The sequence below is a fragment of the Pleurodeles waltl genome, chromosome 3_1 (assembly GCF_031143425.1).
Source record: "Pleurodeles waltl isolate 20211129_DDA chromosome 3_1, aPleWal1.hap1.20221129, whole genome shotgun sequence".
Taxonomy (NCBI): domain Eukaryota; kingdom Metazoa; phylum Chordata; class Amphibia; order Caudata; family Salamandridae; genus Pleurodeles; species Pleurodeles waltl.
In genome coordinates, this window is record NC_090440.1 from 1,700,335,390 (window position 1) to 1,700,407,478 (window position 72,089).

At 45.2% G+C, this 72,089-nt stretch overlaps 1 protein-coding gene across 1 annotated transcript; it reads right to left on the minus strand.

Annotated features, from left to right (window-relative positions):
• Positions 1 to 6,244: 6,244 nt before the first annotated feature.
• On the minus strand, positions 6,245 to 49,002 carry LOC138283615 (uncharacterized). Its single transcript, XM_069221552.1, has 4 exons — positions 48,723 to 49,002; positions 47,178 to 47,245; positions 7,567 to 7,843; positions 6,245 to 7,258 (listed from the first exon to the last, which is right to left on the minus strand). The coding sequence occupies exons 1-4, from the start codon at positions 49,000 to 49,002 to the stop codon at positions 6,852 to 6,854; spliced, it is 1,032 nt and encodes a 343-aa protein (XP_069077653.1). The 3' UTR covers positions 6,245 to 6,851.
• Positions 49,003 to 72,089: the final 23,087 nt, after the last annotated feature.

Genomic DNA, 72,089 nt, shown 5'->3' on the forward strand with positions numbered 1-72,089 from the left:
ACAATATTTATCCGTTTTCTGTAATATAATCTTCAAATGTAATTTTACCTCACAGGAGTTTCTGCTCTGAAGCGCGCTCTCTCTCGACACAGCTGATTCCTGTCAGACCTCAGTTGAAGTGCAAGGCTTCCAGCTGGAGAGCTCGTAACCTAGCAACCAACCGATTGCACGACTAGAACTGTAACTAAGCTTCAGGACTCACAGCGGCCATCTTGGAAGCTTCTCTTCTTGATTCTTCCTTTGAAATAAGCGCAAGATTACTCTGCAAACCTTCTTCCAGTTTGGGCTTTGCTGTCTCCACTGAGGATATCTCTTTGCTTTTCTCATGCACTTCTTTGATTTGACTTGGCAAGTTTGTGTGATCATGACAGCACCCTTGGAGTTAGTGGTAAAGTCGAAATCTGCTAGGAGGGAGTATGCCATTTGGTTTATTGCTCTGTATCTGTTACCCTTTACATGGGTTTCCTGCAGTAGGACAAAGTCAGGCAAGTGTCTACGGATGTACTGAAGGACTATGGTGCATTTGATCTTGTTACCAATGCCATTGACATTCCACATCATGACCTTCACCTCTGAGTTGTGTTGGGACATTCTATTGCAATTACTGCAATTGTATCACTTAATCTCGGCCACAGACAGCCAGCTGGCTCCTGCCCCCATCTGAATCCACTGCTCCATGACCAGTGGGACATGACATCCTGAGCATTTACAATGTAAACATTTGATCAACATTTGAACAACTTCAAACAACAATTTCCTTTAAACTCCCTTCCTTCTTGCTACCCTGTGCGGTAGGCATAAGATAGCCCACCCCCTAAACTTGCAGAGTGCCTGTCACCCCAGCTGAACTATTTAACTAGTTAAGGATTGGCTGGCGTCGCCAGACAAGTTCACTTGTTTTCCAAAGTACTTAATACCCCTTTATGCATAGAGAAGGTTACACAACCAGATTGGTCATTTCCTGTCCCAACACACAATTGGTTCCAACTGTTCTTCCCGTTTCTACACATCTATCAACAGTGCATTTGCCCATGAGTGCAAATTCATGTAAAACAGTGTTGAGCGGTATATCGTCTCGCTCAAGGCACATCACCATCACCAATCGTGCTGGCCTCGATCCAGAGCCAGCACTAAATTTGATGAACATAGTCAATTTGCTGTCTAGGCCGGATCTGTTACCAACTTTGGCATCAGTTTCTCTGGCATACTCTCTAGAGTTCACACAGCGCAGCTCCTCTTTGGGTCTCTTGATGACTGTTTCCCAGGGGTACGCCAGCCCTGAGCCCAGTCCCAGGACTCCGAATGTGTATTTAAGTACCAGGACTTATCCCTCCGCCAGTAGGCAAGTAGGCAAGAAGAGCATCATGTACTTAATGTCTTTGGAGCATATCATCTTCATGACCTCATCGAAGCTGCAATGTTTTCGTTGCACCTGGAGCGTAAAATCCAGGAAAAAATAGATTGTGGCATTTTCATATGTGATGTCTGTGTGCGAGAGGGCCGCCTGTAGGATGGCATCGCGATAGTAGTACACCCTCGCAATGACTGTCCTCAGTGGGGCCCCCGGCTTCAGCAGCTGTACAGATGTCCTATGCACCCGTTCTATGGAAAATAACTTTGACAGACTCTTGGGTTGCCCAGAAAAAGATCCACACTAGGCCCCTACAACTCCTCCGGGACTCTAACCACTCAGAGATTATTCCTTCTCGCCAACTCCCCTAGTCCTTAAGTCTTGGGGCCATAAGCTCCTGCTGACAAGTGAGGCACTGGACATGCTCTTCCAACCTGTTGGACGTAGACTGCAGCAGGTTGATATGCAATTCCGCTGATGTGACTTTCTCTGAAATCTTCTGCAGATCAGCCCGCAGCAGGCTAACATTAATGGTTACAGGTTCTAGTTTGGGCTCCAGGGAGGTTTTCAGGTCCTAAATCACCACAATGATGGCTCCCAGTGATGGCTTCAATGCCCCAGGCTCTTCCATCACCCCACCCACCATCACCACCTGCTGTTGGTTGTGGCATATTTTTCCATTTTATTGGATTGGATCAGGCCTGTCTCTTTTGGTTTCATCATCTCACTTAGTTCTCGTTGATCTGCGATATTCAGTGATTGGGGGGAATCCCCCAATTCCCCATCAAGTGTCCCAGGCATGGCACCACCCTGAGAGTTGGGGGACCAGGGCAGATATGGCATACCAGCCGCCCCCTGGCCCACTCAAGTCCCTGCTCGGCCTGCAATCAAGTCAGCGCTGGCAGAGCATCCATGCGCCACAGTCGCAGCTCAAATTCCCCTGGGAGCGCCTTCTAGTATGCCCAGCACGTCAGGGTATAGTCACTGTAGTCCCAGAGAAAACAAGTGGGGGGGCAGACAGCAACACCCATGCTCCCCACTGTCTCACCAAGTGTCCAGACCGGGGCCCTCTGACAACTCTAGCCCCAGGGGCGAGTCCCGGTCACCTTCACCTCACCCGGGTCACCCGCTCCATCCCGTGCCAGACGCATCTTTCCAAGAATGCCGGGGTGTGCTCACGCCTGGGCCTTACGAGCAGGTAGGCCTCACAATCTTCACCCCACCGCATACCACCCGCTGCCTGCCCAACCTCACCGTCCAGCCTATGTCGGCCCTCGCACTGGCAACCCACTCACTCCTCATCGCCACCTTCGGCAGGGCCACTGCCTCCAGCTTCAGTCCTGCTCTGGTCTCACTGGGTCGAGAGAAGTCCTGTTCCCTTTCTGGCCACTCCAGTCCTATGGCGGTATGGCCCCCGGCCTCTCTCGCCCTCCATCGCTGTCTCAGGAGTGTTGCCCGCCTCTCAGTGCGACCCTCCACGGGCACAGCAGATGCCCCGGGCCTTTAGGGTCACACCTATTGCTGGATGTGCACGGATTAATGTCAGATGGTGGGGTTTGTGTTGCGAGTTTACTTAGAGAGCAGCCATCTTGACGACCACCATGCCATGCCCCGTAGATATTCAAAATTGTCAGCAACATTTACAGTGAAGTACCTATTTTAGATGCACAACTTCTTCACTCTCTTGTTTTATTGCAACGTTAATTCCTTAATTTACTTTTATCACGGTGAGAGTGTTTTTCTGACCATCCAGACTGTTTAATTCATCAACCCACTCAATTGCAATGATTATAATATGTAATTGTTCAAAAATTGAAAGAAAGGGAAACAAAGAAAAAAGAAAGAAGAAGAAAAGAAATTTCATGCAAGCATTAAAATTAATAAGTGATACTCGAATAAACAAAATCATGTTCATATTGACAAATCAAATATCAATTGTCTTGATTTCAATTGTACGTTCAAACATAACAAAGATTACATACACTTCTCAGTTTCTAAGACTGCAGTTCAAAGCACCTACAAAGTTCACATCATAAGTGTACATGGAGCTCAACATCAGTTTTGAGCCCGTAGGGAGTTTTGTCTCAGCTGTAATTATCCGTCTTGATTCTAGCCTTCTCAATGATAACTCTTGTTCCGCGCCTCTTGGGTTAACTGGTACATGCTGGATTCCATAGTACTGAAACATATTGACATCTCCTCCATGTTCCTTGCAGGCATGCTTTGCTGTCACATAGGTGTAATCTTTATTTGAAATTGCTCTTAGGTGCTGTAAAATATGCAATTTCACCTTGTTTGCTGTACAACCTATATATTTCCTAACATATCTACAGTTCAACATGTACACTACATAAGTTGTTTCGCAAGGTATCCATTCTCTTATCTGTCTTTCGGTCCCATCTATGAGTTTGACCAATGTGGTTTTGCAGTCAATTTTACATTCCTTACATTTCTGACACTTATAGAATCATGGTTTCTTTACCCAGTTTTTAGTCCCAGTTTTAGAGGCAGAAAAATGGCTGTGAATTGACATATTAAAATGTCACCAAGAGAGGCTGTTTTTTATACGTGATTCTAGGGTGATGGGAGACTGATTCCTTCAGCTCTCCATCTCTTTGAGATGATGTTCCAGTTTGTACTGAGCAATGGCTTAATTTCATAACGCAACCTATTGAAATCCATTATATACCTCACAGTACTCTTATCTCCTGTTGTTTGGAACCAATAGCTCCTCCCTGTCTCTTCCTTTTGCTCGTTTTAATGCATCTTCCAATACCATGATTAGATACCCCTGTCTTTTAAATCTATGAAACACCTTCTGCGCTTGGACCACAAAGTCATGTACCTCTGAGCAGTTTCTCCTTGCTCTTAAAGATTCACCGTATGGCACACTCCATTTTAGTGCTTTTGGATGGGTAAGGTTATCAAATAAAATGCTGTTGCTACTTGTGGGTTTTCTGTGTATCTTTGTGCAAAGTTTTCTATTGTCCACAGCCACCTCAATATCCAAATAGCAGATTTTAGTCAAGCCTATTTCATAGATGAACTGAAATTTCATTGAATCGACATTCAAAGATTGTAAAAATGTATTCAATCCTCAATCTCACTTATAAATAAATCGTCAATGAAGCATACCCATAAGGCAACATGCTTAAGCCTTTCACTGGTTTCATCTGTCCAAATTGATTCTGCTTGCCAGCATCCAATGGTTAAATTTGCATACGTGGGCGCAAAAGAGGTGCCCATAGCTTTCCCTGTTTGTGACTATGGGCCAGATGTATGAAATATTTTTGCACTCGCAAACGGTGCGAATCGGTAAATTCGGCCTTTTGCGAGTGCAAAAACGTGGTCTGCGATGCATGAAAGGCAATCACAGACCAAAATTAGAAATCGCAAATTTTGCAATTTTTTGCATTGCAACCTTGTTTTGCGATTCGCATTTTGCGATTCGGTATTTCCAGTAGGAAATTGCGAGGTGCAAAATGCGAATCGCAAAATCCCAATCGCAAATAGATGCATCAAAAAATCGCAATTAGCGATTATTCGCAGAATGGCATTTTGCACATGCAAAATACCACTAAGTGAAAGCAGGTGGTAACCAGGTGCAAACTATATAAAGAGGCCCAGAATGTCTCACACTCTGTTCCACAATGGCTGCACTCTACGTCATGGCGAGGAGGATGAGGATCCTGGCAGGTTTGAGGAGAGGGAGGAGGAGACAGGAGCGCATTTTCAGAGTGCGCATTAAACTTTTTGACCTGACAGAGGAGGAAATATATGAGAGGTATAGGTTGAACTCAGCCATGATTCTTGATCTGATAGCTGAGCTACAACCCATACTGCAGCGCAGAACACTAAGGACCCACAGCATACCCACCCATGTGCAGGTATTATGCTCCTTACACCTACTCGCCTCAGGGAGCTATCAAGGGATCATAGAAGCGGCTGGGGGGTGTCACAGAGCATCCTCTCCAGATTTTTCAATGCATTTATCAATGCCATTCTAAGCAAACTCCAACAGTACATCCGATTCCCCCACACCCCACAGGAAATACAGCAGACAAAAATTGAGTTTTATCAGATAGCACAGTTCCCCCACGTCCTAGGTGCCATAGATGGCACACATGTGGCAATATGTCCACCATCAGTCACAGAGTATGTGTACCGCAACCGTAAACACCAACATTCCATGAATATACAGGTGATATGCAATGCCCCCTATATCATAACTGATCTCGTGGCCAGGTACCCAGGGAGCACACATGATTCATACATCTTTCGTCACAGCGGGATTCACACAAGACTGCTATCTGGGGAGTTTGGTGAAGGATATCTACTAGGTAATGTCACTCTTTACACTGGCGCATAGATAACAAACCCATGTCAGATGGCTGAGGTACTCATCACACCTTCTGTCCCTTCCAGGAGACAGTGCCTACGCAGTGCGCACCTACATGATGACGCCCTACTTCAATCCCACAACACCAGCAGAACGGAGATACAATGCAGCACACAGGGCAACCCGCAACGTGGTGGAGTGCACATTTGGCCTCCTGAAGAGTCGCTTCTGTTGCCTCCACAAGAGTGGGGGGGCACTACAGTACAGTCCAGAAACCACATGTAGAATAGTGGCTACTTGTGCAATCTTGCACAATATAGCTACAACCAGGGGCATACCTATAGAAATCAGTGACACTGAATCAGATAAGGATGACGATCCCATACCACCTCTACAACCAGCAGACAGGACCAGTGCAGCAGAGGGAAGGCAAAGGCGTGCTGACATCACACACAACCATTTCAGATGTGAGTATGAATGACAAAACTCCACTGACAACTGTATCTGTAGAGATAGAAATTTATTACCTTACGTCAGGTAATGAATGGTGAAAATTGAAGTAAACAAGTAAATTCAAATACTAAAAATAACAAAAGTACTGAGTCCCACACTATTACATCATAGTGGGAACACCAGTGTCACTGCAGCAAGAGTCACTTCCTCCTCCCACGCACACCACTGGGGTGCCCAGTTGACTCAATGGCACCCTGAATGTCACCCTCAGTGGCAGTGCTGGGCCTGGCACTGCGCCGTCTGATGTCTGATGCAGGTACTGCCACACTACTAAGGCTCGAACTGTCCTCAGTGTCCCCTAAAGGCTACCTCACTGGGAGTGGCAGATCTCTGTCCCATGACTAGTTCAATCACATTAGTGATTTGTACAAGGCCCTGGACCACATCCCTGCTGGTGTGTGCAGCTTCCACCTGGGCCGCCACAGCGCGACGGGCGATGAGTGCTGTGGAGTTTGCCATCCTGTTTGAGGACCTGCAGTAGTTTGCAAACATTGTCCTGAAGCGGTGCTCATGTCTGCGTCGGCTTACCCTTCTGTGGCGCAGCTCCTCACACAGGTCATGCACTGTACTAGTAAGCTCCCTAGTGTCCTGAGAGGCCTGCACCTGTCCCTCACGCAGCTGGGTGATGTTGCAGTTCAGGGTGTCAAGTCACCGATGCAGGCCCATCATATGTCTATTGTGGACTCTCAGGTTCCGGTCCAAACTCAATATTCTCCTGTTTTGCAGGTGCTGTTGCTGCAACATAGCAGCCTCAAGTCCCCCGAACAAGGATGGACCTTCACCTGCCTCATGCGGTTGCTGCTGGGACACTGTGGCACTTCTGCATTGTGCTGCATGACCCCTGTCCTCCGGTATCTGGCTGCGCCTATCTGGTGCAGGTGGTGTGCTTGGCCCCTCCTGCTGCACATCCGAGTCGCCACTGAGGTCTGGCAGTGGCCTGGGCCTGCGGCGCACAGTGGAGACGTTGAGGGACCCACTGGTGTTGGTGTCAGAGGGCTGCTGGGTGTCCGTCTCCCCTACACAAGGAATTTGAGTGGCTGCTGGACCAGGCCCACCTGCAACAACAATATGCAGCATGTCAGATCTGTATGTTACATTCTCTGTCCAAAAATGGCAATAAAGGTACAGGTACTGCTCTACATGGTGTAGTGTGTGTTGTGTTACCTGGGGCGTCACTGTGCTTCCTTACATTGTCATGCTACTGTCTATACTAGTTTGTGGACCGCAACTCCCATAATGCATTGTTGTGCTGCTTCTAAGATGTGGAATGGACTACTTCACACACTACTTCACATTACATGCTAAATCCTAAGGGGCTTTTATGCATGCACATATTGGGTTCACACAACAACATTGCACTTACCTTGGCTGGTACTCGGTTGAGCAGAGGTGTCGATATCTGTGACCCCTGTCACTGCTTCCGGGAGGAGTGTCGATTCCACCAGGTCCTCCAGTGGTGTGGCAGGTGGTTCGATTGGTGGTCCGCCACCTGTGCCCCTGGCCTCTGCAAGTCTCCTTGCCACCCTCTCCTTTGCCCGGGACCGCAGGTCGTACCACCGTTTCTTACTCTCCTCAATGGGGCCCCATTCTGGCTCAGGTGATGCTGCTCCTTCACAGTGCTGCTCTATGTGGCTGGGCTGCTCTCACTCAGGATGCTGGTTTGGGTGTGGCACCTGAAACAGCCTGGGATGACTCATTTCCTGCTGGTGAGTCATCAGGCTCCTCCAGGTGTGCATTCTCGAACTTTCTCGCATTTTTTGATTTTTTTACCGAATCGCAAAAAAATCGCAAATTGCGAGAATGCAAATTGCGATTCGGTATATGGGCCTCGCAAACCACAAATAGCGATTTTAAAGAAATCGCTAATTCCAAATCGCAATTTTGTTACATGGCCAATTGCGACTCGGAAATAGCGATTTCTCAATAATCGCATTTTGCGATTCGCAGACCCCAGTTTTCATACATCTGGCCCCAAATATCTTATCACCAAAAAGAAACACATTGGTGGTCAGGCAGAATTCCATAATCTCCTTTAGCATTTCTGCATGTTCCAATAGACTTAGCGATCTAGATCCTAAAAATATCTGCAAGCTTTTAATCCATCTTCATGTGCTACAGAAGTATAAAGGGACACTATGTCTATCATAGCCATGACATATTCCTCTTTCCAGGGTATGTTGCTAATGTGATTCAAAAAAATCCATAGAGTCCTTTATGTACAATGGTAAGTTTACAACATAAGGGAATAGAAAGACATCCACAAACCTTGATGCATTTTCTAGTAATGATTCACAAGAGCTTACTACTGGATGCCCAGGAGGATTTATCAGACTTTTATGGACTTTGGGAACCATAAACTGTGCATGTTATAGGATGACCCTTCCACAGATATTTCAGTTCTTCATCATCTATCAGGCCTTGTTCATGCCAGACTTTAAGTTTTCCATGGAACTGCATCATCTTTTTGTATGGTCTTCCTTCAGTCTTGCATAGTGCTCTCAGTCCTGTAGCTGCCTTTTAAATTCATTGTTATATAATATTTGCTAGTATCCATGATAACAATATTTCCACCTTTGTCTGAGACTTTGATCACAATCTCTTTATCATTTTGCAACTCTTTCAATGCTTGCAAGCCATCCAGTGTCATGTTCCCCATTCTATTGATATCATTTAAAAAACAAATATTGCCTTTAAACCATCTGCCACTATTTCTTGGAAAAGATCCACTTTGTTCCCTGGTGGCAACAGTGGGCACATGTTTGATTTTATTTTGCAACCACTGCTAACAGATTTATTCATTCCAATTCCCATCAGCATACAGAATACAACATCCGAGACATTTTCCTGCATTGCGGTTGCTCCGAGGTCATTAGGGGCCATATGTATGAACACATTTTCCCATAAACACAGAATGGGCAAAACTGCTTGCTCCATCTGGCCCTAGATTCCATCTCCAAACCAGCAAGGGCTTTCACATCTCCTCCTGACAAAATTGTCAATTTCTCTGTTGAACTTGATTTTTTTCATGTCGTTCTTTTTCATTGCATAATATTTTTGTAACTTTCATTTTCTGCAGAATTTATAGAGATTGATCCTTGCTGTAGCCAAACCCACTATCGTGCTTGGACAAAATGTAAGACTTTTATTCCATAAACGTTTGTGTCTCTCACTGAGTTGTTTTGATGACAAATTTATCACCAGCTCATCCATTTGTTTTAGTCCTTTTGTTTCTTTATTCCTTATTGCAACATTGATAAATGATTACTCACTCAAGAAACTCTCGTGTCTGGATGAAAAAAGTGTTTTTGGTTTGTTCAAAATAAAGTCAACAATACTTCAATACTCACACCTTGCTTTTAAATTGTTTTTTACTCTCAAGCCATCCACACAATTCATTTAATTTTTACTTTCAATGCTGGGTTTAATGAAACCTTCATACTCTTTAAGAACATTATCTGTTCATGTTTTCAACAAGTCACGAATCCTTTTTCCACTTTTATTTCTCTTTATTGATTCCTTTTTCCAAGCCAGACTAGTTCCATTCTCCTCATTTCCTCAGGCACTCACACTCAAGTCAGTTTGTTTTTGACCCAATTCAGACAAGCTGGAATCTCACTGGATTTCCCAAAGTGAATGCACAGGATGTATTGATTTCAGATATTTCCTTTCTGTCCTTTTCTCCTTATGGTAAGTCACAGCATGTGCGTCTTCTGGCCGAATTCTGTTCCTCATTCACTTTCACAGCCTGGCTTCAAAGTCTCATGAAACACGGACCCGGATCCAGGCAGCTAATGTTGGCGTGGTGTTCCCGCTGTTCCCTCTCCGGGGAAATCTCGACAACCCCTGCTTACAGAGCCTCCCTCTCCTTGCTGCGTTCAGAACATTTCCTTCTGCAATTTTTTGAAGCTCCAGTTTGGCCCAGAAGTGGCAGGCTCCTTCAACCTCAAAACTTTCAATGCCGGAAACTGCTGCAGCCTCCTGTTTGGGTGCACGTTCTGTGCGCTCCGACTGCCGTCCTACAAATCAGCTTTCACCTCGCTCCACAAAACCATCTTCTTAGGATTCCACTTCTCAGGCGGATAAACCAAGAAACAGCACAATCCAGTGAATACCTACAAATGTTGTCTTTAATCCAAGTTAATTAAAAAAAAAGTGCAAATGCTCAGAAAACATACAGACTACACATTTCGGCTGAAGCCTTCAACTGGGCCATAGAGGTGTATTACAGAGTGTCTACTTAAAGGGGCCATTCCCAATTTACCCTCACCAATTAAAAATCAAGGACTAGACCGTCAACTATACTTTCAAAATCACATAAACAGAAATAGTAAGGCTGGAGATTTTCATCATTCTCATCTTCCCCTCTATTTTTCACTTCCATCAACTTAGAGTAATAACATAAACTTTATCAAAAGGAGCGAGACAATTTACCTGTTCCTACCTCACAATGCTTTCAAGGAACACATTATGTTGTGTCACCATCCATTTGCTGCAATTAAGTATATTCAAATTTATAAAGTTACATTTTGAGGTAAAGTACCTATATTCAAAATTGTCAGTGTTTCCACTGAAAAAAATAAAGGTCACAGGGACGTTATAGTTAGGAAATAGTACTTAAAAAAAACTTTAGAAAGTCAGTAAAAAACGGTTAGAGGGGCGTTATAGTTAGATTCAGAATTTACAAGCACAAAACCATAGAAATTCAACAGTTATACTTATCTCAAGACACTATAACTTGTGCTCTAAGGTAACTGTAACTTGCACCCTTAACATGCACAGTTTTTTCATCAATAATTTTATTGCAAATGTTGCAGTGATAATATCAATGATGTCATAGAAGATGTAATTACTGAAGTAATATGTGGAATAAGTAGCAGTGCATGGCATGGCTGAGAGTTATAGTTACCTTACAGCATTAGCGACAGCAAACTGCTATGTCCCAAGGGTGGGCACCTCAGGACATAGCGAGTTGGCCCGGGAGGGGTGACGGTTCCCTGGGCCATTAGTGGATTCAGGAGGGGCCCCCCTCCTTTGTTTAGGGAGGGCCAGCCCAAGGGAGGTGGTGGTCCCTGGCGTCAAAAGTGGTTGAAGACGGGTGCTGCGCGGCCCACCTCCTACATAAAATTTGGCCAACCATGTCTCTCGACAACATAGCTGTAGCGGTGTCTCTTTGCTGGGTACTAGTGTCAATGTGCCCCTGTCTTAGGGTCGCTGTATCCTTGCCCAGAGTCCCCCTCTCCATGTGTCAGTGAATGAGTACTCCTGTTCCAAAATCGGTGTATCTGTCTCCTTGTCCCAGTGCTGCAGAGGCACCCGTGCCTCAGTGCCACTGAATGTGTCTCTCTAGTCCACGGTTAATGAATGCACATCTCTCTACCAGTGTGATCACCTCCCTGATCCTGTGTTGTTATTTGTTTCTCTATCTTCCATATTCCACACTCAGGGTTTGTGTCCCCCTGACTCAGAGTCAGTGTCTCCCTGCCCCAAAGGCCACTTGCCCATTGTGATTCTTTTTCCCTTTCCCAGTTTAGGTGTCTCCTTAATTCCAGTTTCGGTGTGTCTTGCTCTCTTGTTTCCATGTCTCCTGCTTCCCAGCATTAGTATTTTCAAATCTCCAAAAAGGTCAGTGTTTGCCTGACATTGTTCCTGACATCCAGCTACTCGTGTCTCCCTGTTACAGTAGAAGTGCGCTTTAAGTGTTTCCCAGTTAACAGTTGGTTCCTCCAGTTCTCAGTGTTGCCCAGTGCTGAAATAGAGTGGGAACAACCGGATTCTGGTTCCACCAGCTAATCTTGTCCCAGAACTGGCTCCCAGGCCAGCCTCTGGTAAATTCCTTTAGTGCGAGGTCTGCACTGACTGACAGCAGTTGCTGGAAGTCAAATGGATAGAACTCCTGGCCCTCAGACTTTCCACACCATCAGGGAAACATATATCCATTCACTGTGTCAGCTGGCTCGTTGCTAAGAAACAAATCACTATTTCAAAGTGTTTTGGCTCTCTCAAAATCTTAATCTATGTAACAAACATACTCCTGTGTGTGTTTTGTGAGAGTACCGTGGGTACATCAAGCGTGTGCGTATGTAATTATACAAGTCATTAGAATTCATATAGCTCAAATTAAAAAATGAACTGTGCAAAATAGAAATTTTTGGCACCTAGTAACTATTATTTCGTACTGTGCAACCATAGAGTATGGCAGATTGAGTTCATACCTCCAAAAACTCAAGCGACTGCTCTGTGTATTACATACAACCGGTGCCTAAAGCACTAAGAGCCATGTTTATACTTTTTGATGCAAAACTGCGCCTATGCAGTTTTGCGTCAAAAAGTTTAACGCCATTTCTTTGCACTACCCGGGCGTCAAATTTATACTTTGACGCTCCGTATCGCAAACTACGGGTTAGAGTCTTTTTTTTTTACTCTAACCATTGCGCCACGTCGTAAAGCAAAACGATTTGAACGTGGAGAAAATGTCTCCAATCCGGTTTACGATGTCGCAAACCGGATACGTGCCATTTTTCCCCGCAATAGCATCAAAAAGCGGTGCAAACGCAGCAAACAGTTCTAAGGAGCCCCAAAATGGATCCCAGAAGCCAGGAGAGACCCCAGGGAGACCCCAATCGACCAGGAACTAGCCAGGAGGACGCAGACAAGACCCAGAAGAGGGAGAAGAAGAAAAGGAAGTGTCGTTTAAGTGCAGAGGAGCAGGAAATACTGGTGAAAGAGGTGACGGAATACAAGCATCAACTTTTTTTCGCCTCAAAATTGCCAATTGGGAGGAGAGAGGCAATTTGGCAACAGTGTGGCAGAGGTACGGAGAATAGTCATGGAGTGCAAGAAACACTGGCATGACTGCAAGCGCAGGACCAAGGAAAAAATGACAAGGAACAGGAAGGTAGCACTGCAGACTTGAGGTGGGAGTCCAGCACCACAGGAGGCCCTGGACCAGATGGAGATGATGGTGGCAGTCGTCATCCCAGAGGAGATTGTCACAGGAATTCAAGGACAGGACATCGCAAACTGCCAGAAAACAACACAGATGCAGGGTAAGGTGCATGGGGGACAAAAATGCCTAAATGTTAACTGCAAGCAGGGGGAAGTACATACCTACTACACAATGCATGTCCGCCATGGAAATCAGGCAGGGGAAAGGGCAAAGGGGCACAGGTGCATGGGCTGTGCAGGGGAAACCAGGGGCATGGCACAACACTAGACCAACAACCTTTGCATGGGGGTACTCTGCCATGCCAAGGCTGTTGGAAAGGCCAAGCCAGTCCAGGAGGGTGGGGTGGAATGCAAAACTGGCCTGCTGTCACAGGACAGCTGGTATTGTCACAAAATGAACTAGGGCTCAATTTCCAGTTTCAGGCCATATCCGCAAGTGGCATGTACCATTGACAACAGTTGCCACTACCACCTGTGCTGTGTGTGCTGGTCAAGTAGCAAATGGCAGTTATGTGCCCATGGATCAAACACATCCAAAATAGAGGGTTCAGGATGACGACGTTATCAATCCCCTTTAATTCCTAACAAAGTGTAAATCCTGTCAAATGCTCATGTCTAAAGTCGCAATAAACATCAGATATTGTTACTTACATTATGAAGTACACAGCAGTAATGTCATACCCATGCTGCCCATTCCAGGGTCCACCCTGTGCCTGTGTTACAATAGCTGCAATGCCACCTTGCAACATCCCAACTGTCATACTGCTAAGGCAACAGCATTGAGGGGAAGAACATATGTGTCTAGCTAGTTAAACATACCCGCACAGTATAAGAGGAAATGGAACACTGCCAGGCCCATCAGTGCAATCCAATATAGCACACATTTGCAAACATCAACATGACACACTACCAATGCCGACACCTGTATTGTGCCATGCCAATGCTATACATAGTATGTGCTTGGTCTCAGCAACGTATAGGTGTATGTGAAATATCACAGCTTGGGTCAGTCCCATATTGTTAAGTGTGTTGCAAGTGGCATCAGAACACCCACAGCCATTGCAAGGACTCACCATGCTAATGGAAGTAGAGGCAGGGTTGAGTAGGACAAGAAGGTGGCAACACAATTTGGACAGAACCTACACCTAGAGGATGTGACACAGACAATTCACCAAACTGCCCACACTACATGTGACATGCAGGTGAGGCACAGGCCTGTGAGAATGCTAATATCAATGACAGGAACAATGAACAGGAACCAAGATTACAATGTCTCACTAATAGGAAGTCAGAGACGTCACATTACAACTGCCACAACAGAGACACACTAATTGTACAACATCTCATTGCAGAGGACAATGGCTCTCCTGTGGATATGCCTGTCCTGAACATTCCTGATGACATGGATGACGAGCTGACAACCATTAGCCAGCAAACCCTCCAAGATGCCCTTGGAACTCTCCAGACCCCACCTTCAGTCAGAAGGAGAAGCACAGATGCAGCAGCCATCACAGAGGACCCACCTGCCACCCCAATAGTACGACCTGGCAGCTCCAACCCAGCTGAGGACTCTGGTGACACTGGTACCACCTTTGAGAGGACAGTAGTGGGAGTACAGCGGGAGCTGGCCCAGGAGGTGCGGTGGGGATGCAAAATATGGCAGCCAACCTTGAGGTGATGCGCATGTGCATGATGTCATCTGCAGAACAGTCAGCAGCCATGCAAGCGCTACAATCCTTACTGCAAGGACTACAACAATGTGTGAGGGATTTCACCACAGCAGTTAGGGAGTTGCCAAAACACCTGGCATCCCAAACCTTTCACTGCGTGCACGAATGCAATCATGACCCCCTCAGGGCCGCCCTAGCTGCCTACCACAGTGATGTAGCTGCTATACTCAAGAACCAGCAGCTCCTCCTTGCTGCAGTAATGCCCTTAATAGCCCCACAGTTGGCAGCTACTGGGGATTCTGACTCCACGTCTTCAAACACAGAAGTGTGTGTTGCCCCTTCAAACCCACCACCACCAAGGGCAGAGGAGATGACACACACATCAGAAGATGAAGATGTGGAACAGATCACCTTCACCCGTAGGAGTACCTGGTAGCACAAGTCCATGTCACATGGGCACTGATTTCCTATGTCCTGTGCTTGTTAACATGCCAGTCTTGCTACAGTTGGTATCATGCACTGTTCTCCAGCACACTGTTTACCTTACCACTATGCACTGCAATTGCCTCTCACTACCTCATTGGCAAATCATGTTCCTCTGCACTGAATGACACTTCACCACAGCATGTCCAATGACATGTCCCTCACCATTGCACTTGTGTTGCGTCACAATAGAAGGCGTCACACTAATGGACTTACAATCCTGGACTATGTAAATATTGCACTACATCACTTTAAAATAAATAACACTTACACAACCACTTTGTCTCTGTGTAATGTGACACATCAACTGTGTAGGAGATTTGTGATGCATGTAACATGTCAATGGCCACAGAATGTCAATACAACAGTGTAGAAAGAATGTGGGCTGATAACTATGCACTGGGGTCTGGCTTTTATCATCATCTGTGCTCCCTTAGGCTTATTTCTGAAGTTAAAAGATCACAAACAGTATAATGCTGTGTAGAACTGAAAATGTCAGCTCCAAAGTATGTACAATATGAAACTCAATGTGGCCGACATTCCCTTCAAGAAAATCAATATGTATGTGACATCTGACTATAAACTTTAATCACACACACACACACACCATACAGCAGGAATGGATGTGTATGAGTGTATGGACAATTTTGTAACCTGGGAGTACAACTTAATAAATGATAGGTGTGAGTTATGCATACAGAACTTCATAAGATTATAACATCACTCAGTTTATCAGGGTTCACATTAACATCAGGCTGCAGGCAGACGTCCCACAGTGCCCAAGATTCCAACACAGGACTCAAACGATGACAGATTTAAGAACACACCAACCTTTAAACACATTGGGAACCATAGTTACCTTGAATGGTGGGTGCAATGGATGCCAGATGCATAGAGAAGTAGCTTTGTTGTAGCTGCCAATGCGACAGCTCATTTGGAAGTGGGAATAACCATGTCAAGAATGGGATTTGGATGCAGGATGGAACACAAATGCAAATACTAAATTGACACTGTACACCCATGCAAAGGCCCTGATCCCTAAGCATATGACCCATACTGTAAAGGAGTAACTAAACCTTTATTGTATCAGGATTAAAGGAAACTTAAACTAGGGGAAACACCTTAACTAACCTAACCTATCCTAACTATACATTACCCACAACTGGCCCTAACTATCCTAAGCTAAACTTACTTACCACATTTAACTAAACACTCTTACATCAACCCCACACCCCCCTTATATGACGGGACATGTGTATGACAACATATACTAACTTAAACACATACTAAAATATAAACAAATACATATTTTTTGTATTTTTTTAAATATAGATATATTTTTTTTATACACATAAACCCCAACATCATCCTCCACCCACCACCCACAAAAACAAGTAATAATATAACACCCTCCACCCCAACCCACTTATACTAACTAAACTAACAGCCTACTCTAACCTAACACTAAGCCCCCTAAACCCACTAAAGAAAAGAACCAGGAAAGAGGAGGGAGAGATTCATGGGTGAGGATCCAAAAGTCACGATCTTCTTAATACCCCGCAGTCTCCTGCTATAGCAGGCCACCTCCTGCTGCAGCCTTTCCATCCTGCGCAACATGCGTTGCATGTCACGTTTTAGTGTCTGGAATTCTGTAATGTCCACTACAGCAGCTGGGGTTGACGGGGTACTACTTGTAGAAGCTGGTGCTGGTGCTGTGGTTGGAGGGGGGGTGCAGGAGGTGCTGCTTGTGGGCCCTGGGCTGACGAGGTCGAAGGATCTTATGGAGTGCCTGTCATCCCTGGGGCCACTGTGGTCTGAGCTGTGGTGGTGGTGGCATTTGTGGGCAATGCTGCCCCCCCCTTGGGCAAATGCCCTCCATACCCCTGTGGCACTCTCATGGCGATATCTCCGTGCCATATTGTGGAACCCAGCCTCCATATCGAGTATGTGGCAGTACCGCACTGCCCGCCTCTGAAATTCCCATATCTACTGGACATTCATGTTGGCAGCTGTAAAAATAGAGACAGCCAAACATTATATTCTAACACTTCTTCAAAAATAGCACAAACAGTCCAAATCACAGTACAGATGATAGAATGTGCCTGAGGAATGACATGCCAACGCAGCCTACCCATCAACTATCTAACAGCACAGCAATGCACAACAAGGTGTGTACCTAATTAAATGATCTGTGCATATTTGTACTGCTATTAGTCACATAACAAATGCTGCAAGTACTCAGCATGTGCCAGGCCGACCAATAACTATCTTCAGGATCAAAATCAAGGCACACAAGGCCTGTGATTTGTATATTGAACTGCCAGGACGGTATGCAGTTGGTAATCATGAGGGGGCATTGTAGTTTGGAACACATGATTGCTTGAATTACATGTCTGTCATCTACACTGGGATCATCACACCTAGGTACACATATTTTCTAGCCCTAACCCTGTGCCTCAGGGGGGTATGGACATGCAACACATACTTTCAAACATCAAGGACAACCATGAAGCTTTAGACAGCTGTCCATGGGTTTAGTCAGTCCACCACAGGTAAGGAGGCCTGCCAACTAGGACAGAGTCAACCATTGGACAATCACATCTACATTTATTTTTCAAATTGCGGACTATTGTCAACATCATTAGATCTCACTGACACCTTTCCAAAATCAAGCACATTGATGCAAGCACCCATCTGGCCTTGACCTGCATGCACGTCTATGACATTTCACTCAAGTGCCACGTAAATGGAGTACAACATGTGGAGCTAGATGCTGCGTGAAAGTCACCCATACAGTCCTACATGTTCTTTACTTAACAGGGATGCGCAAGTCTGTGTGTAAAACTTATGCATCACTGGTCTGTGTGAATTAGGGTATGACTTGCTGACTAAATTATGACACTGGCCACCTCCAAATTAATGATTGGCATACATGTAGCAACAAATCACCTTGTTCACCTGCCCATGCCTATTGTGCAGCACTCGACTCCCAATATATGACTCTCTGCCGCACAATGTCTAACTCTGCCATGGAACAAAATGTCAACCTCCAGTCAAGTCACATATCAGATCATGTGCCAGCACATCATACCTTGCAATGAGTCCAACACGGAGTAGTCAATCACACAACAGCTGCAAACACAACACAGGACAAACATATTAACACTTACTGGATACGTCTGGGTCCGCAAATCGAGCCACTTCACCAATTGAGTAGGGGGCTTGTCCAGCTGTAAAACATGGAAGGGTGATATGTGTTCAATGTCTGCTCACTGTACAAAACTTGGAACAACAAATCACTGTGTGTGACATTTTATATGATAGAGCTTCACATCAGGCATGTAGACACCCCAACAGACATACTACTGCAAACATGCATTGACACTGTCACTCCGGTGAGTGATGGACACACATATGCACACATGCACTGTCCCTAACAATCATGTGGTGCCAAACATGAGTACTCACTTTTGTACTTAATTCATCCCAGAGGGTACTTCATTTCATCATTTGTAGATGTGAGACACATGCAATGCCACATTCCTGGTGCACTGTAATACCAGTGACTCAGGTATTGTGGCTTGTGCATCAAGGGACAATGAGTAACTGTGTGATGCTCATGTGGGTTGATTTTTGTTCAGGAATTATTGTGCTTTCAGTGGTCCATTATGTGTGTGCCAGTGTTGTATGTAGGTTACATATGCCACATTGTCAGTGTACCCAGAGTCGTATATGCCCCCTATGACAACATGATGGCAGGGATCCTGTGTGTTCCTTGATGACAATATTACCCTAAACATGGATTGGCCACTTATCTAATTCTCAACAACAAAAAGATGTATGCTGACAGTGTCTAATTTGATAATCTGTGACAGAATGCATGGGGACAGGTGTAGTCATTGCACATTTCGGCCCATATTCATACTTTTTTAGAGACGCATGTGTCATTTTTTGACGTAAAAGCGGCACAAACTTAGAAAATACAATTGTATTTTGTAAGTCTGCACCACTTTTACCTCAAAAAAGTGGCACAAATGTGATGCTAAAAAGGTATAAATATGGGCGAAATGTGTTACTCTGGGCCCTGTGTACCTACATCAGGTATTGTAAATCACACTTTGCCACATTCATTAATTTAGAATTGCCAAGTTGGGTGATCTGTGGTAATACAACCAAACTAACACTGTCCGCTAATTAAAACATGAGTTAGCAAATGTCGTACTTCTGCAAGCTTGATGAGGTAAGTCTCTATTTGAAAGCACCTTGGGAATGGTGGCAATTACAAGAATGCTGGCCTGCTGATTTTAGCATACCACCATGTCTGTGATAGCCTTCATACTGAGAATTAAATAATTGTACATATGCTGCACTATATCAGCAGGGGTGTACCAAAATTAAAATAACAACCTATTTCATCACTTAAATGGTATAATGGAAGCAGTCGGTGGTCCCTTGCACAACATCATGCTAATAGATAGTTTGTGACCATGCATTCACAAAGAGCAGGGATCCCATGATGAGCCATTTACTTTACAAAATTGTTTGGCTATAAAGTGACACAGATGGCAACTGCACTAACTCAGTACAAGCAATTGCACCCAAGGCAAAAATGTTATTGGGCCATGCTATTCAATGATAGGATTTCAACGCCTACTCCGAAGAGCCACGAGATTAACCTGTTTTGTGCTACTGCAATCTGGTAGGATCCGGGCACAATTTGTTTGGCCATGTGAAAGATTTTCTGTCCAGACTTAAACACACAGAAACAATGAACTTCGGGCCAGATGTGTCTTTTTTTGTGTGTTGCATTTGCTTCATTTGTTTACGCTACTGCTATGGAAATTTGCACAATTAATTTGATTGTAGCAAGTGTGCAATACTTTTGCATCCAGAAATAATGCCAATGCTGGACAAACAAAGTAGAAATATCAGCCTAAGATATTAGCAAAGGTTAGGAAGAGCTTTGTACGTATGGCCATGAATACTGTTCAGACATGGTTTAAAAAAACTGGGGACTACATTGGTTCCTTGTATTCGCATGTGAAATACATCCCATTCCTGGTACACTCACAGGCCCTGATTCTTAATTTTGTTTGTGCCGCATTACCATCATCTATTGACACCAAAGCAGCACTAATTTACAAGATAAAGTTGTCTTTAGTAAGTTTGCGCAGCTTTTGCGTCAACAAATGATGGTAATGTGTTTTACTAAATTGTTATAAATTAGGGCCACAGTTTGTTCAACTTGCATTCCACATGTTCACAAACATTGCATGCAGCATGTCACAAAATCTGCTACTGTCACTCCAGAGCATTGTACTGTACACATTAGTCAAATTTGTACTCACATACAGGGCCACCAATCACCACACCCAGGTGGTCCAGCAGGCCCTGCTCTGGGGCCACCAGGTCAGCCCAGCGATGCTTCAACTGGTGGTCGTTGCGCTGGCTGTTGAATATTCTTCCTAGGTGGAACAGCATCTTTTCCCCACCTGAGCCTCCTTGCCTCAGTGTGATACCCCTGTATCACCCGGCCCCCAGCCTCCAACAACGGGGGGGAGGAAATGGCACACCAGCCACACAAAAGCCCCTAGCTCCTCCTCACCCATTCCAAGAGGGAAGCACAGAATGGGAGTCTGGGTGTCTGTAGATGAAGATTCTCAGGGTACAGATAGTCCATTTACAGGGCCCCCTAGAGAAGGGTGGGGATTGACTTAAAACATGGCAGTGGCAGGACTTATTACCTGGACTGGACTGCAGAGGGCATGTCTTGTGGGCAATGCTTGCCATACCTGGGGAACTCGTGCTATCCATTTTCAGGTGTGATGCACTTCTTGTCACACATGCTCCTTGCAGAGATAGCTGATGTCACACTTACTGCTGTCAAGGGTCTGGTCATACATTCCTGTTACCAATGTAATTGCACATCCACTGCTTCATGTATGTCTCAGAGCTGTGGTCCTCAGATATGGCCCTTCAAATGTGAAATAGACAGGATATATGTCATTAACACTGTGTGTGATGTTTGCTGTACATTCATACCCATCAAATGTGATGTGGCTTTTTCAGTATGCAAATTTGTATTTCTGCAACGCTCCATGAGGCTAAACTCTGATTATGATTCTTAGGGATCATGTGATGCATAAATAATTATCCAGAGCATGATTGAGTGATGAAGTGAGGTGTTTAATTACATATGAAAGTAAAGTGGTGATGGTGACTATAGTTAGAAGACGCTTTGTACGATGTGTTGTCTCCAACGCACTCCTGCAGCTGGGTTTGGATGTTCCCCCTCATGTTCACGGACAGCATTCTCCTCTTCCTCCTCTTCAGGCATTTGTGGATCCAGTTCATAGAGGGGAATGTTCCTCCTCACACAAATGTTGTGCAGGATGGCACAGGTCAAAATGATATTGCAGACCATTTTAAGGGAATATAGGAGGCTGCCTCCGGTGATGTCCAGGCACCTGAATCTGGACTTCAGGATGCCAAAAGTCCTCTCAACTATGGTGCGTGTCCTACGATGTGCCTCATAATAGGCACGCTCTGCTGCTGTGCTTGGGTGGGCAATTGGGGTCATGATCCATGGCTGGATCCCGTAACCCTGATCAGCTGAAAGAGAAAATGAGGGTAAGTATTTTGTTGTTGGTTGCACCGTGATTGTCACTTTGCATGGCAGTTGTTATCTTGTGTCGTCTGTGACTCACCAGTGTTTGTGGTATTGTGTGGGATCCTAGGCTTCTGTGATGTTCTTTCTGCATTGGGTTGTTTGACTATCAAAACTGGTGTTTGACTGATTGACATGATACCAGTGGTATATTTAGAAACCTGCTGTTCAGTGTGTATCTCCCATGCGTTATGTAATGTGAAAGAAGTGTCCATGTGCCTTCACTGGAGGTGACATGATACTTCCACACACACAATCAATTCCACTGTGGTGGTAACATGGTTGCATTGTATGGCCTGAACATCCCATCCAATTCGACATATACAATTGCAGGTGAAATGCAACAGTGAGGCCCTTTGATTTGGCTAGGTGACAATACACAACACATCTCCATAAGTTTGCAGCACTGAAGTGTTCACAATTGACGATGCACAATGACACCATGTGTGACAAGTTCTATGCAAACCTATTTTTGTGCCCTCACCGAGTTAGCTCATGTTCAAACGTGTACCTTCACTACTGAACTTGCTCCAGGGAAGCTGGCTAAATTGGTTGTGGGAGTGAAGGTTTTGTGTAGGATGGTCCATCTGCCTGTACATCTGTTATGCATATGGGGAATTGTCTCAATTAGTATGTGTAGCAGTGTGCACTTTGCATTAGTGTCACATCCACATGTTTTCATAGCACAGTCCACTTCCTTATTGCTAGCTGGCAATGTCACCCCAGGAGTGATGTGAGATGTTGGTACTGCCTGAATAATTTCATGTCACCTTCATTAGAGTAAGCGTCATCATGCAGTGTGTCTCATGGTGTTTGACCTGCAGCAACACACATTACACACCCCTTACACAGGACGTATTACTTGGAAGGTTGTGGGATTGAGAGTTATTGATGTGATTTTGAAAGGTTCATCTTCCAAGTTGTACTGCCAGTTAAGGCCATGTCATTGTCACTGTCTGGTATTAAATTGGTCCTGTGTGGCTCTAGAGTGGCATTGCTTGTTATTTGCATCTGTCATTTGTCCATAGGTGTGTATCCCATTGGGTCAGGATATCAAACATGACTACCAGTGTCACACCTCAGTGTCTTCCTGGTCACGTGTCAATGTAGTGGTGTATTTGTTGGGTGTCCTACAGGGTTGCTGTGCTGTGTGTAAATTACTAGGTTTCTGTACTTGCCAACAAGTAGGCCATTGCCATATCGTCCATACTGGAAGTGCAGTTGATGGTGCTGTGGCGGAAGATGAATGAACCATGTACACTCCCAGGATACTTTGCCATGATGTTGCTGAACAATCCATGGTGATCCGCAATGGCCTGCACATTAATGGAGTGTGTGTGCTTTCTGTTGCGGAATAGGTGCTCGATTGCAGCAGGTGGCACAATCCGGACATATGTGCAGTCAATGGCACCAAGCATGTGCGGGAAGCCATCAATTTGATGAAACCCCTGTTTGGTCTCCTGCTGCTTCTGCTGTGTGTTGGGGAAGCTGATGTGGTGGGGTGTGAGGGAGATGATGGCATCAAGTACCTTGGGAAGGAAAGCAGAGAATGAGGGCTGTGAGATCCCGGCAACCAGGGCACCAGTGGTTTGAAAAAAGCCACTTGCCAACATGTGCAGGACAGCTAGCAGCTTGGTCTCCGGTGGAATGATGTGGGGTGTAAGGAAGCTGGGTGGCAACTGTGGCTCAATGTGGTGCAGCAGCTGCTGTATGGATTGCCGGTTTAGTCTGTACCTCTGGATGATGTCATGTTCCCTGAGGCCCTGAAGGGTTGTCCTGGTCCTAAATATCCTCTCCTGCCTTCTGCGTTGCCTTTGGGGTCCATGTTGGTGGGGTGGTAGCTGCTGCTGTTGCTCCTGTGCTCTGCGTCTTCGTGCATGCTGCATGAGTATCACCTCCATGTCTTCCTTTTTGAGCTACGATGTTGCTTGTGTGAGTTTTCCTTAAGTAGTGGTGTGTTTGCCCCATTTTAACGCCTGCCCTGACCCAGGTGTTAAATTTTGGTGCAAATCGGGATTTGTGCCATTTTCCGGCTCCACCTTCCAGACGTGCGCCATTTTTGCACGATTGGATAAACATGGCGCCCGGGTGTTTAAGTCATTTTTTGACGGGAATGCCTACCTTGCATCTCATTGACGCACACTAGGATATTTTGATGTTAGACGGGTCTAGCGTCAAAGTATAAATATGGTGTTAAGTTTGCGCCGGATTAGAGTCGAAACAAATTACGCTACTTCAGGGCAAAGGGGGTATAAATATGGGCCTAAGCTTTTTTACCACAGTTGTAAGTCGTGACTTACCAGCTTCACAAGAATGCAGCAAATGCATCAACCCTCTAATGTATCACATGATAATTTGAGTCTGTTACCAGATATTAAACACAGATCTCTCCAACAAACACGCGTATTACCAAGCTGTGTTCTCAGATCGGCCCTATACCCAGAGGCTGGACACACATAACCTCTGCAGTGGGTGCTTTTACCAACCTAAGCTATTTTTATGTAAGCCAGACCAGCTTTTCTAACTTCTTCCTAGTCATGACTTTAGTGGCAGAGTTAGTTGAAAATAATTCACATCTGCTGGTAGATCACGGAATGGCTTTTATTGACACTGACCCAACACTTGACACCACCCTTCATGACTATCATGACTTTGCCCTTGTCTCCACCTCTTTTTTGCTATTCTCCTGCATCTCCGGCCAATTTGTTAGTTACCTGTGTGTGTTTTTGTGATTTCCAACACTTTTAACGTCTCTCCATTAATGGTGTATCGTCAGCCTTAGACCTTGTGTCTGCTGCCACATTGTCAGGCTGCTCCTGGCCTCATCTGTGTGTCTCTTTGTCCCGGTGTCATGGTTTCTATTCACAGCCGCACTGTCATCCATAATAATCGCATGTGCCCCCATTCCATTGTCCATGACTCCCTTCCTGTTAGTGTTTTCCTGTCTGAGCCTGGATGGGAGCGTGTCCCAGTTCACAATGTGTCCCTCTCCCCGTGGCAGTGTGTTATGTATGCTGTCAGCTTGTGTGCTCTAGGTCCAATCCCTCCGTGTGTGTTCCCTTCTTCAAGACATTTCCACTGACGCTTTGTCAGGGTTTAATGGACTTGTAAGTCTTCGTCCTGTTCTCCAACGTAGGCTACTTCAGTTCCGGATCAGTTTGTTGAACATTATAGCAAAGGAGGCACATGGGTCTGCAAAAGCTTAGGCCTTTGAATAGATTTCTATACATTTTTAGGGAGCCCATTAAAATCAACCAAATAATGGAGTGTTTGAATATAGATTTCCACCTTTCTTTGTTCGCATCTGGGCAATGTAAGCCGAGGGTGCGGTCTGAGACAATAACTTGTAGTACTGTGTTACTCGAGGGACAGCACAGCCTGCAAGATCTGTGCACTCTGATGGACAGCTCTTCTGTTTAAAAGTTAGGTCTATTACATCATTTGAACATGAGGGATAGCACTGCTTTCCAAAACCTGAGCTTGTGTAATCTGAAGTGTTATTGCTGTTTTAATAATGAGCCTGTACGATCTGGCTAACCTGAGGGATAGTTCTGCTGTCTAATGCCCTAGCATGCATTATGTTTGTCATCAGAGGGATAGTTTGCCAACTGAGTATATAAACCTGTGGCACTTGAAGATGAGCATAGTCGAATATCACCTTTGTATGTGTACTTTGTGTCACCTGAAAGGTAGCCTAAGTTTACTTGCTTTGTAAAATATATTATGTCAGGCTAGGTTATGTTATGTGATGTTAGGTTTCTTGGAATATGGGCACACTTTATCATCCTAGGGTGGGAAAATGTTAACACAATTGTTTGTTTTAGCGTAATTTTAAGCTCTTCCCCTGATAAGAATTCTAACCATTGTACTTTTGAAAGTTGTGAAGGAGATGTTGAATACAAAGCAGATCGATCGATGAATAACAAAATGTCTTGATGGTTGAGCAAAAAAATCCATCAAAGCTTTACTTTGCTACATAAAAATGTCATAAAAGCGCAAAAAATAGTCATGTCAACAAATATCACAATATAACAAGCAATTTTAAGAATATTGACATTAAATGAATCAAATACAATACATTAAAATGAGTTATAGTGCTTAACTTTACATTTAAAAAAAGACCCTGTCTTATTACAAACATTTACATCGGAGGTAGTCCCACTCCTAGAAAAACCATGTACTTTATAAGCCTTGTGATTAATAATCGTAAGGAAAGAGATTTATAAAATGTAGAAAAAGAAAGGTAAAGTGCAAAAGTGATTGGCGTGTAGCCTCATCACATGGACAACAATTGGAATCAGAACTATTTTGCCCATTAGGGAAAAAAGGATGCAGCAAATAGAGCCCAGCCTGAAGCGACAAAGGAGACTTCTCTCCTAGTGGTAAATAACAGCTGAGAAATATGGGCCAGATGTAGCAACTGACGAATTTGCGAGTTGCAAAGTGCGAGTCCATGCGACTCGCAATTTGCAACTCGCAAATTCGTATGCAGTACAGTGTCTCAGACACCGACTGCAACTCGCTATGGGGTCGCAATGACCCACCTCATGAATATTCATGAGGTGGGTCGCAAATTGCGGCCCTATAGCGAGTATAGGCACTCGCTAACATGGAGGCCTGCTGACGTCAGCAGACCTCCATGTTCGTGACCTGCTTTTAAATAAAGCAGTTTTTATTTTTTTTAAGTGTAGCCCGTTTTCCTTACAGGAAAACGAGCTGCACTTAAAAAAAAATACCGAAACCTTTAGTTTCGGTATTTTTTCAGGGCAGGGAGTGGTCCCTTGGACCACTCCCTGCCCTGAAAAAATATTTTTGGGTCCAGTCACAAACTGGAAGGGGTCCCATGGGGACCCCTTCCAATTTGCGAGTGGGTTACCATCCACTTGAAGTGGATGGTAACTGCGATGCCATTTGCGACCGCGTACGCGGTCGCAAATGGTATTGCATCCCACTGCGACTCGCAAATAGGAAGGGAACACCCCTTCCTATTTGCGAGTCGGAAATGCATATTGCGAGTCGGTAACGGATAGAGATTATTGATGTACAAAATGAATAATATTGGTGGCAAAACACAATCCTGCAGAACTCTCTGTTTAATCTATAAGATTTGGAGCATTCACGACAATATCCAAATGTAACAGTAGTAGATAGATCAGTATGTAAACAGTGGAGAAAGTTAATAAGATATGCGTCAAGACTAATAGAAAAATCTGTCTGCAATAACTTAGCTCTGTTAACACTGTTAGAAGCACTGCTCTAATACATAAAAACTAATGGGATAGAACCCCACTTTAACACAGAGGGGGTCATTACGACCTTGGCGGTCTTTTCGCAAGACCGCCGAGGTACCGCCGTGCTGAAGACCGCCAGTGGTGGCGGTCTTCCGCGCCGCGTATTATGACCGCTGGCAGCCCGCCGTCCTTTTTCGTACGGAAAGCCGCCAGCAGCCATACTGGCGGACGGTGGGAAAGTGGAGGTTGCTCAACCTCCACCGCCACGTCAACAAAACACCGGCCACTGAATCACGTCCCATGATTCGGTGTGGCAGTGTTCTGGTGACGGTGTTCTGGTGGCAGAGCTGCCCCCATGGATCCCGTCCCCTCCCGGAGGATCAACGGACAAGGTAAGTTGATTGTCCGTTAGGGAAGGGGGTGTTGTGTGCGTGCATGGGGGTGTGTGTGTGAGAGTGTAGAGGGGGTGAGTGAGTGTGGGAAATGTGTGCGGGTCGGACGGTGTGCATGTCTGTTTGTATGTGTGCGGGTATGTGTTGTCGGGGTGTATGTGTGCGTGTAGGGGTGTGTAGGGGTGTGTATATGTGCATGTTGGGGGTGTGTGCATGTCGGGGTGCGTATATGTGCATGTTCGGGGTTGGGTGGGGAGGGGGGTTGTGCCACCTTTGGAGGGTGGTAGGGGGGTGGAGGGGGTGGGGGGAGGATTCGTGGGGGGTAGCGGGGGTGGGGGAGACCCCTATCCAGGAATTCCCTGGCACTGATAGTGCCTACCGCCATGGATCTCATGGCGGTATGCAGGGTCCTGATACCGTCGGCGGTCTAGTGACGACCGCCGGGCTGGAGACCACAATCTCCAGCCCAGCGGTCTTCACCGCCATGGCGGTCGGAATGGTGAAGTGGCCGCCGCTGTCATAATTCCATTTTTTTTCTGCCGGCCTGTTTGCGGTCTTACTGCCGCTTTACCACCGACCGCCAAGGTCGTAATGACCCCCAGAATATTTGCTGATGATTGCATGCCAGTTCTGCACTATAGTCCCCAGGCCCTCCCTGAAGCTATATGACCGTCAGCAAGAATGTTGTTATCAAAAGACCAAGCTAATATTTTTTTTAAATTACCCTTCCAGCTGCCTTAACAACAAAATCAATTAACAGCTGGGCCCATAGCATTTTGGATCACTTGAATACCCTTTTTGAGCACAAGGACGATAATCGAATTGATCCAGATACAGGGTAATCTCGAGTGATGGGAAACGTTTCAGATGGTGGTGAAAAAAGAGGCCTAGAGCTATTGGATTTAAACAGGTCCTCAGGCCTGTCACAGCTAAAGCAAGTCTTAGGCCCTCATTACAACATTGTGAGAAAGTAGCCTCTTTCTAGCCTTGTTACCCCCACTTTTGGCCTGTTTGTGAGTATATGTCAGGGTGTTTTCACTGTCTCACTGGGATCCTGCTAGCCAGGGCCCAGTGTTCATAGTGAAAACCCTATGTTGTAAGTGTGGTTGTTATGTGTCACTGGGATCCTGCTAGCCAGGACCCCAGTGCTCATAAGTTTGTGGCCTATATGTATGTGTTCCCTGTGTGATGCCTAACTGTCTCACTGAGGGTCTGTTAACAAGAGCCACAGTGGTTATGCTCTCTCTGCTTTCCAAATTGTCACTAACAGGCTAGTGACCAATTTCACCAATTCACATTGGCATACTGGAACACCCATATAATTCCCTAGTATATGGTACTGAGGTACCCAGGGTATTGAGGTTGCAGGAGATCCCTATGGGCTGCAGCATTTCTTTTGCCACCCATAGGGAGATCTGACAATTCTTACACAGGCCTGCCAGTACAGCCTGAGTGAAATAACGTCCACGTTATTTCACAGCCATTCACCACTGCACTTAAAGTAACTTATAAGTCACCTATATGTCTAACCTTCACCTAGTGAAGGTTGGGTGCAAAGTTACTTCGTGTGTGGGCACCCTGGCACTAGCCAAGGTGCACCCACATCGTTCAGGGCAAATTCCCCGGACTTTGTGAGTGCGGGGACACCATTACACACGTGCACTATACATAGGTCACTACCTATGTAAAGCGTCACAATGGTAACTCCGAACATGGCCATGTAACATGTCTAAGATCATGGAATTGTCACCCCAATGCCATTCTGGCATCGGGGAGACAATTCCATGATCCCCCGTGTCTCTAGCACAGAACCCGGGTACTGCCAAACTGTCTTTCCAGGGTCTCCACTGCAGCTGCTGCTGCTGCCAACCCCTCAGACAGGTTTCTGCCCTCCTGGGGTCCAGGCAGCCCTGACCCAGGAAGGCAGAACAAAGGATTTCCTCTGAGAGAGGGTGTGACACCCTCTCCCTTTGGAAATAGGTGTGATGGCTGGGGAGGAGTAGCCTCCCCCAGCCTCTGGAAATGCTTTGATGGGCACAGATGCTGCCCATCTCTGCATAAGCCAGTCTAAACCGGTTTAGGGATCCCTCAGCCCTGCTCTGGCGCAAAAATGGACAAAGGAAAGGGGAGTGACCACTCCCCTGACCTGCACCTCTCAGGGGAGGTGCCCAGAGCTCCTCTAGTGTGCCCCAGACCTCTGCCATCTTGGAAACAGAGGTGTTGCTGGCACACTGGACTGCTCTGAGTAGCCAGTGCCATCAAGTGATGTCAGAGACTCCTTCTGATAGGCTCTTACCTTTCTTACTAGCCTATCCTCCTTCCTAGGTAGCCAAACCTCCTTTTCTGGCTATTTAGGGTCTCTGCTTTGGGGAATTCTTCAGATACCGAATGCAAGAGCTCACCAGGACGCCTGCAAAACCGCAACAAAGTAGCAAAGACGACTACTGCAACCTTGTATCGCTTCATCCTGCCGGCTTTCTCGCCTCTTTCCTGGTGGTGCATGCTCTGGGGGTAGCCTGCCTCCTTCCTGCACCAGGAGCTCTGAAGAAATCTCCTGTGGTCGAAGGAATCTTCCCCCTACAACCGCAGGCAACAGAAGACTGCATCACCGGTCCTCTGGGTCCCCTCTCAGCACGACGAGCGTGGTCCCTGAAACTCAGCAACTATGTCCTAGTGACTTCCACAGTCCAGTGACTCTTCAGTCTAAGTTTGGTGGAGATAAGGCCTTGCCTCCCCACGCTAGACTGCATTGCTTGGTACCGAGTGATTTGCAGCTGCTCCGGCTCCTGTGCACTCTTCCAGGATTTCCTTTGTGCACAGCCAAGCCTGGGTCCCCGACACTCTAACCTGCAGTGCACAACCTTCTGAGTTGTCCTCTGGCGTCGTGGGACTCCCTTTTGTGACTTCGGATGGACTCCGGTTCACTCCTCTTCTAAGTGCCTGATCCAGTACTTCTGCGGGTGCTGCCTGCTTCTGTGAGGGCTCCCTGACTTGCTGGGCACCCCCTCTGTCTCCTCATCCAAGTGGCGACATCCTGGTCCCTCCTGGGCCACAGCAGCATCCAAAAACCCTAACCGCAACCCTTGCAGCTAGCAAGGCTTGTTTGCAGTCTTTCTGCGTGGGAACACCTCTGCAAGCTTCTTCACGACGTGGGACATCCATCCTCCAAAGGGGAAGTTCCTAGTCCTCTTCGTTCTTGCAAAACACCAAGCTTCTTCCATTTGGTGGCAGCTTCCTTGCACCCTCCGCTGGCATTTCCTGGGCTCCTGCCCAGTCTCGACACTGTTGCGACTCTTGGACTTGGTCCCCTTGTCTTACAGGTACTCAGGTCCGGAAATCCACTGTTGTTGCATTGCTGGTGTTCGTTTTCCTTGCAGACTCCCCCTATCACGACTTCTGTGCTCTCTGGGGGTTGTAGGTGCACTTTACATCTACCTTACAGGGTCTTGGGGTGGGCTATTTTTCTAACCCTCACTGTTTTCTTACAGTCCCAGCGACCCTCTACAAGCTCACATAGGTTTGGGGTCCATTCGTGGTTCGCATTCCGAGTATATGGTTTGTGTTGCCCCTGTACTTATGTGCTCCTATTGCAATCTATTGTAACTTTTCACTGCTTGCATTACTTCCTTTTGCTATTACTGCATATTTTTTGTATTGTGTACATATATCTTGTGTATATTTGGCATCCTCATACTGAGGGTACTCACTGAGATACTTTTGGCATATTGTCATAAAAATAAAGTACCTTTATTTTTAGTATATCTGTGTATTGTGTTTTCTTATGATATTGTGCATATGACACCAGTGGTATAGTAGGAGCTTTGCATGTCTCCTAGTTCAGCCTAAGCTGCTCTGCTATAGCTACCTTCTATCAGCCTAAGCTGCTAGAAACACCTCTTCTACACTAATAAGGGATAACTGGACCTGGCACAAGGTGTAAGTACCTCTGGTACCCACTACAAGCCAGGCCAGCCTCCTACAAACATTGGCGGTAAAAGCCGCTTACCGCCGTGCAGAAGACCGCCAACACACCGCCGCGGACGTGGAAAACTGCCACAGCTATTATGACCCACATTTCGTATTCCGCCAAAATTCAGACACCCACACAAGTCCGCCACACCAAAAGGTCAGTGATACACTGGCGAAAACAAAACCTCCACGGTCACGCCAACAGAAATACACCCACACTATCACGACACACTAATCCACGCGGCGGTCTTTCAACCGCGGTATTCCATTGGTGGTACACACCACTGCGCTCAAAATACACACACACCTACAAAACACAGCCACATTGGACAATTCGAAATACACACACCTGATACACATACACACACCACTCCCACACACCCATTACAATATAAAACACACACCCACATCACCCACAAACCCCCACGACAAAAAATTCCGAAAGAAGGCCAGAGAGAGACACCACCAGCAAGAACAACAGCATCCACAGGCACACAACACCATCACCCACACAACTTCCACGCACCTCACACAACACACCACTACATATCAGCACACTTATCACCACACACTCCACCCCACACATCACCTACACCACCCCATGGTGCGGCAAAGACACCACAGGTTCTCGGAGGAGGAGCTCAGGGTCATGGTGGAGGAAATCATCCAGGTAGAGCCACAGCTATTTGGGTCACAGGTGCAGCACACCTCCATTGCAAGGAAGATGGAGCTATGGCGAAGAATAGTGGACAGGGTCAACGCAGTGGGACAGCACCCAAGAAATCAGGAGGACATCAGGAAGAGGTGGAACGATCTACGGGGAAGGTGCGTTCCGTGGTCTCAAGACACCACCAGGCGGTTCAGCGGACTGGCGCAGACCCCCACCTCCTCACCCACAACTTACAACATGGGAGGAGCAGGTCTTGGCGATTCTGCATCCTGAGGGCCTCGCAGGAGTAGTTCGAGGAATGGACTCTGGTAAGTCAAATCTTAACTATTACATCCCCTACCCTACCTGCATGCTATCACGTACCCCCACCCTCACCCCCAGCACCCCAACTCCTCACATATGTCCAAGATCACAAACCACCCATCCCAACACCAAGCCCTGCATGCAACACCAAAGCATGGAAACACATCACTAAAGCATGCCCACTGCACATACCCATACAACCCCCTAAACCACCATCACACAAGCTCCCACACAGGAATGCAAGCACTGGGGTACACGGTCACCCACCCATTGCACACCATGGCACATACAGATGTAATAACCATCCTTTTATACCCCTGCAGGACCCCTACCCAACGTCACCGGACAGGAGGGTCCACACATGTCCACAACACCAACAGAAGAGGCCCACAGTGATGGCAGCAGATCTGTCCAACTGGATCTAGATTACTAGCCCGGCCCATCCGGGACCTCGGGACAGTCGGTTCCCCTCACACTGGCACAGGCCATCACAGACCTTCCCCCCTCTGGAAACACCAGCACAGCACCCACCCAGCGGGCCCATACCTCCGTCCCCAGGACACGTCAATCAGCAGTGTGTCCACCACTACAGGGAACCCAGGATAACCCACCACCCCAACAACAACAGGGACCTGGGGGCAGTGGTAGTGGGCACACGGTCCAGGGGACGGAGGCACAGGAACACAGGGGAACTGGGAGGGCTGCTGTGCGACAGGGGGCAGACAGGCCAAGGGAACCCACTCTCCACGAGGCCCTCTCCTCCATCATGGGAGCCTACCACCACTCCCAGGAGACGATGGCAACGGTACTGGCCAAGTTTCAGAAGACCCAGCGCCTGCAGGAGGAACAGTATATGGGCTTCAGGGAGGAACTCAGAACCATCAGCTCCACCCTGGGCACCATCGTAGGGGTGCTGAAGGAAGTACTCAACACCAGGAGGGACACTGTGGCACTACAAGGGGCCCCTGACACTAGCATGAACGATGAACTGCCCACCACCTCCGCCGGCGCTAGTGGACAGGACGCCCCGCCACAGGACCACCACACCAGCACCCCACCCCCTGCAGAGGGAGAACCACCCCGCAAACGGTCCCTGAGATTCAGGACAAAGACTGAGCACGATGCCAAGACCCCCACAAAGAAATGAGACCACCCTGATTGTCATCCTACTGTCCCACTTTGTCACCCTGTCAATCCTTAAACTGCCCCAGCTCCACTTCCTATGCCCATTTGGACAATGCACCTGTGAGACTAATAGACTGGACTCTGCCATGGACATTCCTCTGCCATCACCCCTCACCATTTCACTACCCTCTCCAATATTGAGCACTTAAATAAACTCACTTAAAACACAAAACAATCTGGAGTCTGTCTGTGATTTCGAAATAGTGTATTAGCAATTACAGTGACAAAATGCTCTTTCAAATGTAATGTCAACATACCTATGTCACACAGCTCAAGTCCATGAGGAATCTAAGCAGATGTCACACAGTGGGACCCACATCTGTGAAATTGTAAGGGAAAGTGACAACTCAGTGACCATACACTGGGTGAAAACGACACACAGTAGAGAGGTAGTAGTGTTTAAGTACATGTAGTAGGCAGGTCTGTACTCTTACCTGTGTCTCACTGGAAAAATTGCTGGATCACTGAGTCCCTGTTGTTCATGTCTTCTTCCTCTGCTTCCTCGTCTTCACTATCCACAGGCTCCACAGCTGCAACAACACTGCCATCTGGACCATCCTCCTGCAGAAAAGGCACCTGTCGTCGCAATGCCAAGTTATGAAGCATACAGCAGGCCACGAAGATCTGGCACACCTTCTTTGGTGAGTAGAATAGGGATCCACCTGTCATATGGAGGCGCCGGAACCTGGCCTTCAGGAGGCCGAAGGTCCGCTCGATTACCCTCCTAGTTCGCCCATGGGCCTCATTGTAGTGTTCCTCTGTCCTTGTCCTGGGATTCCTCACTGGGGTCAGTAGCCATGACAGGTTGGGGTAATCAGAGTCACCTGCAAATGGCAAGGGACAACTGTTAGACACACAGTAACCTGTAGGGTAACCCCAGACCCAGACAACCATTCCCACTGACTTGCCTCTCGGTGCTCACCTAATAGCCACACACGGTGCCTCTGGAGTTGCCCCATCACATAAGGGATGCTGCTGTTCCGCAGGATGTAGGCGTCATGCACTGAGCCAGGGAACTTGGCATTCACATGGGAGATGTACTGGTCAGCCAAACATACCATCTGTACATTCATAGAATGATAACTCTTCCGGTTTCTGTACACCTGTTCACTCCTGTGGGGGAGACCAAAGCCACATGGGTCCCATCAATGGCACCTATAATGTTGGGGATATGTCCCAGGGCATAGAAATCACCTTTCACTGTAGGCAAATCCTCCACCTGAGGGAAAATGATGTAGCTCCGCATGTGTTTCAGAAGGGCAGACAACACTCTGGACAATACGTTGAAAAACATAGGCTGGGACATCCCTGATGCTATGGCCACTGTTGTTTGAAATTACCCGCTTGCAAGGAAATGGAGCACTGACAGCACCTGCACTTGAAGGGGGATTCCTGTGGGATGGCGGATTGCTGACATCAGGTCTGGCTCCAACTGGGTACACAGTTCCTGGATTGTGGCACAGTCAAGCCTGTGTGTGATTACGACAAGTCGCTCCTCCACTGTCGACAGGTCCACCAACGGTCGGTACACTGGAGGATGCCGCCATCTCCTCACATGTCCCAGCGGACGGTGCCTATGAAGGACAACAGCGAGCACAGAGTCAAACAACTCAGAGGTACGTACCCACAGTTTACACAGAACACCTATCATACACAAAAGGTGGCCTGTATGTGTGTTGAGTCTAGGCCTAGGTATGAGTGACGCAGTTGGAAATGAAGCCATGTGGGCCCCTGAAATGGCGGCTGCCTGACCTTTAAAGTGGGACAATGGGATGTGAGGTAACTGCGCTGGCGTTGTACACCGTCGCGGTAGGCGGTCGAAGACCGCAGCGCAATGCTGCATTGGTTAACATTGGACCCTATGGGTCCCAGGAGCCAATGGCGATGTACGCCGGCGGTGACGGTACGCACCGCCGCGGACGTGACTGCCATTTTCTATCACTTCAATCACTCGATACCTGATCTTCGACAGGAGAGGACCTACACTGCAAGTGCTGCTGTGACCTCGGTCTGGAAGAGACAATGGCTCGAGTGTCTGGGGAAAGGGCCCCTGCCTTCACATCGGAGGAGTTGGAGAAACTCGTGGATGGGGTCCTCCCCCAGTACACGCTACTCTACGGTCCTCCAGACAAACAGGTAAGTACACAGGGAGCATGTTGTATGGGCTATGCCTGTGTGGAGAGGGCTGGATGTAAGAAGGAAGGGGGGAGAGTGCTGCGTGCATGAAAGACGGTGAATGCATGTGCCACATGGCAAGGGTAGGGATGGGGGCCAATCACTTCGACGGTGCAGTTGGTAATAACTTCTCTTTTTCCCCTGTACATTTCATGTAGGTCAGCGCCCACCGGAAGAAAGATATTTGGCGTGCCATTGCCAAGGACGTCCGGACCCTGGGGGTCTACCACAGACGGGGCACCGACTGCCGGAAAAGATGGGAGGACATTCGCCGCTGGAGCAAGAAGACAGCGGAGGCTCAGCTGGGGATGGCCTCCCAACGTGGGAGGGGTGCCCGTCGCACCATGACCCCCCTGATGTTCAGGATCCTGGCGGTGGCCTACCCGGAGCTGGATGAGCGCTTAAGGGCATCACAGCAGCCACAAGGGGGTGAGTACACTCTCATTCTGCTGACAGTGGAGGGGTCTGGGTGGGGGAGGTGGGCTATGGGTTTCCCTAGGCCAGGGCGAGTTCCGTAGGCAAGGCCCCTCCGTATGTCAGGCCATGTGGCACCCCAGCCCACCTCTGTAGAGTGCCAAGTACAGCTAGTCATGCCCCTGTGTCATCTATGTGTGCAGATGTCGTCCATAGCCTTGTAGGCCATTTCCAGAAATTGAACAGTGGAGCCCAAGAGCGCGGCGTAGTGCAGGGGGCTTCTGTGTCTGTCGTGTCCGCCAACGGTAGCGGTAATGCATGCACTCAACATGTCTTTCTTCTGTCTCCCCCCCCCTTTTTGTGGTCTCCCTGTTCTTGTGTGCATTAGCAGTGGCAACGGAGCATGAGGGAGCTGCATCCCACATGGCCCTGGAGGGCGACACTACGGAGTCTGAATTCACCAGTGGGACGGAGGGCGAGGGGAGCTTCACGGCGGGTACAGGAGCTGACACCAGCGACACGGACTCATCCTCTGATGGGAGCTCCCTTGTGGTGGTGGCAACATCTGTGCCCCCCGCATCTACAGGTACAGCCGCCACCCCCCCTACCAGCACCGCCCTCCCAGCAGCCCCTCAGCCTTTGCCCTGTGCCCGCTCACCCAGGAGGGTGGGCATCACCTTCACCCCAGGCACCTCAGGCCCTGCCCCAGTCACCCCTGCTGCCCTCAGTGAGGAGGCCATTGACCTCCTCAGGTCCCTCACTGTTGGGCAGTCTACCATTTTGAATGCCATCTAGGGTGTAGAGAGGCAGTTGCAACAAACTAATGCATTCCTGGAGGGCATTCATTCTGGTCAGGCGGCCCTTCACCAAACTTTTCAGACTCTGGCCTCAGCACTGATGGCAGCCATTGTCCCCGTCTCTGGCCTCCCCCCTCCAACTTCCTCAAACCCGACCCAATCCCCTGTACCTCAGCCTATCCCAAGCACACCTACAGACCAACATGCACACACGTCAACACCCAAGGGAAGCTCAGGCAAACATAAGCACCACACGTCCCACAGGCACTCACGCAAGCATCACACACATGCAGACACACCAACATCCACTGCCTCCACTGTGTCCCCCTCGTCTCGCTCCTCCCTCCCAGTCTCGTCTACACTCACACCTGCATGCACTACCTCTACAGCCACTACGTCCCTCTCCAGCACACCCACCACCACACCCCGCTCACGTGCAGTCACCACCCCCACTACAATTTACACGTCCCCTGTGTCCTCTCCCAGTGTGTCTGTGACACCCCCACCCAAGATACACAAACGCAGGCACACACCCACCCAACAGTCATCCACCTCACAACAGCCTCCAGCGCATGCACCTTCACCCAAAGTCACCAAACGTACACCTCCTACAACCACCACCTCTTCCTCCACTCCCAAACCCCCCCCAGCTACCTGTCCCAGTGTCTCCCAAAAACTTTTCCTGTCCACCCTTGACCTCTTTCCCACACACCTCCCACCCCATCCGTCTCCTAGGTCCCGAACTGCCACCTCAGCCACAACATTTCCGGGACCAGTGGTGCCTGTAGTCACCGGAATCTGGAGTGCACCGGCCACCAGGGCAACCAGTGTGGCACGGAGCCACAGCACAGACAGCCCCCAACCTGTGAAGCATCAGAAGTTGGCCTGTGCCCGGCGGGAGAGGGGGAAGACTCCAGCCACCAAAGCCGCTCCCAGGGATCCCGTTGGGAGTGTGGAGTCAGCTGTGACACCTTCCAAGGTGGGGAAGGGCCACAAGAAACACAGCAAGTCTGGGAAGAGCAGCACAGGGGAGAAGACCGCCATCATCCCCGCTGCCCAGGAGGCCAGCAGCAGCCCAGCTGCCCATGAGGCCACCGCCAGCACCAGCCCAGCTGCCCAGGAGGCCACCGCCAGCACCAGCCCAGGAGGCCACCGCCAGCACCAGCCCAGCTGCCCAGGAGGCCACTGCCAGCACAAGCCCAGCTGCCCAGGAGGCCACCGCCAGCACAAGCCCCGCTGGGCCATGAAGGACCGCCAGCAAAAGGCCCGCTGGGCCATGAAGACCGCCAGCAAAAGGCCCGTTGGGCCATGGAGGACCGCCAGCCCCGCTGGGCCATAAAGGACCGCCAGCAGCTGAGACCGTGCAATGGAGACCGCCATCTGAAGCACCGCTGAACAGGGCACCGCCATCTCAAGCACCGCTGAACAGGGCACCGCCATCTCAAGCACCGCTGAACAGGGCACCGCCATCTCAAGCACCGCTAGCCCATGAGCGGCAGGGGCACTGAACTCTGGGCACCATGCCCCCTCCAGAACCAGTGGAGACTGTCATCCACTACCTCTGTCCTTAACAGGATGAAGCACTCTGGGCACCATGCCCCCTCCAGAACCAGTGGAAACTGTCATCCACTACCTCTGTCCTTAACAGGATGAAGCACTCTGGGCACCATGCCCCCTCCAGAACCAGTGGAGACTGTCATCCACTTGTGAGACTGTGGCTTTGCACTCCCCAGGATTGAACAGTGGGCAGACCACCCACTGTAGAGACTTGAGAGACTGTGGCTTTGCAATCCCCAGGATTGAACAGTGGGCAGACCACCCACTGTAGAGACTTGAGAGACTGTGGCTTTGCACTCCCCAGGATTGAACAGTGGGCAACCCACCCACTTGTGAGACTTGACAGACTGTGGCTTTGCACTCCCCAGGATTGAACAGTGGGCAGACCACCCACTGTAGAGACTTGTGAGACTGTGGCTTTGCACTCCCCAGGATGTAACAGTGGGCATGTGCCCCCCTTGTGGATTTGGCGTCGTGCACTCAAGCGGCTGAGGTGCCCCCCCTTTCCCTCCCCCTGAGGTGCCTGTTTAGTTGCTCTCTGATGCCCCTGCAGTGTTCTCTCCGTCATGGTCGGGGATCTTGTGTGGGCCTCGCCCATACCGTGTGGTCCCAGTGTTCCACGGACTATCTTAGTGCACTCCCTGGACTACTATGCTTGGTATTTATTTTGTCCATGGTGTATATATATATTTCTGCCTACTTGTTTTTGATATATTACAATGGTTACACTAATTTTCTATTGTCTTTGCATTCTTCCGGGTGGTTTGGGGGTGTAACTGTGATGTATTGATATGCATTTGTGTGTGTTGTAGTGGGTGAGGGTGGGGGTTTTGCGTGTGTGTCCCCCTGTTTTTTCCCTCCCCCCTCCCCTGTGTCGTAGGTGCAGTACTCACTGTGGTCTTCGCCACCGGCGTTTGTGCTCCTGGTAGAGGAGCAGGAAGACTATCGCAGGCAGAATTTGGAGTTCCGGGTCCATGGTGTCCTCGTTCCTCGTGCGGTGTGTAGAGGTGAACGTTTTCCCTTCGAAATTCCTGTTTCCGCCGTGTTTTTATCCGCGGTGAATCCGCCCCGGAAAAGGTGGCGGATTGGCCTGTCATAATAGTGTGAGCGGTACATTGTCTCCCGCCTGCCTATTGGCGGTGACCGTCGCGCTGTTTGTTTGTACCGCCGTGGCGGTTGGAGTGTTAAAGTGGCTGTCTTTGTTGGCGGTTTCTGCCACGGTCGTAATTGCAATTTTTTTACCTCCGGCCTGTTGGCGGTTTTACCGCCGCTTTAACACCGTCCGCCAGGGTTGTAATGACCGCCATTGTGTAGGATTACTGCAGTGCATCCAAGACTGCACAATTTTGTGCTTGCTGCAGACAATCCTGTGATAATATCGGGGAAATCAACAGTAAAAACCGGCACATCTAGCCACAAAACTGCTAAAAAACTGGCACACACACTGATTTGTGAGAACAGTCCATCTGACTGTTTGTCCCACATGCACAGTCCGAGCCTGTCAGGCTGGTCTCATATATGAGAACGCGGCCGGGGGAGGGGTTAATTTTTTCACAGTAAGGTTGAATCAGCCACTTTATAAATGTCCTTGAAAAAGATTGTGGCTTTTGTAGGGCACAATTTGCTTTTGAAAAGCAAACCTGCAGCACATCACAATGCGTAAAACATTACATTTTTGTTGTGAGAAATAAAAGGGATAAAACGGCATCAAATAAACCCATGAAGTCGCATTGTGCATGCCTACTATAGTCACTCACAACGGTTTAAATGTCACATACTTATATAACAAAAATATTGCTAGTGAATATCATTTTATCAACCATTCTTTGAGCATGTGTTCGCAAAGGTCTAGACATGTTTGTCTCACTTCCAATGAAATCATATATTTATTGTGTGAAATTAAGAAGCAGCACCGAACGTCAGTTTTGCTTACATTTAGGTGCAGGTTACTCCACCAAGCAGGTTTTAAACTTTGGGCATATTTACGAAAAGTGGCACTGCACACAGTGCAGCACCACTTTCCTTGTGCCCCTTAGCGCCCCCCTGACACCACCATGTGTGCACAATATTTAAAATACAGCGCACCATGGCGGTAGTTAGGGGACTAGCGTCAGAATTTTTTATGCTAGTCTGGCGCTTTTCAGGATTAGCGTAAAAAATGTTGACACCAATCCTGCAAAGCACCCAGAGGCCCATTGTAACCAATGGAGGGCTCCTTTTAATGCCTGCTCTGAGCAGGTGTTAAAAGTGCTGAAAAAAATGACGCATTTTTTTGGCTTCCCATAACGGGGGCACGCCCCTTTTGCATACATCATGCCTTGCGCAGGCATAATGTAGCTCAGAGGGTTACAAAGTGGCACAATGCATGTATTGCAGCACTTTGTAAATATGGCGCAGCAGTTTTGGCCTTCTAACGCCACATTAGCGTTAAAAAAAAAGACGCCTATGTGGCGTTAGAATGGCGCTAGGGTCTCTTAAATATGCCCCTTCATATGCCTCTGCTGGTATCTCATATTGTTTCACATTAGACATATTGACTCTCGGGGAACAGGGAATTCCTTTTTTGTACATTTTTCATATGACCACCAAAGAGCTGCAATACTACTAATGATCACTTGTACGCTATAATGCTAAGTAATAACAACGATAAGGATTACACAGTTTAAAGAATTCTAGCTAAGTAAAAGCTTGATGACTTCCATTTGCAAAATTTACGCTCCCAGGTGGATAACTTCACTGTCTTCGTTTGTGACTGCGTGGCTTATACATGAGCTACGGCATTCTGGGATTCGAAGGGTCAGAGACCCACTCAAGCCAACCAGGGGCCCAGTCTCAGATCTGGCTGCACTTGAAAGCTCGGAGCAGGCTGATGCGGAGGGAACATCTGAAACATTCCTTAACATCCCCCTCAAATTCGGAGATTTATAATGAAACATTAAAAAGTTGATGGCCAGGGCTTAGGGAGATTGCTTGGAAAAAGGCGGAGTTGGCAAATGCAAACAGCTGCAATAATATCAGGAACGAACTCTGGAAGTTAAGGAGATAACTTTATGAAAACATATGTCTTCCTGCTAAGCATTCTTGTAATACTAGTTCTTTGGCAGGCAGACATTGTTCTGGGCACTGGGGAAATGTTTGCTTTGTGGCAGATGTGAAAAGCAGAGGCCTGGCCCACTGCTCCACATGAACACTAGACCAGCAGATTGTTCTGTATCTGGTTTCCGGATTTTGCCGGTTCTGAAATGGAGGGAAACACTGTGGTTGAAGATTAGTAAAGTTAATCTTTTTTGAATATGAGAAGAATGTGTTTCAAAGTAAAATTTCTTGGTGTCTGCAGTGAGGGCCTGATCTGCCAAAGGAAACCGAGCAGATGTAAGTGCATTTAATATAGTATAGTTATACACTAAGATCCCGATTTAAGAGTTGCTGGATAGGGTAATTTCCATTGGCGTAGCGGAGGACGTAATGTCTGCCAGGCTGAGAGTACTCCACTCGCCAAATTTAGAAATGAACACCAAACTGACAGTCATTTATACAGTATTGGCAGGAACCTCTGTCATTGCAGTTCCTGTCAATGCTGTTTACAGTTTGGGGCAAGGCTCTGTCAACGTGATGGAGCCCTGCACCAGACAGTTTTTTTCTTTCCGAAGTGGGATTTTCTTTTCGAAAATAAAAAAAGAAAATGCTCCTCTTGCTATGGGAGTACTTTCCCATGGCAAGGGGAGCATTTAGCAGTTTTCACTGGCCCTTACCACTAGGGTTTTCCTGGTAATGACGGGCAGTGAAAACTGACCTCTAATTCCGTTCTTTTAAATTGGATGAGCAGATTTAGAGGTTTGCTCCAGACTGCCCTTACTCCATTGAGCTGTCAGGGTTTACTCACAGCAGAGAGGGAGTAGTCTCCACATTGATTAACCCTAAAGTTCGTCAACTTTTAAATTTGGCGGGAGAACCTTTACGTTCGTGGTATGTATACTCTGTCGCTGGTGCGAAGGGTGGGTGGGGAGGTGGGCAAACCAAGGGAAGTGTGTGTTGAATGCTGGCAAACACCCCTCTGATCCTTTCCCATTCTAGAAATGGGCGGAGATTCATTCCAGCAGTAGGCTGGAGTAAATCCCCTTCCAGGCTGGAAAGGGGAACGGAGCGTCTCAGACTCCGTAGAGGTGCAGGAAAAGGGGATTCTTCAGAGCAAAAATGCAGAGAGAATGAAAAAGAAAACTAAAAACAAATGTACATTTGCACATTGGGACCTCCTTTCTTCAATACATTATTGGTCCCTGCCTAAAATTAAGAATTGGGTAAATAAGAACTTGTAAAAATATCATGTCACTGCCGCAGGCACTCTTGGGAACCTGCAAATAGTGCAGCTTGCCAGGTTCACTAGTGCCAATGTTTGTGATTTCCAAAATGTAGCACACCTGTGCGCTTCCCAGAAGTACTCTTGTTGAGTGAATTGAGCTAAAGAGAGAGAAGATAGGCAGAGAAGCAGCGAGAGAGAGAGAGAGAGAGAGAGAGAGAGAGAGAGCAAACAAGAAAAGTGAGCACTATGCTCAGGAATTTGTGGGAAAAGAGGAGGTAAACTAAATGTAAAGTGTGTGCAGGTCAGGTCAGCGATAACCACTCTGTTCTCATGGTTAGGTCTGGGGTTTTATTGAAAAGGTGATGTTTGTTTTGCTTCCAATCAGTGTGCCTAAGTTTTGCCACATCAAGTTTCCATTGTGGACTCAGGGGAGGTTTGAAAAATAAAGGTAGGTTCTAAAAAAATTAGGGCCTCATTTACTAGGATTTGATGCAGCGTGGCACTGCAAGCCATTACAAAAGTGCAGGGATGCGTCGTATTTACATAAATACGATACATTCCTGTACTTTCCTCTGCGCTGGCACACCAACTGCTACCTAGCACCAATGCAGGCACCCTTGTGCCATGGTGCAGCGGTGCCTGCATTGAAGGGATCATTGTTCATGTGCAGGAAGGGACACCTTCCTGCACATAATCATTAATGGCGGTTTCCTCTTGCTATGTGTACTGCACAATGCAGCACACATAGCAAAAGGAAAAATTGCACCAGTTTAATGCCACCCCTGAGGTGACATAGGAATCTGATGCATTCGCAGCCTTATAAATCTGGGAATGCGTCTGATTCTGTTAGGTTCCATGGGTGTTGTGTGAGAACACCCACAGCAACACCCAAGGAACGCCCCTTTCACGCAGTGTTATGCATCTAAAGGGGCCATATTTACAAGGGCATGAAAAGCCACGAAAGGTGGCTTTGCGTGGCCTTGTAAATATGGTCTGGCACACTGCGCCACAGGATGCTCTCGGGCCGCAGTGGGCTGCTAGGGCCTTGTAAATGAGGCCCTGAGTGTTTTCTATTTTCAATCCCAGAGGAAACTTCGCGAAAAATGCTGAATGGAATAACACTAAAATTGGCATGAAACAAGTACTTTACTCTGAGAAGTGCCTTTGCTTGGTTTGTTGTAGATCCACTCACTGGGTTTTGAGAAATTAGAGTAACAAAATGGCATGGGGCGGGCTTCAATCTTTTAATTAATAGCAATATGTAGACGGATAGTTTGCGAATCCTCTGCAAATCTGTGGATCCAGTTAAAACACTAAGATACACCGCTGCACAAGGGAGCTTTTAGTCCTACCATCCATTGTGGATTTTCTAATCCAGAGGCAGGTCCAGGAATCAACAGGTTAATTGGTCGGCCGTAACAGAAACATTTCTGTTGCAGCTGCCATTATCCACCTCGGTCTACTAAGCACCATGTTGTGAAAAATGCAAGAAAATTGACATAACATGGATTTGTAAAGCATTCAAACTGAAGAGTGCTTAATGCTGAATAAACATTGTTTATTGTTACTCAAAAGGAATCAATTTATTGACCTCGGGAGGATAAATAGCTGAGTGCACTCACCAGCATGCAAACCTGTGACCATGAGATCAAACACAGATCCCTGCACTTGATGTATTGATCCACTGACCCGCCAGACGTACTTTATTAGGGAATAAGAAGCTAGAGTGAGAATACTCTGACTTAAAGTCCAGGCGGTGGAGGGGCAAAGAAGTGATCCCTCCATAAAAAGTATTTTTTTTTTAGGATTTGTAAATCCTAGAGAAGATGTATAGATGCAGTGATTATGGCATCATAGTATTTATAATAATACATTAGAGGACTTGCCATTTAACCTCTAATTTACAGCACAAACACAAACAAATAGATTGTACTTTATCAATAGGCATGGCAGCAGTAAGATAAAAAGTCATATCACTAGTGAGATCAATTATGTCATTTTTTAAGTCATCTGTGCCATCAAGGGTGAGGTCATGAGCAGAAATTTCAGGACTTTTCAGTTTTCTGTTGTAATCGTAGCTGCACTTTAACAGTGTTTTTAAAGTAAACCGTCTATATCTGAAGATCTCCATTACAGATTAGTCAAGTAAGCTTTGGGCGCATTAGACATTAGATGTCAAGGTAATTTTTGAAGCTGAATCCATCTCAGACTTAGTTCAAGTTTTTAGTTGGAAAAACCCTCAAATTTCTGTAGTGGTACACCGGCTTCCTCTGAATAGTGCCTCCATTTGTATTTCTGCATCATCACCAGGCTAGGCCTGGATGTGACACTCTCCAAACACATTGAAGTAATGGTAAAAGGCAGCTGATGTCCAGCTCCATCTAATAAGTAACCAGTTATGTCTGGCTTCAGGACAGTGGTGCAGTCCTCGGGGCTATCCAGGTAATTGTGGGATTCTCAAGCTGCTGACGGACCCAAATCCTCTCTTGCGGGCAGTCCTGCTTGGTGCTGGCTGCTTACTAGTTCCAGGGGTGAAGATTTTTTTTAAAACCCGCTGATCCAGAGGGCTCCATTGGCCTCCCCTGAAAGGGCTGTGCTTGACTTAGAAGAAGGATCCTGGGAACTCATCCTTCTACAGCAGGAATTATTAAGATCTCTGGATGGTTAAGGTGTCAAAGAGCAAACAAACTGCACTCTTGAAGATCACAGAATACAATAAAACAAACAAAAAAACAACATTTAAAAATAAATAAATTGATGCTTTGACATGGGTTACAAACGAGGTGTGGCCTACTGGATTTTGATCTTAGAAAATGTTAAATTCCACTTATTTCGTAGATAACTGTACATGCGTCCATGACTGTAGATTTACATTGTATATGTATTCACACAGTTATTTTATCCCCTTTTTAATAATTGCAATATAATGATTGTTTCTATTCTATTGCAGTTCTGTGGATGTTTTAATGAGTGTTGTACAGCACTGCGGTGCATGAATGCAACATTCCTACCTTAGAAGACTGAAACTACAAATACATTTAAGATGATAAGCATAAATTCAAGGTGACCATCCCATGCACGGGTTCACAGCAGGATGGATGTTTTGTGTTGCCTCTTCGCCAAGAGATTGTGACTACTGTAAAATTCAAGGACACGCACATATAGGCATGAAGGTAACACATGTCCCACCTTCTGTTACAAAGTAGTACAGCTGGGGACCCAGCAAAAAGTAAGTGCATACATATTAGCAATATTGATAAGAGAAGGCAAGGTCATTAACTTCAGTGTGGGGAAGGGAAATTAGGCTTACTGGCTCCACGGTGGGTTTTCAAGGCACACGTGGGATGGCAGTCTACAGAGTCTGTCCTGTGCAGTAGGTTACACTGTTCCACAGAGACATTTCCATGGGAGTCTCACCTCACAGGAGATTCTGGGACACCTCCCATTTGGGTGTGTTTTGAAGCAGAATTGAAATGTTAGGGTGACGCGAAGAGATATGTGGACAGAAGACTGCATCATATCCAAAAACAGAAACATGTTAATGGGACAGTCAGGGAGGCACACTTGAGTTTAGGAACAGCTAATTTATTAGCTTCTTGGACTTGTGGAGACCCCCTACAATACTGAAAATGTGCCTAGAAACTTGTTGGACCCCAAATGATTTAATTGAGGGGTGATTATTACCTTTTCTTATTGATCTATTAGTTTCTAGTGGAAGGTGGTAGTGTGCTTCACATCACACCTGTCAAGTGTTTCAAATTAAATTAGGTTTGTCAGATATTTCCAGATCTTGAAATTTGAGGGATTCTCTCTAAGGGCCAGATGTATCATTTATTTAAATAGCGATTACCTAATTGCGATTTTCTGCAAATTGCAATTAGGTAATCGCTATTTGAATGCATGAAACTCCAGGAGTTTCATTTAGCGATTCCCAATGGCTTGCAAATTGACCTACCTCATTAATATTAAAGAGATAGGTTGCAATTTGCTACCTATTAGGAAACACTAAAATCACAGGGATGGTTGCCTGCTGGAGACAGCAGAATACCATGTCTGTGATTGCTTTTAAATAAAGCAATCAGTTTTAGGATGCAGCAAACGGCCCGGTCAGCCATTTGCGACTGCAAAAATGCATGATACATCTGGCCCTAAGTGCTTTAGGATTAAAGTTCTTAAATGAAAGGAGGCTGTTCCTATCTGTTGGTTTATGGTATACCTTTAGAGATAAACTCTCCAACTTGTTCTTTATTTCTAGATCCAGGAATGGCAGAGACTCCTTCATAACTGTAGATGTTAAAAACAAAAGAGAATTCTTGCCAGTTAGCCACTCCATAAATTGGTCCAGGGACTGTTGGTCCCCCCTCCACATCAGTAAGACGTCTTCTATGAAGCAGCGCCAAAGTCTGATATGGTTGTTCCAAGGTCTGGCCTGCCCAAAGATAAAGCTGTTCTTAAATTCCACCACATATAAACAGGTCAGTCTGGGCTCAAATGTGCTTCCCATTGATGTTCCATGGGTCTGTAAATAAAGGGGACCTTGGAATTCAAAAAAAGTTCCTGGTCAGAGCTATGTGTGCTAGATCTAATAAAAAGGGCATTGGAGTTTTGAAATTCCACTCCTGTTGGTAAAGGACGTCTTCAATTACTCTAAGAGTTTCCTGCTGAGGATTATTTGTATAGATCCACCAAAAAATCAAGATCAGGGTCAAATTCCATGTCCTTAATGAGGTTCACGCCTGCCCTGGTGTCTTTCACATAAGACTCACTTTTTGGACCAGTGGTTTGAGGAAACAAAATCACAAAACTGTGACAGGGGTTCCAGTATTGACCCAGTCCCTGACACTACAGGGCGTCCTGGGGGTGATCTTGTGGGTTTGTGTACCTTTGGAAGAATATAGAATTATGGAATCATGGGCGTGTCTTTACATAGGAAAGCCCCTTCATTCTGTGAGATCCACCAAAGACTGACTGCCTCATCAACAATATCTCCTTTCTGAGATCCACTCCTAAACTTTTGTAGTTACGATTGTCCAAATGAAGGGCATAAACATTCCTGATCGTACGTCTCTCTGTTCAGGATGACTATTGCTCCCCCTTTGTCAGTGGTTTTTATGATAATATCGGGGTTCTCCTGGAGCTCCCGTATGGCTTCTTCCTCAGATTTGGAGAGGTTCTTGACGGGGGTGATAGTCACTCCCCTCATTGCCTCCACTTCATGGATAACTGCCTGTCCAAAAGCCACTACTTCAGGTGGTAATTAGGATAGCATAGGCGTAAAGGTAGTTCTGGGGTGGAAATTAGTGTCACCTTGAGACATTAGTACCTCATTATGTTTCTCAAAGAAGATCCTCAAGCAAATTCTTCTGAAGAATTCCACCAGCTCCTGCCTCAATTAAAAAATATCTACAATGTTGATCGGGATAAAGCCTAAGCCTCTCACCAAAACTTGCCGGTGGGCAACACAGAGGGTTGTCTCTATCAGATTCATGATCAAATTTGATCCTTGCTCATTCTCTGTAGGAATTCCCGTGACATGCTTCTCATGACTCTTTGGTTTAGGTCTTCCCACTGGACCCGTTGGTCTGTCCTTTGTCTCATTGTTCCTCTCATCCTGCCTCTCCCTAAAAAAAGGTTCCTGGTGTTGTTGGAAATCAATGGGTTGAATGAGTTGCATATGTGGGAACATTGCTGGCCAGCCATAACCTGGACTCATATGGTGGGGTAAGGGCGGGGGATTGAATACCTGTGGTTGTGTGTATACCTGTCAGGATCCCTCCTATTTCCCTCCTCTGTGATCTGTACTCTGAATCGCTGCTCTCACTCCTTGAGCTGGAGGTCTCATTTTCTCGCATACCCTTCGAGCCTCCTTTGTTATTTTCAGCCTCTTTTTGTTTGATATACTCATCTGTGATGTAGGGGTACACCTTTTCTTTTGAGAACCTTTTAAGATCTTTCTGTAATTTCTTAATTTTGGACTGCATTAGCATTTCTTTATATTCAGCCATCTCCTTATTTGCTTCCTCTAGTTTCTTTTTGAACATGGGTATCTGTGTTTTAAATGCTTGTTCACTTGCCTGGATTTGAGTAATGCATATGATATTTTTTGGCGGTATTGATGATTAAAATTAGCCAATCCCTCATACATTCCCAGGCAATCACTGCCCAATCCCATCTAAAGGATGTGTCTTCCAGGACGATCAGGGGCTCATTGGTGACAAGAAGACCCCTCTGTTAATATAGCCCCATTTAAGATGGTTTTGACTCGTGTCTTCTTCAAGTCTAACAGGGTTTCCCACCCCTCTGCCTGGGTTAATGCTTGAGTGATGGTAATGTCTCCCAGTAGGGAAGGTCCTGATAGGATGGATGCCGCTGCATCATCCCCCTACAACAAGCCGTGCTCATCTGTATATTGCGAGCGGGCTTCTTTACTGGACGGACCCGACTCCTATTTCATTGGAATTGATATATGAGCACATTTGCCACCCACTGTAGCGTAGCAAAAGCTGGGTTTGTATTCTCTACATAATTATGTTTTTGTTCCTTGTCTTTCTTTGTTTCAGAGAATTTGAAAGTGTGTTTTGGTAAGGGACTATTGAGTCCAAACCACCCTGTTCTTTTTTGATAGTTCTTTAGCACAGAGAGAGAGGGGATGTTTTTTTAGAACGGGGCCTAATGTTCTGAGAAAGGCCACCTGACTCATTGGGGCAATGTTGATTGGCCAAAACATGTCGACACAGCAGCAGATTTGAAGGGTGATTGGGTAATGTTTCCCCAGTGTCACCATCACAGTCGTTTTTTACCCTATCCAGAGTTTCCAGGAATAAAATTACATGTGGAGACTTATGAGGTAGTTGTAACTGTCTTGTGTTCTGCACAGTTGGTCCCTGTATGTTCGTGTTGTAGTGCCACAATTCCCCTTCCCTGTTGCTCCATCCCTGAAGTTGGCATCACAGAAATGTTGTAGCAAAGCCTGATGATGAAGCATGCCAAGGTAAGTAGGTGAGGGCAATTTTTAAACAAACCAACCTTTGCCGTATATTTAGGTAGAACAATATTGCGGTGTGTGGTGTCTACCTTAGTTCCTTGTCCTATTTAGTGGTTTGTGCCTAGAGTTGTGGGAGGATGGACAAGGACATTGACCTCTCTCCTCTTTTGTAGTGTTGAATCTCTACTAAGATAAGCATAGGGCTCATGGGAATAGGATTCTAGGGAGCCCCTCTCAAAATAGTGGACATTTTTATGGACTACAACCTGCAATTTATAATCTGGCATGAATGAGTGAATCAGGTAGGTCTTGTGAAAAAGCTCTTGATCAAGGGCACAGAAGCCAATTAGTTCTTTGACGTCTGCACTACATGGCAGGGTCAGAGGGGGCCCGAAGTGTGGTTACGACCATTTCCGCAGTGCCCAAGTATATGGCTGGTGAAGGGTCTGTGCGCAAACCACACTGAACAAAGGCAAGGGGTGAGTGTAAACCCCAGAATTTCACAAAATGCCACTTTGTGGATGCTGCATGGGCAGCTCTCCTTCTGCCATTAAACGACGATGGCAGGAGGGTATCAGGAAATCATATTGGCCTTAGAATCTTCTCAGACTTTATGACACTTCTCATTCTCAGCACGACAGGCAGGCATGCAGACATGCATTAGGGCCAGGAGCAGATTTTCAGAATCAGTTCCAGATTACAGAAAGAGGGACAGGTCACAGCCAAAGGCAACCATGTAGCACAGAAGGTTCTGCTCATATGTAGCTCTTGTAGGTGTTGATTATTAATTTGGGGTCATTTGTCAGGAGATTTTTTAACAATTAAGATTGTGTGGAATGGGCTCAGTTTAGGGTGCCAAACATTCACTTGGTAATGTAGCTTCCAATGAGTACTCCTGTATTGGTGTACCCAAGAGTTGAATCCTTCTGTGGATTCCAGCCTCGTTCGAGACAGAAAAACATACAACTCCTTAGAAGGCGTTCAGGAAGGAGAAGTGCAGCTTTTGCAGGCTACTTCTTGCAATTTCAACACCTACATTCTTCCCAGTGAGTCTCTCTCGTGGTCCAAAATGGCTGGAGTAGCATATCTGTCCACCGGAACACTTAAGGGCCTCATCAGGCGTACAAAGTCCTATTTAAATGCAGTTACAATGCAAAGAATACACCTTCAGAAGCCAGCTGCAGTTAGAGAGTATTAAATTATGAGACAATGAAGACAGAAGATGGGATGGCATATTCCTCTTCTAGGAGGCACACTTTCACTATCCTGCAACCACCCTGCCCTGTTCCACAGGTCATAGCAGAACATGTACACACAGTATCCTTGTACACCGATGGCGGAGGGAAACAGGCTTCCAGGTATGGAGGTTTACTCCAGGCACAGCTGTGGGGACCCTGCACTCCTCGCCAAAAAGTTATAACACACATTCACCAATCTATCGCCCCTTTTAAGGAGGCTGGGGCGAGTTATCCCCCGAAGGGTCGCACAGAGGTTAAGGACCACAGAATACACCAGACAGAAGAACGTTGCCAGGTGGAAATGTAGTCCAATGGCAGAAGGGGATAGCTTGCATGAAAAGCTGTTAATTTTCATCTCGACAGTAGCCTTCGTTGGAGGCTGTAGGGACAGCTGTACTGACGTACAGACTAATCTGAGCATTTCTGATGTACCTGCAGGTCTGCAGTTCTAGCCTGGCTTTAGCCATGGTTCTCCTGTATCTTGCCAGAGTGCTCCCAAAAAGACCTACATGGCTGGGGAGGAATCAGTCACATATAGGCGGGGGGTGGAGGGGGGAGCAGTTATTAGTTGCCAGGCTTGTCTGGCAGAGGGATGACATAGTTTAAAAAGTGAATTAGAAGAAACCTGTTCTTATTAAAACAATTCATCTTCTACTTTTCTGAGCGCTTTGACAGGTTGTCTGGGTCGCAGGCAGCTGGATCCGTGGGCGTTTTCACAAGAAACCTGCTGAGATGGCGCTGGTGGGAGGTGAGGCCAGATCCGGAGGTAATGCTTACTGAAGACACATCAGACACGGGACTGCTGCGAACCAAGTCTTTTTATAGAATAGCACAGAAGAAACGTCAAATGTTCCTTCTGTCGTTCACACCTAGCAGAGCCACAAGACTCCTTTCGCCGGGCGCTGTGCCCCATGCGCAGGGCCAGGCTAGATATCGTAATATTCAGCCGCTTCCAGATTGTAATTGTAATTGCATTTATAGCGCTTACTACCTCTGACAAGAAGTGCGTTAAGGTGAGTAGCACGCTACTCTGGAAATCAAGGTTAGTGGTTAATCCAGTGGTTAATATGATTAGCCATGTGATCTCAAGAAAGAAATGGCATGCATTTACTCCACATACTTGGTGATAGATTATTGTAATACCAGTTAGGTGTGATCACTGGTGGGGGCTCTGTGGTTTCAGGTGAATGGTTGGTGAGATAGATAGGCTGGTGGAGATTAGGTAATGTTAGGTTATAGGGACAGAGTTTTAAAGAGGCGAGATAAAGTAACATTGTTGAAAGGCGCAGGGCCTTTCTGTCCATTCAGAGCTATCAAGGTTTCCGAGTCCTTGCTTGAGGGAATCATCAAGTCCAGGGTGTTTTTGCATTCTGGGACTTGTTGTCCAGTTTATCCCATTACACAATCATTACTACAAGTAAAAGAATATAACGAAAAACCTGGACAGGATGAGCAACTCATGCATTTGTTTCTGGGATTGAGAGTTCTGATAGATTTGACATATTCTTCTTCCAACACAAGTGCATTAAAAATCCTGCTACGTTTGCTATTTATTGAATCCTTGAGCTGATCATGGGGTATTCACACTCGAAGGCTACTTTTCCAGAATGCTATGAAGATAGGACATGTCGGCCATGTTTACTTTCCGCAATACATAAAGACTTTTTACCTAAATTCCACATAGTGATTAACCACAATACTCAAAGCATCTCAGAAGACACCTGTGCCAACTTATGCTCTCTTTCACCACCAGGGGAAACCACCCCCTCAACTCTCCAAGTTCAAGAACGAGGGGTGTCCAGGCTGAACTGCAGAAGAGCTTTACTTATGCAAAGATGCAGTGCAATCACATCTGGTTCATCACCAAAACAGATTAAACAGATTTACGCCGACCACTAGTACTCAATAGGAAAAACGTTTCAGCTCTTTAAAACTTCCCAGTGGCAAATTCATTTAAACGCACAGTAGGAAATCAAACAAAAGAAACATACATTTAAAACCTCCAGTGCTTACACAGTTAGGGTAAAAAACAGAAGGAGGCTTTATTAGAGGAGTTGGGTTCATTGAAAAGGGCACTATCCTTTATGTTATCAGAAGACAGGGCATTTGTAGTCCTTCTGGAATTGAGAGACACTTAGAGGGCTTTTCAAAATTCAATGATATAGTTTGCAGCTTGTGTCTCGAATTGCCCACCCAGTACAAGTCATCATATTTACAATCTCAGTTGGTCCAGTTTTCTATGAACTCGGCTTAATGGTTTCCTTCTTAGGTTGACAAATGTTTGGGATAGTTTCACATCCTCGACTGCATCATCCATCATTTTACAGCAAAGTCTTGACTTGGTGCAGCTGGACATCCTCCTAATTAATTCCTAATTGGCCAACATATATGCAAATTTCATCTATAGCTACAAAATCTGTGAGGGACCTCTGCGTTAGCCTGGATGTGAGGCTCACATTTTCACCGAAGGTTTACTCAGTAGGATAATTCTCCTAACAGCTCTATAGACTGTTTTGCCAGGTTTTTCTCTTTGTGAAATTCCGCTATGAATACTAGAAACCACAGTCATGTAGCCTTTCATCTGAACTATACCAAAAGAATCTACAGCAGGACTCCTGAATACTATCTGAGTAGACTCCATAAGGTTTATACTGCTCAACTGCAAGGCCTCGTCTGTACCTCTATCAGTGGACCTACCTCTAACCTGCCTTGCAAGCATTACATTAGTTCATATTTGCCCAATTAATCTCATTAAGGGTCCCCTGCCTTGTGCTTCATGTGCTGCTATTGGTCTAGCAGAGGCCTTTTCTCAAAGACCTATTGTTGGATTGAAATCCCTCAAATCCCCACATCACACTTGGGAGCCAACCAATCCTCAGTCCTCATTGGCTACTGTGCAAGTCTAAACAAGTTTGCATCCATGATTCTACAAAACAATTAAAATCTCTTTGATGCTTCCACCAATATTTGGGGGAGCACGGACCACTTGTATCCTCTGTGACCATCCGGGAGTCTTTCACAACAGGGCAACTCATCTTGCACTGAATTACGTAATCGTCAACTCCAAAATAGACATGCAACAGGTCTTACTGAAAACGCATAAAGTGACTAGTACCTGTTAAATCAATTACACATCTCTGTGAGCCCTGCATACCTGGCCCATTTCCAAACCTGGATCTGCACAGATTTCTGTCCGTCATCCACAATCCCACATTTTACCACATAGGACAGAATACATCTAATATACTTTCTAACCACACATGTAAGCTCCGGCTTACAATCTGCTGGACAACACAGTACTAGGGAAGACAATAGTGGCAGTTTCCTTTTTACACGAATACCTGCTAACAATAACAAATCTAATTAAGTTAATGGTGTAGGCGACTGACAGCTACTGGGGTTCTGTCTACTCATGCTAACCTCTTGCACCCTTCATCCCCGGAGCTATGTCTTGATAGTAAAGCTGTCTATCAATTAATGGGCAAAGAACACTGCCCGAAGATGCCTTTCTGGGCAGGAAACAGTGGCATCTTTCTTGTAAGGTGTCAGGAACATCATTGCCATTCAAAATATTGAATCCCAAATGCCGTTTTCAAAAATATCACCCCTTTGAGTTGATATAAGAACATCTAAACCTATTGGACCAATATTTTTTACGCAATTTTTTGAACACTGTGAATGTCAGAGAAAATTTCCATTGATGATATTCTAACATGCAACTATTGTTCCTAATAAAAAAATTGGGAAAATGCATTTGGCCAAACAGACGCAATAGCCAGAATGTAAAAAACTGGACAGCGTACATGCCTTTCATGGGTCTGAATTTGCTGAATACTATCTATAAGGGATCCTCATATAACCCGGATAAATGTCCCAGACCAGTTTCCAGGCACACAATTAGACAGAACCATGTTGCCATCTTAATGGATAAATGGGCCATTGGACACAGATGGGGTACCTACTAATAAAAGGAATTCCTTTGGGTACACCCTGAGGTATTTTTAATATCATCTGGATCACTGCCTTCCCCAAGCATAAAGTTTATCAAGAACTACCTCACAGATGAGCTTGAGTTCACCTTGGTGGTACCATCTTACTGGGGTGGGGTGTGGATGCAGATGATAAAGCATGCCACATAGCGTAGGTGAGGCCTACTCCTCCAGAAACAACTGTTTTCAGCTTTTTCCTAGGGTTCCAGTAGGATGCCAGAATAAATCCATTCTCTATTCATACACCATACCCGTTGTGCTTTTTGGTTTAAAAAGAAAGCATCTCAGAGAAAAAAGCAATCAATGTCACTGGAGTATAGAAGAGTAGAAAGATGCTTAGGAGAATCAGAGTCTGTGGCACTTTTCCTCATTAATTCCAATCCAACTCCATCATACTTTGTCTATCAGAGCTCTTAGGTCTCAAGAGTCCAGGCACGAGTAGCTCATGTAGGCCAGGATCTGGTACTTGTAATCCTGATTTTAATATGGGTCTATTACACATATATCACCTATTTGTGGACTTCTTGGGAACTGAGTCTTTCTAGGCATGGAAAAAAAATTCTGGACAGGTACACACCTATAGAACCACTGACAAAGACACAGACATCAGAAGCCAACGCCTCAACAGAAAGAGAGAGAAAGGACTAAGCCAGCATCTAGAGACAGGGAGCCAAAGGGGCCAACATTCACTTTTAATGAGACCGGTCACCTGAGAATATTGCTATGTTCCCCTTGTTTACCCATCTGCTCAAGCTCAGTGACATTGATAATCTCTGTTGGTAATCAGGCTCCTGACAGCTTCTGTATCATATCTGTCAAAGTAATCACACTCAGGTGATGTTACAGAATTAAAGCCATTGTTAAATACTACCTGAATGGCAGAAAGTGGGCACCAGATTGTAATTATGAGTAAGTGACTGCTGGTATGTGAAAGGTTTGAAAGTGCTGTCCATTGTGTGAGACTGCTAGTCTATGATGGCTGTGAGAGTGCTGCTGGTAGTGTACTGACTGCTGTGCTGATGGGTGGGTCAGAAGTGTGAGAATGTTGTTGGTACGGTCTGACTGTTGTTTTGAGGGGTGTGGACATACTGCTGGTAGTGCCTGACTGCTACTCTGATGTGTGTAGTAGAGTGTGACTGCTGGTCTGTGAGGGGTGTAGGAGTGCTTTTGGTACAATGAAACTGCTAGTCTGTGGGTAGTGTATGTCTGCTAGCCTGTGGGGCATGTGTGAGTGCTGTCAATTGTATATGCCCTCTCTTCTTGAGGGGTGTGAGAGAGCCCTTGCCACGACACGTTGGTGCTTCTGTGAGGGGTGTAAGAGCGCTTGTGGTAGTTTGGAACTGTGACTCTGTAAAAACTCTTGTATGCTTCCTGATGACCCGTCTACTCTGTGGCTCAAGCAACTCATTGCTATCCCCACTCACCTAGCAGACAAAACTCTGGACCCTATTTTCTCCAACCATAACAATATTGCTCTTTTGCCTCCCTTTCTATTCATTTGGACGACCATATCTGTAATTTTAAGATCTCTTCCTTATGAGCCTCCTCTAAAAGCCAAATTCCCAAGCTCGAACCAAATTCAGGTCATGCAAACATATCTCGATTTCCACCTTGTAAGAAGTGCTCGCTCGCTCTTCCCTTGTTCTTGAAGCTCTCGTGTCTGCTGCAGTTGACCCCATCAATAGTTGGATGATTTCAAAGTGCTTGAGTGGCGGTGCATCCACCCTGATACCCGTAGGGGCAACTACAATACCGACCTGAATAACTATCACAGACAAATTCACTGTACACAGGCAGTGCAACTATCTGGGCCCAACTGTCAAACAGACTCTTGGCTATAATATCGCATGGACGGAAGAGTATTTTAAATGTTGGAAGACCCACAAGGAATGAACTCTTGGGCTTAAATTATTATGTGGATCCTCACAGCATCAAAAGATTATACATTTGTTATTGCTTTTATGTGTTTTTATGGTATTATGGATAGGACATTCCAAACATCATAAGTTGAATATATAGTTAATTTATTATTAAAGTTGCTGATGATACATACAATATCAACACCCTTTTGGTTCCTTTTCTAATTGTTTATGTCTTTTTATTTATATTTTTCTTATTTTTGGATATTAACTGGTTTCTTTAGGATTCCGGGTTACACATGGTGGCAACAGATATGGTATAGTGTTTGAGCACCTTGTATTGACTCTTGAATATGTTCAGAGATGCGCTGCTAAGTTAAATCAGTGTTGCCTTATTGTTTGTAGTTTAAGTGACACTTGCACTCTCTGATAGAAGATTACATTAGTTACTTGATTAACATTGGAAACTTTGTTAAAGTTTAAATGATGGATACATTTGGGGATGAGAGAGACAATATATTTGAAGAAATGTGCTTACAGAAAACAGGGTGGGGGACGGCACAATACATCTAGGAAGAAAACAGTCAGAAAGCATGAAAAATAAATACATACGTTTAGAAAAACTCAGTGAACAAGAACTGTCCTGTTGGTGGGATTCAATGATACTTAAGAAATATATAATGGATAAAAAAGTTCCACGGGGATTGAGAGTAGTGATATTCCCCTCATTTGATGACTTATCACCAAAACATATGTTAGAGTGGGAACAATTACTTTTTGAAGATTCCAAAGGCATGATGACGATCCTTATAGAACATGCAGAAGAAAAATGAGAACATTTGTTGAAAGAAATACGTGACTTGGAATTAGAGATTTGTACTTTGACTTTACCAGAGGTGAAGGCCAAAAATGTTAAGATCCAAAAGAGGTCATAGGGAAACATCAAATGTACATTAAGAATAAGAAAATGTCAAAAATAAAAAGAGATGACAGGGATTATGATAATGGGCAAGTTTACACCTCTGCCAGGAAATTTGATAGTATTACTGCCAATTTATATATGAATGACAAACAAGATGTTAGACAGGCATCAGAAAGTGAGTCTGAATTTTCTATTACATCAGGCGAATCTGAGAGTGATGGCCAACTAAGTGATAATGTAAGTGTGACATCCAACAATGCTCAACTGGCTTCTTTGAGTTTTTTACAAGAAGCCAAACGGTATCGTTTGGGCAATAAAATACATTTTTTAGAACAGACTACCCTCAAACAGAAAGAAGAACACGTAGGGGCAAGAGGAAAAGGGGACATCGAAAGAAACTCAGCAATGGGAGTGCAAACCAGGGCTGCCGAGTCCAAATTCCAGAACAAATGACAATGTGTCTTCACAAAGGGAATGCAAGCTGTAACATTATTCAAAATGAAAATATTTCGATTTTGAATTTATTGGAACGTAGTTTATCAGAGGAACAAACAAATGTTTTGGGCATAGGATTAGGTTTTTGTCTTTCGAGGCATTGCAATATAACACAAGTTCACATAGATCTGTTTAAGTTTTTGTGACAACTAAAACTTAAGAAATATTTTTGTGAAAGGACTGTGTAACCGGATCGCGAGATCCCAGGTTATTGAGGCCGTCACAAAGGAGAGGAAAGAAGAACAATGGACACCCGAGGACACCAGAGAAGACGTCGGAACCCAAGAATCGGCAGTGCTGACCGCACAACAGCGTTCAGGATCATTTTCCCGCCATGTCCCTGGAGGGACGTGGCTATCACATTCAAGTGCATTGCAATACATTACTCAGCAGGGAGGAGAGAGCAGGTAGCATGGGGGCAGGCATTGGGAAGAATTGTTTATAAACAACTCGACATTAGTGAGTTTAACCAGGAGCGTAGAATTCATTTTTTTTTTTTTCGCATTGCGAGTCATCAGACTGGTTTACTAACCTGCTCTTGAGAGGACTGTGAGGTTAACAGTCCTACTGAGACCATTCAATAGGTTCAGTTGGCAGATATCCAGAATCACTTCACGACTTGGTGATAATTTGGGCACGTATAAAAGGAGGTTCCCCTGTACCACCACCCACCACGCTGCACTAACCCTTCTAACCCTACCCCAGAAGTCCCAGGACACACCACTTACCTTCCCTTTCTTTTCTTTTCTACCTCTCCCGACTTCCATCCCGCTGACTCCTCCGGTCCTGCTTGAACATCGGGGAAGCGTCTCTTCGAGGAAGGAACCCCTAAAAGAAAGACAGAACAACGGCTTAGAAAACAGAGGACAATAACAAGAGAAGACAAGAAAACAAAGGAAGGAGCCAAGGGCAGAAAAGGGAAGGACTATTCAGAGCTCAGGGGAAAACAAAAGAGACTAAAATACTGGAGGTAATAAAACAAGCACCACAAAACAATTCCAGTCTCTTGCAGAGTTTATATACTGTTATTTCCATAACGCTACACCCACACCTCCTACAGACAGATAGACATTATATAGATCCACTTGAAATATCACCTAGTGAATATACAATAAGAGACATAGAAGACATTCAAACTTTGCTCTATTTGGATATGATAGATGGTAGTGATTCAGGCAGACAACAATTGTTGGATGACTTGAGAATTAGGCAAGGTCTCACCTTGAATAGTAATTTTAAACCTAAATCAAAGTTTACACCAGTTTCTGCCTACTGACAATGGTATAGATAATTTTGGAAAACTGGTTAAACAAGATCTGAATAGATTAGATAAAAGGATCAAAATGGGTAAGTCATACATATCTCATAATATAACTAAAAAAGAAAAAATAGCCCAGCAAAATCTTTATGACTATCCTAAAATGATTGTAAAGGAGGCAGACAAGGGTGGCAATATAGTCATCTTAAATAGATGCGACTATGTCAATGAAATTAATCGTCAGATGTCAGATACAACGGCATATGTAAAATTGAAAGATAATCCTATGAATATAATTGTAGAAAAACTGGATACCCTATTATGAAAATGGCAGGAGGAATGTCTATTATCTGATTTAGAATTTAGATATATTCTAAATCAGTATCCTAAAGTGCCATGTATCTATACATTACCTAAAATAAAATACATACAAATAGAACATCACCTCCCAGAAGATCTCTAATATCAGGGATTGGTGCACCTACTGAAAAACTTTCGGAATATATCGACAGTTATTTACAACCTATTGTAAAAAACCTACCAATCATATCTGCAGGACACAAAGGATGTCCTTATGAAATTAGAGGATATCACATGGCCATCTGAAATGATTTGATTTTTCGAAGCAACTACTAATGACTGATAGAAAAAAGATTAATAAATTACCGAGAGCATCACTAATAAAAGCACATAAGAAATCAAAAGCCAATTCTTTACAAAAATCAATATCTTTCTGTACATCGTATAGTCAAAATAGTCATGACATCTACAAAATTTTATGTAAACATTGGAAGATTTTACATACTGATCAGACATTATTGAATATACTACCTTCTAAGCTGAAAACGACTCAGAGGAGAGGCAAGGTCATTAGAGATTTGGTGTGCAAAAGCTATCTACCTCTGATGAAGGTGAAAATAAAAACTTGGCTCCCTAATAACATCTGTGGATTTTATAAATGTGGACATTGTAATATGTGCAATATAGCCCTACATAAAACTTTGGATTTCAATTTTAATGGAAGTAACAAATAGAAAGTGGAGACGTTTATAAATTGCAATATTAAATTTGTCGTCTATATGTTGTTATGTGAATGTGGGGAAATCTATGTGGGCAGTACCATCAGGCCCCTTAAAGAAAGGATTCAGGAACATATGCGTTCCTTACACAACAATTATTTTACATCAACATTAGTACGTCACATTAGTCAAAAACATGTGGTATCAGAGACCCCAATAATAAAGTACATGGGTATAAGCCACACCTTTGCACACCCCAGGGGTGGGGATAGAGTGACGGATCTTAGAAAAAATGAGGCTAGATGGATTATTAGACTTAAATCTGCAGAATTAGGCATTAATATAGATGATGAAATGCACCATTTTTTATGAACATTATGTATAGGATGATATATTTGGTGCTAAGATAATGAGGGTATTGTTACTGAAGAAATTATATATACAATGGTTATGTATGATTTCACATCATGTTTATAACAATCTCTGAATTCTTTTCTCTGATTTAAAATTGAAGGGTATGAGACATGTCAAATACGTGGAATATGTTTGAACATCAATATCATGTAACTTTAGATTATGTATGGGAACATTTTTTCATATATTCACTATATACTATCACTAATAGAATCTCCTCATAGATACACTTGGGTATTACCAACTTTCATCTTTTTTCCACTGACTATATTTTTAGTAACTACTTACTCTAAAAAATACCTTGCGTTTGACTTAGACATTGCATATTGCAAAGGTGAAATGTAGGCTGTACAAGATAGTGAATGAAGCACACTTAGAATGATCGTTCATGAGATCCGCATTATCAATATTTTTAAAATTATATAATTTTTTGGTCAATAAACTGAAGCATGGAAAATGATAAGTTTGCCTATTACAAAATGGCCACCGAGCCAATGACAAACATTGGCTGTATTGCATTCCACACGTGATAGCATACATTTCACATGTGGATTGGTTAGCGGACCTTCTGAAGTCCGTTTATTGCGTTCGATTAAGGTTTTACTATACACTTAACATGTTGTCGCTGCTGCCGATGAGGGTTAGACAAGTCGTTAGTGAGAGGTAAGATTAAAATAAATAACTATGGGAAGGTATTGCTTTAAAATGATGTTCTTTTTTCTTGTGTAACACTCTTGCATCGAAGTAGCTATCATTGTAATGAAGTATTGAAAACAATAGGCTTAACATGCTGCTGCCGCCGCCGATGAGGGCTAGATAAGTTATCAGTGAGAGGTAAGAACAAAATAAATATTCATGTGGAGGCATTGCTTTGCTTTGCAGTGATGCTTTTCTACATTATACAAATTGAACTAACAGTGACTTGCTACTCTGGTTACTATTAACAAGGGAGTATATTTATATTTTGAATTTGAGATTCGCTAATAACAATTAAGGTTAATGACACAAGTTGACTTATCATATATAGATGGATTAGTAAGTTGTTTTAAAAAAGCGCTTTGTTTCTTTTGACTTGGATCTTGATTAGGTATACAGTATGTCTCTAATGTCGTTTTTTGGCAGAGTTAACAGTTGGAGGTAATAGCAATTAAAAGGATAATGAAAATGTAGAGTTACGCAGCAGAATTATTTCTTTGAATAGATTCTTAGAAGGGATTATTTTACACAAGTTATGAGATAGATACAAGGAATTGTTGTAAATAACTGCAACTCGGAAACTTTGATTAGGGGGAGAATAGTGGACATTTATGTGCTAAATTAAGTTATTGAGAAATGATCATTAAATAATTAGGCTGGCATTAGTGCAATAAGTTGATAAAAAGTTATCATAAAATAATGCAAGATATTTTACACTTTGTTGAACATTAATTTGACAGAGTTGGATTCTGCATAATTGGAAATTCGATGTCCATTAGAAATTAAACATAAGGTACATTTAGAAATCTTACCTTATGGGACCCTATGGGTACTTTTTGCTTTTGATTTTCTGTCTCCTAGATACTAATAATTATGGCCTGTTCTATATACTAAGGGATCACTATGGGTTTTTCTTGGTTTGTGTACCTGCTTTCTATTTTTGGGTGTTGCATTGTTTCTCCTTTCTTATGGAAATCCCTGTCACATATATTTGACATAGTGAGTTTGCATAAAAGAAGATCACAGGACATTTGACTAATAGGTGATTTGTATTGTTGGTAGTCTATCAAATACTAATTGGGTATTGGAAAAATCTTTTCTGAACCTATTGACATGTGCAATATATGATCAAATATTATTTTTTCGTTTGATATCAATATTTTATCAGTCTTGATAATGTCCCAGAACGGGACGAAATATGTGTCGGCAAAAATGTTGCATGGGCTGAAACTCATTTCGATTGTGGGAGACCTATAAAGATTGAGGCAAAAACGTTGTATGGGCTGAAACTCACTTCGAGTGTGGAAGACCTGTAAAGATTGAAGATCAAGGCCCAACTTTCAAACAGACTCTTGGCTATAATATCGCATGGACGGAAGAGTATTTTAAATGTTTGAAGACTCACAAGGAATGAACTCTTGGGCTTAAATTATTAAGCGGATCCTCACAGTAATGGACATAAATTTTTTCGCAGCATTAAAAGATTATACATTTTGTTATTGCTTTTATGTGCTTTTATGGTATTATGGATAGGACATTCCAAACATCATACGTTGAATATATATTTAATTTATTATTAAAGTTGTTGATGACACATACAATATCAACACCCTTTTGGTTCCTTTTCTAATTGTTCATGTCTTTTCATTTGTTTACGCTTTGATCTAATTCCCCTTTCTAGATGATCTTATTGACTAGTACATGAATGATACATAGAGATTCTGAGTGCTCCACTTTTTTTCTTATTTTCAGTCTAAGAACATATGTGTGTCATCCGTCTGTAAAGCTTCGCATTTTGGGCAGGAAGGCACTTTGCCGACCACCTTTGCTAGCTAGCATGGAGTCTAACAGGGCCTATGGATGTTCAAAAGATGGTTTCTCTTTAATGGAGCAGATTTTGGAACAGAGAACAGAGTATTTAAAGATATTTGATGCAATAGCCTCATATTGATCTCAGTAAGGTCATCCTTCCAAATCAAGTATGATTCTGGCCCACAATTGTCTTCAGCTTCAAGAAAGTCTCAGTACCAAAGTGCTACTCCGTTCTTTAAATTTAAGCTGCTATCCAAATGGCCCTCCCACTTTTTTCCAGCATCCTCAATCCATTTTTGCAATCACCACCACAACTGCAAGTGATAGTATTTGAACTTTGAAAGTGCACCTCCAGTAAACGTTAGCATTGTATCCCATCCTACTAGCCCCACCCCATCCCTCAGGTATCCCCAAAAATGTAACCCTGCTTGTCTCAATGATCTAGCAAGCGCATATTTCAAATGTTCTGGGGTCTTTGTTGAATCCCAAATTGGGGCTGAGGATAAGTAGTAGGGAATATTAAAGATTCTTTTGATGAAGATCCATATCTTTAATGCAGCAAATAGGTCCTTCAGCCTGACTTTTTTAAAATACTTGGGATCTCCACATTTGTACAAAAATGACTTTGTCCTAGGCCAGTTAGCATTGCTGTGTACAACCTGCCCATGAATTAGTTATCAGGCTCATTAGCTAACATCCAACTATTTTTTAATTGAAAAGCTGAACAATAAATCTAGAAGTCAGGTAATGCCAAACCTCCAGCAATCAGCAATCAGATTCCAGCAATCAGATTCCTCCTAAGTTTTCTTTTCATGAGAGCCTTATGCCCGTTGATGCCCAAATAAAACTACTTGCTTTACCATGTATATTACTAATATGCTCTTTTGGAAATGTAAGGAGTATGGCATTAAACAAAAAGAAGACTTGTGGAAGCACCATCATCTTGACCAGGTTAGCCCTACCATAGACTGTCAATGGTAAGTTGGTCTATCTTATAAGTAGCTTCTCCACATTGCAGCTGACCTTTTTCAAATTTACTATGGGAATGTCCTCCAGTTTATGTACTATTTGGACTCCCAAATACCTAATCTGTTTCTTAAAATTCTTGGCTCCCACCCTCCACCACGACATAACCTCCATTCTCTCCTTATTTATTTGGTACTCCGAGATCTTACCAAACTCCTCGGCATACTCGACTATTTTAGATATTGAAAAGGTCAGATTACTAGTGCAAAACAAGATGTCATCTCCGTGTAGTGCCATTTTGATCCTGAAACATAGGGCACAAAAAGGAATTATGACTGTGTCTGACCTGATCCATTGAGAAAACAGTTTGATGTACAAATCAAATATTAGCTGTGAAAGAGGACAGCCTTGCCTAGTACCCCACATAATAGGGAAAGTATCCTTCAGAACATCATTCACTAAGACCCTAGCGACTAGCGCTTCATATAGGTTATTTAATGTTCTAGTCATTGTTTGATTGAACCCAAAACATTTGAGGACTTCCCAGAGATACACCCAATGTAGCCTGTCAGAAGACTTAGCGGCATCCAGGGTGGGCACTGTCTAAAGGAATATTCTGAGCACCAGCTAAATCCATGGTGCCAATCAATCAATCAGTCAATCAAACAGCATTTTGTATAGCACAGCACTGTCACCCCTAGAGGTGTCTGGGCGCTGGGGCTGCCATGTCTCCATCGAAAAGCCAGGTCTTGAGTTATTTTCTCAAGTCAGGGAAGGTGCTTTTCAGAGGTGGACGGGCTGGCGGTTCCAGGACTTGGCGGCGATGTAGGAGACGGGACAGCCACCGCTGTGATGGATGAAGGGTGTGTGTGCTAGGGCGAGTGAGGCAGAGCGCAGGCGTCTTGCGGGCAAGTAGACATTGAACCAATGGTTGATGTAGGATGGTCCTTGATCATGGAGGGCTTTGTATGCAAGGGTGAGGATCTTGAATTGGCATATCTTTTAGATGGGGAACCAGTGGAGGTTTATGAGGTGGGGGGTGATCTGGGTCCTTGTGGGGAGGTCCAAGATGAGTCTGGCCGTGGTGTTCTGTATGGTCTGTAGTCTTCTGAGGAGCTCAGTGGAGATTCCAGTGTAGAGGCTGTTGCCATAGTCAATTGCAAAAAGAACAAGTGATGGACGGAATGCTGAACAGTGTCAAACATTCACCACCAGTACAGAGATCTGGACCTAAATCCATAGTCTTTTTGCTACCCATGCCATTCCAGATGGAACCCAACCATATGCAAGTTAGTCTTGACCCTGACGTTGGTCCCGGCCTCACTATGCCACTGGATTCAAGCTAGCCTGGCTAATGAAGGGTGATACCCTGAACAGCCAGGATGCTTGTTTCCAGTCCAGGGAGGACCTGGCCTGGCAGTTCAGGCTGGACGGTTCCCATGAGGAATAGGGTAAAGGCGGATTTACATATGGCTGGGTCCAAACTGGGGTTGCATTGTGAGCAAAGGAACTGATGGATTAAATCCAGATCTGTGACTGTGGGTGAATGTTTGATTGGTTCCGCATTCCATCCATCATTTGTGTTTGCTTGTTTTTGTTGCCCTAAGTGCACCGGGTGTGCCCAGATGTGGGTCCCAGGCTCCCTATGCCACTGGATTCAAGCTAGCCTGGCTGATGAAGGGTGATACTCTGAAACCGATCCCAGGATGCTTGTTTCCGGTCCAGGGAGGACCTGGCAGTTTGGGCTGGACTGTTCCCATGGGTCATACGATACAGACTGATTTGCATATGGCTCTGTCTAAACTGAGGTGGCATTGTGAGCAAAAGAATTGATGAATTAAACCCAGATCTGTGACTGGGGTTGAATGTTTGATTGGTTCCGCATTAGTCAAGGCGGCTGGCGCGAGGGCCTAGGCGAAGATCTTCCTGGTGTTGACTGGGATCCATCTAAAGATTTTGCAGAGCATGCAGAGCATGTGGAGGCAGGTGCTGGAGAATGTGTTGACTTGTCATTTCATGGTCAGCTGGCTGTCTATGCCCAGGTTGCTCGCATGGTCTGTTGGTATGGATGATGGTCCAAGTTCTGTTGGCCACCAGCTGTTGTACCATATGGAGGGGTTCTTTCTGAAGATCAGGACTTTTGTTTTGTCAGAGCTGAGTTGAGGCAATTGTCTCTTATCCATTTGGCTACGTTGGTCATGGCGTTGCAGAAGCTTGTTTTGGCGTTGGCAGGGTCCTTAGTGAACGAGAGGAATAGTTGCATATCGTCTGCGTAGGAGATTATATTGAGTCAGTGGGATCTGACGATGTCTGTAAGGGGGTCATTTATATGTTGAATAGGGTTGGGCTACAGGATGACCCCAGGAGTACACCCCAGATAAGGTCCTAGGGTGCAGAGATGAAGGGTGGCAGTCGGATGCTTTGAGTGCACCTGTTCAGGAAGAAGGTGATCCATTTGAGTGCTTTTTTCTGTATACCAATGTTGTGGAGTCTGTTGATGAAAATGTGGTGGGAGACGCTGTCAACCATGGTGGAGAGGTCAAGGAGGTACAGGGCTGTTGTCTCTTCTCAATCGAGGAGAGTTCTGATGTCATCTGTTGCAGCAATCAGTGTGGTCTCTGTGCTGCGGTTGGCTCAAAATCCTGATTGTGAGGTGTTGAGTTGGTGGTTCTGGTCCAGGTATCCAGTGAGCTTTTGCCTGAAGGCTTTCTTGAGAACTTTGTCTGGGTAGGGGAGCAGAGAGATCAATCAATCAATCAATCAAAGCACTTATAAAGCGCGCTATGTACCCGTTAGGGTTTCAAGGCGCTGAGGGGGGGGGGGGTAGCTGCTATCGGTTGAAGAGCCATGTCTTGAGGAGTCTCCTCAAGGTGAGGAGGTCCTGGATCTGGCGCAGGGAGGTGGGGAGTGAGTTCCAGGTCTTGGCGGCGAGGTAGGAGAAGGATCTGCCGCCGGAGGTCTTGCGCTGGATTCGGGGAACGGTGGCGAGTGAGAGGTTGGTGGAGCGGAGTTGGCGGGGGGGACGTAGAAGTTGAGTCTGTTGTTCAGGTAGGCGGGTCCGGCGTTGTGTAGTGCTTTGTGCGCGTGGGTGAGAAGTTTGAAGGTGATCCTCTTGTCCACGGGGAGCCAGTGGAGGTCCTTCAGGTGGTGGGAGATGTGGCAACGGCGGGGTATGTCGAGGATCAATCGGGCGGATGCGTTCTGGATGCGTTGGAGTCGTTGGATGTCTTTTTTTGGGATGCCTGTGTAGAGTGCGTTGCCATAGTCAAGTCTGCTGCTGACGAGGGCTTGGGTCACGTTTTTCTGGTTTCCGTAGGGATCCACTTGTAGATTCTGCGGAGCATGCGGAGGGTATTGAAGCAGGAGGAGGAGACTGCGTTGACCTGTTTGGACATGGTGAGAGCGGAGTCGAGGATGAATCCGAGGTTGCGTGCATGGTTGGTTGGTGTTGGAGGGTGCCCCAGCGCGGAGGGCCACCAGGAGTCGTCCCAGGCCGAGGGGGAGCGACCGAGGATGAGGACTTCCGTCTTGTCGGAGTTTAGTTTCAGGCGGCTGTTTCTCATCCATTCGGCGATAGATTTCAGTCCCTCGTGGAGGTTGGTTTTGGCGATGTGTGGATCTTTAGTAAGGGAGAGGACGAGCTGGGTGTCATCGGCGTAGGAGAGGATGCTGAGGTTGTGCTGGCGGTCCAGTTGTGCGAGGGGTGCCATGTATACGTTGAACAGTGTTGGGCTTAGCGAGGAGCCTTGGGGGACGCCGCAGATGAGGTTGGTGGCTTTGGATCAGTAGGGTGAGAGTCGGATTCTCTGGGTTCTATCGGAGAGAAAAGAAGAGATCCAGTTGAGGGCTTTGTCTTGAATTCTGGCTTTGTGGAGTCGAGATAGTAGGGTGCGGTGGCAGACCGTATCGAAAGCGGCGGAAAGGTCTAAGAGGATGAGGGCTGAAGTTTCGCCGTTGTCCATTTGTTGTCTGATGTCGTCTGTGGCGGCGAGGAGTGCAGTCTCGGTGCTGTGGTTGAGATCAGGTGGCAGTTCTTTGAGGTCGCTGGGGTCAGTGAAGGGCTTCTTTAGGAAGGGTCTGAGATGTCATGAGTCAGTTAGTTCAGCTGTCTTCCTGGGATGAAGGCCCTCCGATCGAAATGCAAAGTGGTTCTGACTATGTCTGCCACTCTACTAGCCAATATGTGTGCAAAGAGCTTATAATAAGTATTTAATAGCAATATTGGTCTGTAAGAATCTGCTCTTCTGCTCTAGTTGGGTCTTTGGCTGACTTCAACATCATTACAATGGTGGCCTCCGACCAGGAAGGTGGGGCCTTTCCCCTCTTGAGGTAGATTGTATTAAACAGTGTTTTCAGCACTTCATCACCTTATAAATTTCAGCCAGAAGCCCATCGGACCCAGATGCTTTGTCACCCTTTAGCTTTATGACCTGTCTGCGTAGTTCCTCCTCTGTGGGCTCAGAGCTTTGACCTGCACCGTTGTTAACACCGAGAGGTTTCTATCAAGTAATCATTACTTAATGCCATCTTTATCTGGATGGATGTTTTCTTTATACAGAGATCCCATATATTTCAGAATCTCCCCCTTAAATTACTTGTTAGTGTTATTAGTGTTAAGACCTTTCCTGTCAACTAGAGTATGTATAACGTTCATGGTTCTATCTGTCTTGGTCTGCCAATTAAAGGGAACTACTGTGTTCCCTATACACAAAATGCTTCACCCTACTGGCTTTCCACCTATCCTGTATCTTCCTTGCCAACCTGCCCTGTTTTTCTGCTTGCATTTCCTGTAAGTCTAGATAAAGAGCTGCTGTTTTAGAAGGGTCATTAGTCAGAACACCTTGGATCTCTATCTTTTTCCTCAAGATTCTTGTCCTAAACATCTCATCCTGCTTTCAATAGGATTGCCCTGAAAAACTGTGGCCATGATGGAGCCCTGCTGACTCTGACTGACCTCCATCCTGCAAATTCCAGGGAATCAATGCTTGTAGGAATTTAATGCAAGCTAGACCATTGTTCCTCCTGCGTCATTCAGAGATGCTGCTTGGCATGATTACCTATTGTCTAATATTTAACATCTTCATTTTTAATAGTACATTTTACAGGATAATTCTAGCGGAAATGCTTCTCTTTTATTTTTAATAATGTTATACGGTGCCTACGAATCAGATAGGACTGCGCATTTGATCAGTATGGACTTCAGAATATAGGTACTCAGTCCATGCATACCATCAGTACATGCTGACCCGATTCCTAGCTAGCTCCTAGTGCCCCATCTTAACCCCTAACCTTACAAGGGTACCTGACAGTATTAGCAACCTCAAACATGACCATCTCGAGTCCCAAAGAAAGCGTGGGAACAGATCTACCCTTTCGCTGTCACTCAGAGTACCCAAGATGAGACACAAGAAAGAAAGAAAAATGTATTTTTTTATCAGTTATTGAAACAATTGTATTCTTGTATAAAATGCATGAGCTGTGATTTTTAGGAAAATGAAACAAAGCATAGTGACCAGCATTACTAAAATGGTGAAAAAAACCATGACAAAGTTACTGTGTTGGTAACTAGGTATCAAGAGCATAGTGGAGATACCGTCTGCTAGATCAATTTGGGTCACCTAGCCCCCATACCTGGGTTAGATTTCCAGGGAAGTCAGGAAGCGGGTCTGCTGTAGTGCAGGCTATTGTCCTTTTTATTAGTTGGCTGGTGGGTCAGCAACATGGAAGGATATGATAGTATTGAGGGTAAAAGATTTAGTTGATGTTTTTGTTATATGGAGGGGAAATACTTTGACATTTAATAACAGATTGGACAATAATGATTTGAAATTAAGTTTTACAGCCCAAACTAGTCACATTTAATTGAATTCCTGAATATACACATTAATGTTTGTGATAAATAAACTGACAACCAGACTGTTCCGCAAAGAGACAGCAGGCAATGGTTTATTGTATGAATCTAGTGTCCATCCCGCTAGTTTTATTTTTACCATTTCTTTTGGGGAATTTCTAAGAGGTTGGAGAAATTGCAGCACAGAAATTACCTTTAAGAGTGAGTATTGCAGAATGGTTCAGTGATTCAAGGAGAGAGGGTATGGTCAGAAGACTATTAATAGGGTATTAGAAAAGGTACATTCCATTAGCAGATAGGAATTGCTACATACCCATTATAAAACAGTGAACAAAGAAGAAATGGATGATGTAAGGTTCATCACTACAAGTTAACACGTTAAAGGCATCTTATCTAAACATTGGCATGCACTAAGTACAGTTAACTTGTTGGCCAAATATGTAGGATGACATCCTAAATTTACATATCACAAGAACAATTCACTGAGAGATCTTTTAAGCCACAACCTCATTGTGTATAACAAGGGTACAAGCGGTGTGAATAAAGTAATATTTTTTTTTTGCTGCACTAAGTGTAAAGCCTGTAAGAACAGTACAAATATAGGAGCAGATTTATGGAAAGTGACGATGCAACTAGTGCAGCGCCACTCTCCCTGCGCCCCTTAGCACCCCCCTACCGCCACCATGTGTGCACCATATTTAAAATACAGTGCACCATGTCGCAGGCTAGGGGGCAATAGTGTCATTTTTCATGACGCTATTGATGTACTCTGCACGAGTAGCGCTAAAATATTGGTGCTACTCCTGCAGAGTACATAGGGGCCCATTATAAATTTCTTTACTGTTTTCACTATCTGTTTTTATTCAGGTAAACTTTGGGAATACTACACATCTGACCCTGGAGTTTCTTTAGATAAGATCATTTTTGAGAATTTCGTTTTTGTTCTGAGTTTCAACTTTTGTACCATATTGCTCAATAATTCTATTGAGGTTCACTCTGCCCCACTTGGGCTTTAGTTTGTTTTCTTACCATACCCCTCATCACATTTGCTCATTATAATTTTCTATTTTTAATTTTCATCATAATGTGAGTATTGTTCGCCCTCTTGGACAATATTGTAATAGGATCAAACCATATTTTTTTTGCATAATTGTCAGTGGTGGTAATCAGTGCAACATCAGGGACATCATATGCACTCAATACATGAATACGAAACTCAGTGGTCCTACAACATTAGAAGAGATGTACCTTCATCTTCATCAACTCTATTATTGTGAACATTAAATGAGAAGCATTTTGGCTGTCAGGGGACCCTGAAAATTAAAAGTGGCCTGTTTTTTTTTTTTTACTCAAAATCTTTTTATTGAAAGATGTAGGAATAACAAAGTGCAACATAGGTGCCACATATAACATAAGGTCCAATAGTACATTGCAAGCAATTTAGCTCATGGTTTGTGATCAACAAGCAATATAATACACCAACAGATGGGCCCTCATCAAGGCCATCCACAGTGCAGTGCACAGCAATACTAATCAAAAAGCCAAAAAACATAACAAGATACAACTATGGGTCAGAATTAGCAGTATATGTGCTAGGTCTTGGAGCAATGTCATGTGCAGCGGA

Excerpts from the sequence above, each read along its gene's own strand:
- LOC138283615 (XM_069221552.1), bottom strand. The coding sequence starts at position 49,002 with ATGTTCAAAAAGAAACTAGAGGAAGCAAATAAGGAGATGGCTGAATAT. Across the intron at positions 47,246-48,722 it reads AATAGGAGGGATCCTGACAG|TTATGAAGGAGTCTCTGCCA; the intron begins GTATACACACAA and ends TAACATCTACAG. Across the intron at positions 7,844-47,177 it reads TGGAGAGTTTATCTCTAAAG|CAGCCCAGCCACATAGAGCA; the intron begins GTATACCATAAA and ends CCTGAGTGAGAG.